The sequence below is a fragment of the Mustela nigripes genome, chromosome 7, assembly GCF_022355385.1.
Source record: "Mustela nigripes isolate SB6536 chromosome 7, MUSNIG.SB6536, whole genome shotgun sequence".
NCBI lineage: Eukaryota > Metazoa > Chordata > Mammalia > Carnivora > Mustelidae > Mustela > Mustela nigripes.
In genome coordinates, this window is record NC_081563.1 from 117,274,306 (window position 1) to 117,346,394 (window position 72,089).

At 42.7% G+C, this 72,089-nt stretch overlaps 2 protein-coding genes across 2 annotated transcripts; one reads left to right on the forward strand and one right to left on the reverse strand.

The window, feature by feature from the left end:
- Positions 1 to 17,017: 17,017 nt before the first annotated feature.
- Positions 17,018 to 48,749, reverse strand: EDEM2 (ER degradation enhancing alpha-mannosidase like protein 2). The gene is made up of 11 exons (XM_059406861.1): positions 48,541 to 48,749; positions 48,214 to 48,324; positions 46,335 to 46,374; positions 42,486 to 42,591; positions 36,836 to 36,961; positions 34,326 to 34,537; positions 32,252 to 32,393; positions 30,871 to 30,995; positions 22,366 to 22,510; positions 19,408 to 19,529; positions 17,018 to 17,581 (listed from the first exon to the last, which is right to left on the reverse strand). The coding sequence occupies exons 1-11, from the start codon at positions 48,645 to 48,647 to the stop codon at positions 17,081 to 17,083; spliced, it is 1,737 nt and encodes a 578-aa protein (XP_059262844.1). The 5' UTR covers positions 48,648 to 48,749; the 3' UTR covers positions 17,018 to 17,080.
- A 14,532-nt stretch (positions 48,750 to 63,281) lies between these two features.
- On the forward strand, positions 63,282 to 67,823 carry PROCR (protein C receptor). Its single transcript, XM_059407972.1, has 4 exons — positions 63,282 to 63,596; positions 65,947 to 66,189; positions 66,605 to 66,883; positions 67,132 to 67,823. The coding sequence occupies exons 1-4, from the start codon at positions 63,518 to 63,520 to the stop codon at positions 67,245 to 67,247; spliced, it is 717 nt and encodes a 238-aa protein (XP_059263955.1). The 5' UTR covers positions 63,282 to 63,517; the 3' UTR covers positions 67,248 to 67,823.
- The last annotated feature ends 4,266 nt before the right edge of the window (positions 67,824 to 72,089 follow it).

The window sequence follows — 72,089 nt, forward strand, 5'->3', positions numbered from 1 at the left end:
CCTAGCAGTTTCTTTCCTTCCTAGGTAGATTTCATCTGATAGAAGGATAAAGCAATCCGATTACTTTTTTCCCTTCTGAACATAAATACCGTTCAAAACACATTCAAAGCCTCGTTTCCTTGAATTGTATAATTATTCCAATAGAGTTGCAAAGGCGCCATCCCTTTTTGGAATCTTTCTCTGGAAAAGGCCAAAAAAAGGAACACCCAAGTAAAAGCCATTGCCTCTGAGCCTTTATGACAATTCTTTGGAAACTCCTCCAAGGCAACAAATTCTAATTCTCTGGTGGATTTGAGTCTTATAAACAACCCAAAACCCTTCTGAGTGGAGTTTGATGAATAAGTGGATGATTAATACTGTTTTGGAGGTATTTTTTATAAGCTTTTCATTTGGAATAATTTTAAGTTTATAGAAGACTTGCAAGGAGAGTACAGACAACTCCCTTACATCCTTCACCCAGCTTCCCTTAGGATTAACGTCTTACCTAACCAGTATTTTTGTTTTTTTCTTTAAGTTGCAGTACATGAAAAGAAATCCCAGATTGCCCGTTGTGCCGCAATTCTAGAAAGCAACCAATCAAATTAGAACAGACCGTATGAAAAAAAAGAACAGATTCCAACCAAGAATTAACATCAAAAATAAAAAGGGGAACATCATTTCAGATTCTTCAGCATTAAGAAGAGGCCTAAGAGGATATAAGCAATTTTATGTCTATACATTTGAAAATTTAGATGGAATGGGTAAATTTCTAGAGAAAAAGAAAAACCCTAAAAGAACACAAGACATAACTAAAAATGGGAATAATCCTATAACTATCAAAGAAATTGAAACTACAATATAGATATCTTTACATGAAGAGAACTCCAGCCCCAAATGGCTGTGAAATATACTAAATTTTAAAGAAGAAATAATACCAACAACACACAATTTCTTCCAAAGACCAGAAAAAGAGGTAACATTCTCTTGACTGACAAGAGAGACCCACAGAACACAAATACAACACAGGAGGTGAGATGCAACAAAAATCTTTCATTTTATTTCATTTAATTCAAACTACTTTCATCAATAAGTTCTCATCAATTTGTTGCAATGATGTTGGGAACATCTAGTAAGTACCCTAGTTCCCATATTTGAGCTGATATCTGAATTACCTGGAAGGCTTTTTTTTTTTTAAATTCTTGGACTTTTAAAAACATATATTGCTGTTCCCACCCCCTTCCGATTCAGAAGATCTGGGGCAGAGCCCAAGGGTTTGCATTTGTAGCAAGTTCTCTGGAGATGCTGATACTGCTGGAGACGGCATTTGAGAACCGTGGGTCCAGTGGCATATATACTAAAACTTTGCTTACCACAGCAATAATGCCATTTGGAACCCTCAGAAAGGCTTGAAATATTGGAACAGTTTTCCTATGAACATTCTAACTGAATTCTCTAAGAATGTTTTAAAAAATAACAGCTAAAACACATACATACATACATACATATCAGTTAAATGGGTTCAACTGCTACTCAAAAATAAACTTTGAAAAGATTTTCCAATGAGATTACTTTTCAATTAGAAAAACACAAATTTCATTCTTGTATTCTTATAATCTGCTTTGAACCTTCCTTTAAGAAAACAAACTAACTTTGATATGATAAATTAAGTGGCACGGTCTGCTCTAATCCCTGAAAACATTTTCTGGGTTGTTTTTTTCCTTTTCCCAAGGAATTGGCTGCTTTTTTCAGCTTCCTTTAATAAAAGAAACAACTTCCACTGTTTTTTTTTTTTTTTTAAGATTTTATTTATTTTTTTGACACACAGAGATCACAAGCAGGTAGAGAGGCAGGCAGAGAGAGAGGAAGGGAAGCAGGTTCCCTGCCGAGCAGACAGCCTGACGCAGGGCTCAATCCCAGGACCCCAGAACCCCAGGACCCCAGGACCCCGGGACCACAACCCAAGCCAAAGGCAGAGGCCTTAACCCACTGAGCCACCCAGGTGCCCCTCCACTGCTATCCAAAGAATTACAATACCCAAGTTGTAATAAGAGTAGGCCAAGAAACCCCATTTTTAGATGTTTCTAAACAATTCTTAAATAACTTTTTTATAGTTTCATTTTTGCAGACTAATTCTTGGTAACCAAAATTGTACTTTTCAATTCTGCAAATATTTTTAATCCTGTTTGTGAGGGGAGGCTAAATAAACATAACAAAACCTTCCTTAAAATGGCCTTAACCAAACTCACCTCAGGCATAAACTATTGTGCAATTTTCAACTTGTTTGCTCAAGGATTTTTGGATCACAAAATCAGTACCAGACTGTAAAAGCATACAAGCATTGCTCCTAGAGTTCTACAACAGTACAGATTTGAGGAGAAATTGTATTATTTCTAAAACCTATATTTATTGATTGATTTATCATAAAACCTATTTTTATTGATTGATTTATCATAAAAACTGTACAGACCAAAGACCACTGTACATGCCACAATAGTATTTTTTTTCCACTGTTTCCACTGTTGGCATGTATTACGTACGTAACCCAATAATAATGTGGCTTTCTCATTGGCAGCTACATCATGACTCGGAAAATTTGTCCACCACATTATATATCTTTTTTCTTGTTTTGAAAATACTGAAGGGCGGGGCACCTGGGTGGCTCGGTGGGTTGAGCTGCTGCCTTCGGCTCGGGTCATGATCTCGGAGTCCTGGGATCGAGTCCCGCATCGGGCTCTCTGCTCAACAGAGAGCCTGCTTCCCTCTCTCTCTCTCTGGCTGCCTCTCCGTCTACTTGTGATTTCTCTCTGTCAAATTAATAAAATAAAATCTTTAAAAAAAAAAAAAAGAAAAGAAAATACTGAAGGGACTAATTCAGTATGCCATATTTCCAAATATCTTTTTAATTTTGATGTCATCGAGCTTCCATTTGCAAGAATATTATTGCAAATAATACATTATATATGTCATTTTGTTGGTCTGCACATTTGATAAAACTATTTTTTCAAGCCCTATTTATTCGGTGGGAGGAGGGGCTGAGGGAGAAGCAGACTCCCCACTGGGCAGGGAGCCCGATGTGGGACTCAGTCCCAGGACCCTGGGATTACAATCTAAGCTGAAGGCAGAGGCCCAACCCACTGAGCCACTCAGGCACCCGATAAAACTCTTTTAAAACTCTTAGAGGGTAGCTCAGTGGGTTGAGCCTCTGCCTTCAGCTCAGGTCATGATCTCAGGGTCCTGGGATGGAGCCCCGCATTGGGCTCTCTGCTCAGCAGGGAGCCTGCCCCCCCCCACCCATTCTCTACCTGCCTCTCTGCCTACTTGTGATCTCTCTGTGTGTTAAATAAATAAATAAATCTTTTTTTTAAAAAAGGGCTGGTTTACATTCACATGCAAATGAAATCACTCTGCTGATTAAAGTCGATACTTGCCCTAATATCACTATTAACTCATCCCATATTTTTCACCTTCTCATTCTCATTTTCTTTAGCATTAAAACAACCTATTTAAGGGCAATTTAAACTAATCCAATTAAAATGCTGCATTTGTCACACATTCAACATTTTCCAGATTATGCGCTTTCTGAAAAACCACACTGTAAATTCCCAACCAAAATAGGTTGAAAGTCATTAATGTTGCCAAAAATGAATAAAATTCTCCCATACTTCAGTTCACAACTAATTTCAAATTATGATATAAAATTTAAAATTACTTGATTTTCCCATTATTGGGTGGTGGTCATATTGGCAATCATACACCAGAAAATCAAAATGGATGCCAGTGTATTGAATAAAACAATCTGCTTCTAGCCAGTGGGTATATTTCTCACATCTCCTCTCTGTCTCTCTCTCCCACAACATGAGGCAGTTAGCCTCAGTGTTGTGCTAATGTCCTTGGTTCTTGCTAAAGGCCTATGTGACACTCTGTGATGCCTTCTAATTCATTCTTTCATTATTTTAAAAGTTATGGGGCACCTGGGTGGCTCAGTGGGTTAAGTCTCTGCCTTCGGCTCAGGTCATGATCCCAGGGTCCTGGAATCAAGCCCCACATTGGGCTCTCTGCTCAGTGGGGAGCCTGCTTCCCCTGCTCTCTGCCTGCCTCTCTGCCTGCTTGTGATCTCTCTCTTTCTGTCAAATAAATAAAAAAAAATTAATAAAATCTTTTAAAAAAATAAAAGTTAGTTGTGACACATTAAATTTATTCATTGACCTCCTAAAGGGTCATAAGCCAAGTATCAAAAAGACTTTCTAAAGCACTAGCCTGTTAGCGTAGCAAGAAAGTTTGTTTTGAAAATATATAACCAGAATAGCTTACCTTTCTCCACGCAGAATGGTTTTTTTTGGGGGGGAGGGATTTTTTTGGTAATTTTTTTTTCCAAGCACAGATTTAGACCACACTGTGCCTGCAAACTACTGCTGCTTTGTGAGGGAATATGTGTTCTCTTCTCCAATCTCTTTTTTTTTTTTTGTCTTTTTAAAAATGAAGATATTCATATGCATAAGTTTCCCCCTATTAAAAGTATACATTCAGTGGCATTTAATATATTCACAAAACTGTGTAATAATCATCACTATCTAATTCTATAACATTTTCATTATCCATCCAAAAAACTCACTTATGGCAAAAAAACAAAACAAAACAAAAAAACCCACCTATACCCACTAGGAGTAAATGCTCACCCTCCCTCCCCCTGGTCCCTGGCAGCTACCAATATACTTTCCATTTCTATGGATTGGTCTATGCTAGAGGCTTCATGAAAGAGGAATAATACAATATGCGGCCTTTTGCATCTGGGTCCTTCCACTTAACATATATTTTCAAGGTTTATACATGTTGATGTAGTATCAGCACTTCATTTCTTTTTATGGTTGAATAATATTTCATCGAGTGGATATTCTACATTCTATTTAACTATCGATCAGTTGATGGACATTAGGGTTTCTTCTGCCTTTGGCTATTAATGAATAATGCAGCTGTGAACATTGATGTACAAGTTTTCATGTGGACATATGTTTTCATTTCTCTTGGGTATTTATATACCAGGAGTGGAACTGGTGGGTCCTATGGTTATTCTATGTTTAACTTTTTGAGGAACTGCCAAAGTCTGTTCTAAACCAGCTGCACCATCTTACATTCCGACCACCAGTGTATGAAGATCCCAAATTTTCCATATCCTTGATAACATCTGTTTGTCCATGTTGTTTATTACAGCCATCTGCAGTGGACTGAATGTTTATGTCTTCCCCAAATTCATATGTTGAAATCCTAACCCTAAGATAATGGTTTAAGAGGCAGACCCTTTGGGAGGTAATTAGATCATGAGGGCAAAGCTCTCCTGAATGGGATAACTGCTTTAATGAAAGAGGCCCCAGAGAGCTCTCTCACCTCCACTGACATGTGAGGTTACAGTGAAAAGATGGTCACTGAGGCAGCAGGCTCTCCCCAGACATAGAATCTGTCGGCACCTTGATCTTGGACTTCCCAGATTCCAAAACCGTGAGAAATAAATTTCTGTTGTTTATAAGCCATTCAGTTTATACTATCTTGTTACAGCAGCCCAAGCAGACTAAGATTCCATCCTAGTGCATGTGAAGTGGTACCTCATTTGGTCTTGATTTGCATATATCTAATGATATATGCAATATGTTGACCATCTTTTCATGTGCTTACAGGCTATCTGCATACCTCTTTGAAGAAATGTCTATCACCTTCGCTCATTTTTTTAAATTGGGTTGTCTTTTTATTGTTGAGTTTTAAGAGCTCTTTACATATTCTAGATACTAGACCCTCATCAGAATTTTTTTTTTTTTTAAAGATTTCATTTACTTATTTGACACAGAGAGAGAGATCACAAGCAGGCAGAGAGGCAGGCAGAGAGAAAGGGGGAAGCAGGCTCCCCACTGAGCGGAGAGCCCGATGGGGGCTCAATCCCAGGACCCTGAGATCATGACCTGAGCCGAAGGCAGAGGCTTTAACCCACTGAGCCACCCAGGTGCCCCAGAATTTTTTTTTTTTAATAGGCTCCACATACAGCAGGGAGCCCAACCCGGGGCCCATACTTATCACCCTGAGATCAAGACCCGAACTGAGATCAAGAGTCTGATGTTTAACTGTCTGAGCCACCCAGGCACCCCCTCCCCAATCAGGTATTTTGATTTGCAAATATTTTCTCATATTCTGTAGGTTGTCTTTTAATGTTATTGATAGTGTCCTTTGAATCACTAAAATCTTTAATTATGAGGAAGTCCAAATTATCTCTTCTTTTTGTTTGCATGTCCTGCTTACATTGTCTTCTAAGAAGTCCTTGCCTGACCCAAGGGCACAAAGATTTATGCTTGTCTGCTCTTCTAAGAATTTCATAGTTTTAGCTCTATTTAGGGCTTTGATTCATTGAGTTAATTTTTTTTATATGGAGTGAAATTGGGTCCAACATCTTTCTTTTGCAGGTAGATAGCCAGCTGTCCCAGCAGCCTTTGATTAAAATGTGTTCCCAATTGGATTACCTTGGCACCTCTTTCAAAAATGAACTGACCAGGGGCACCTGGGTAGCTCAGTGGGTTGAGACTCTGCCTTTGGCTCAAGTCATGATCTCAGGGTCCTGGGATCCAGCCTTGCATTGGGCTCTCTGCTCAGTGGGGAGCCTGCTTCCCCCTCTATCTCTGCCTGCTGCTCTGCCTACTTGTGATTTCTCTCTCTGTCCAATAAATAAATAACATCTTTTAAAAAAAAAATGAACTGACCATAAATATAAGGGTTTAGGGGCTGCCTGGGTGGCTCAGTCATTAAGTGTCTGCCTTCAGCTCAGGTGATGATCCCTGCATCGGGCTCCCTGCTCAGCAGAAAGCCTGCTTCTCCCTCTCCTACTCCCCTGTGCTTATGTTCCCTCTCTCGCTATCTCTCTCTTCATAAATAAATAAAATCTTATATATATGTATGTATATACATATATATATAGAACTGAGAATCCAGAAATAAACCTATATATATATATACATATATATGTAAACCTAAATATATGTATATATGGGTTTATTTCTGGATTCTCAGTTCTAGTCCATCAATTTATATGTCCATCCTTTGCCAGTACCACACTGCCTTGATTATTGTAGCTTTGTAGCAAGTTTTGAAATCAGGATGTGTTGAGCCCTCCAACTTTGTTCTCCTTTGTCAAGATGGTTTTAGGATATTCTGGGTCCCTTGAATTCCCACATGAATTTTAGGATCAGCTTGTCAATTTCTCTAAAGAAAAGACAGCTGGGATTCTGATGGAGATTGCAGTGAATCTGTAAATAGTAATGTCGTCTTAACACTATGATGTCTTCTGATCCATGGACATGGAAATATTTTTCCATTTATTTAGATCTCTTAAAATTTCTCTTAACAATGCCTCATAATATTCAGCGCATAAATATTCTCATATTTCTTTTGTTACATTTATTCTCAAGTAACTTATTCTTTTTTATGCTATTGTAAATGGAATGGTTTTCTTGGTTTCATTTCTGGATTGTTAATAGCAACTGCATAGAAATAAACTGAATTTTGCATATTGATCATGCATCCTGAAACCTTGTTGGTCTAATGTTTTTCTCTTATTTAGAAGGAATATAAAGTTAATTTAGACTTTAAATTAAGACCATGTTCCAGTCATAATGGTCTCTAGGTGTATCAGTCAGGCACCAGAGCATCTGAGAGAAAATGGAGGACTCATTCAAATTAGGAAGTTTAGGGTCGCTTGGGAGGCTCAGTGTGTTAAAGCCTCTGCCTTCAGCTCAGGTCATGATCCCAGGGTCCTGGGATCCAGCCCCACATCACAGCGCAGCAGTGGGCTCTCTGCTCAGCAGGGAGCCTGTATCCCTTCCTCTCTCTCTGCCTGGCTCTCTGCCTACTTGTGATCTCTGTCTGTCAAATAAATAAAGTCTTTAAAAAAAATTAGGAAGTTTAGAGGAGGTCTGGGCAGAATGTAGGAGAACCACAAGGGCTAACTCAGTAATCTGGGGGCGTTCACAGCACAGCCATTACCATCTCTAGCTTGAGGGAACAAGGGAATTAGAAAGGTTATCATCACAAGAAAAGAAAGAGTTGAGAGAAACAGTGATCTTCACCTGAGAAACTAGCCAGCCTGAAGTGAACCTATCAGAAAGAAGCCAGGGCAGTGAAGGTCTTGACCAACCTCTACACTCTCCCTCCCATCTCCTGCCTGGACACCCCATTGGCTGAACCTGGTTGGAAGCCAGAGAGCAAGTGAGCCCACTGATGTAGTTCATATAGGACTGGAGTGGTGAAGAATTCACCTGCTTGGGGTAAAGAGGGGGAGAACACATCCAATGGGGCCAATGGAAGATATCCTATGCACTAGGTTATGCTAGAGTCACAAGCAACTTCATCAGAATTACTTGAAGAAAGTAGAAAGAAGGAAATAAGAAAAGCCCAAATCAGGATAACAGAAAACAAACATACAATTAACAGCAATAACCAAGGCAAATACTTGTTTTTGAAAAAAGAATGATAAAAAGGGTCGGCTGAGAAGATGACAAAGGAGGAGGTCCCTAAACTCGCCTTGTCCCAGGGATACGAGTCAATAGCGCTCACGTCAGTGTACATAACCCAGAAATTGACTTGGTGACTGGCAGAACACAGTCCACAACTAAATGGTAGCGAGGAGGCCTCGTAGAAAAAGGTAGGAACGGTAAGGGTCTGGGAATGAAATGGACTGGAACCATCTACCCATGGCATGGAAAAGGGCAAAAAGCAGACTTTCACACCAGACAGCCCTACCAATGAGAGGAAATATCCCCATAATATTTGCCTTTGAAAATGTGATGGGTCCAATCGACTAAAAGCCTGGCATTAAGGAAAAATTTTTTAAAGATTTTTATTTATTTATCTGACACAGAGAGAGAGCACCCGAGTGTGTGAGAGGGAGCACAAGCAGGGGGAGTGGGAAAGGTAGAAGCAGGCCTCCCACTGAGCAGGGAGCCCCATGCAGGGCTTGATCCCAGGACCCTGAGATCATGACTTGAGCTGAAGGCAGACGCTTAGTCTGAGCCACCCAGGCTCCCCTGAAAGACTGGAATTTTTAAAAAAATCTGTGGTCTTGGCTCTGGGAGAGCCAGGATGCCTTAGGAAGCAGAGTCTCTACCCTCAAAGAAATAGCAAGACAAACAGCCCCTGCAGACACAGGTAGAACCAGCAATTTGAAAAACCACCAGGGACATACGATAATTGTCTTTCTCTGCTTGACTCATTTCACTTAGCATAATCCGCTCCAGTTCCATCCATGTCGATGCAAACGGAGGGTATTCGTCCTTTCTAATGGCTGAGGAATATTCCACTGTATTTATGTACCACATCGTCTTTATCCATTCATCTGTTGAAGGGCATCTCTGCTCTTTCCACAGTTTGGCTATTGTGGGCATTGCTGCTCCGAACACTGCGCGGTGCATGTGCCCTTTCTTTTCACTACCCTGTATCTTTGGGGTAAATACCTAGTAGGGCAATTGCTGGGTTGTGGGAACATAATCATAACCCAAAAAAGATGAAAGAAAGAAAGAAGGAAAGGAAAGGGGAAGGAAGAAAAGGGAAGGAAGGGAGTGAGAGAGGAGGCGAGGGAGGAAGCGGGGGAGAAGGGAGAGGAGAGGAAAGGAAAGGAAAAAGAGGAAAAGAAAGAACCGAAAGGAAAAAGAAACAAAACAGAGGGCAGGGAGAGTGATCTGCTCATCTGAGAGCATGCCGCAGAGACAAGGATCACAAGGAGATCCCTCCATGAACAAAGGACCTGGCGAGTGCATAGGTCCCCAGTATAAACAGCCACCTGTGGGTATCAAAGCAGCACAGACACTGGCTACCTAACTTGCTTACGCCAGCTCTGCCTGCCCACCCCTCAGTGGATCCGCCCTTCCTAGTTATACTTGTCTCAGTCCCACACTGTCCCCTGCCACCCAAGAAGACCAGGGCAAACCCCGCCAACTCCACACCTCCCAACACAGGCACTGTGGGACCTCAGCTGCTGTGGTAGCAGGGGCAAGTCTCGTTTCCCAAGCAGACCCCACTGCACACCTTGTTAAAACATGCCCCACCCCTGCTGGGGACCAAATACTCCCCACAATAGGCAAAGAGAGCCTCTGCTGACAACTGGACTGAGGGGAAAAGAGGCCAAGAATCAACAGCTGAGCATAGGCGACATTCATAGGAGACACTCCCTGAAGTGCCAGACCCTGGGGAACACGGGACACTGCACTGCAGGCCACTGTAGGGCTCCATCATAAGGCTGTTATTAAGACCAAGAGAAGCAACTGACTTTCCTAACAGAAAGTCAGACGAAAGGAGGAGAAAGAGAAATATCTCCCAAATCAAAGAACAGAACCAAACCACAGCAAGAGACCAAAGCAAAATGAATCGAAGTAATATGCCTGATAGAGAATTTAAAGTAATGATGATAAAAAAAAAATAAAGGAATGATCAAAAAGATACTCACCAGACTTGAGAAAAGAGTGGAGGACATCAGTGAGACCCTTAACATAGAGATAAAAGAGAACCAATCAGAGATGAAGAACACAATAAATGAAATTTAAAATACATTTGATGGGGGTGCCTGGCTGACTCAGTTGGTGGAGCATGCAACTGTTGGTCTCCGGGTTTTGGGTTTCTGAGCCCCACTTTGGGTGTGGAGATTACTTAAAAATTAAAATTTTAGGGGCGCCTGGGTGGCTCAGTGGGTTAAGCCTCTGCCTTCCGCTCAGGCCATGATCTCAGGGTCCTGAGATCGAACCCTGCATCTGCTCAGCAGGAAGCCTGCTTCCCCCTCTCTCTCTGCCTGCTGCTCTGACTACTTGTGATCTCTCTCTCTCTCAAATAAATAAATAAAAATTTTAAAACATTAAATCTTTAAAGAAATACATTTTTTAAATGTATTATTAAATAAATATTACTTAAATCATTATTTAAGAGAGAGAGAGAAAGAGAGAGTTTGAGCAGGGGGAGAGGGAGGGGAAGAAGCATACTCCCTGCTGAGCAGGAAGTCTGAGGCTGGGCTCTATCCCAGGACCCTGGGATCACAACCTGAGCGAAAGGTAGGCACTTAACTTGACTAAGCCACTCAGGTGTCCTAAAAAAATAAAAAAATAAAATACACCTCCTGGCATAAATAGCAGACTAAAGGAAGCAGAGGAACAAATTAACGACTTGGAAGATGGTGATGGAAAGTATCCAAGTTGAGCAAAGGAGAAGAAAGAAAATTATACAAATTGAGTTTTGCCTTAGGGAACTCGGTAGATGTAGAAAAAGCATTTGACAAAGTACAACATCCATTGATGATAAAAACTCTCAACAAAGTAGGTTTAGAGGGAACATACCTCAACATAATGAAAGCCTTAGATGAAAAACACACAGCTAACATCATACTCAACAGTGAAAAACTGAGAGCTTTTCCCCTCAGGTCAGGAACAAGAAAAGGATGTCCACTCTCACCACTTTAATTCAGTATAATACTGGAAGTCCTAGCCCAGCTATTAGACAACAAAAAGAAATAAAATGCACTCAAATTGGCAAGGAAGAAGCAAAACTCACGATTTGCAGATGAAATGATACTATATATAGAAAATCCTAAAGACTCCACCAAAAGATTACTAGAACTGATAAATGAATTCAGTAAAGTCATGGGATAGAAAGTCAATGTACAGAAATCTGTTACATTTTTTAAAATATTTTATTTATTTTAGAGTGAGAATGAGAGAGAGAGGGGGCACAAAAGGAGGGAGGTTCAGAGGGAGAAAAAGACTCCCTGTTGAGCAGGAACTCTGATGTGGAAATTGATCCTGGGACTTCAGGGACATGACCTGAGCCAAAGGTAATCACTTCACTAACCAAGTCATCCGGGCACCCTGCATTTCTATATACTAATCACAAAGCAGCAGAAAGAGAAATTCAGAAAACGATCCCATTTACAACTGCATCAAAAATAATGAAATACCTAGGAATAAACTTAACCAAAGACGTGAAAGACCTGTACTCTGAAAACTATAAAACTTTGATGACAGAAATTGAAGATGACATAAAGAAATGGAAAGACATCTCATGTTCATGGATTGGAAGAATAAATATTGTTAAAATGTCTATACTATCCAAAGCAATCTACATATTTAATGCAATCCCTATCAAAATACCAATGGCATTTTTCATGCAACTAGAAAAAATAATCCTAAAATTTGTATGGAACTAGAAAAGACCCCAAATAGCCAAAACGATCTTGAAAAAGGGGGCAAACACACACACAAAAAAAACAAAAAACTGGAGGCATCACAATTCCAGACTTCAAGTTATATTACAAAGCTAGAGTAATCAAGACAGTATGGTAATGGCACAAAAACAGACACACAAATCAATGGAACATAATAGGGAACCCAGAAATAGAGCCACAATTGTATGGTTAATTAATTTGTGACAAAGGAAGAAAAAATACACAATGGGAAAAAGACAGTATCTTCTAAAATGGTATTGGGAAAACTGGACAGCATACACCACTTTCTTACCTGATTCACGAAACTAAACTGAAAATAGATTAAGGACCTAAATGTGAGACATGAGGCGGGCCTGGGTGGCTCAATTGGTTAAGCGCCTGACTTCAGCTCAGGGTCCTGGGATGAAGCCCCATGTTGGGCTATGCTTCTCCCTCTCTCTCTGCCCCTCCCCCTGCTCGCTCTCCCTGAAATAAATAAAATCTTTTTTTTTTTTAAATGTGAGACATGAAACCTTAAAAATTCTAGAAGAGAACACAGTAATTTTTCTGACATCAACTGTAGCAACTTCTTTCTAGCTATTCTCCTGAGGCAAGGGAAACAAAAGCAAAATAAATTATTCAGACTACATCAAAATAAAAAGCTTCTGCACAGCAAAGGAAACAATCAACAAAACTAAAAGACAACCTACAGATCAGGAGAAGGTATTTGCAAACAACATTATCTGATAAAGGGTTAGTATCCAAAATATATAAAGAACCTATGCAGCTCAACACCAAACAAACCAAATAATCCAATTAGAAAACAGGCAGAAGACGTGAGCAGACATTTCTCCAGAGATGGGGTGCCTGGGTGACTTAGTCTGTGAGCGTCTGCCTTTGGCTCAGGTCATGATCCCAGGATCCTAGGGTCTAGCCCTGCATCGGAGTCCTCGCTCAGTGGGAGGCCTGCTTCTCCCTCTCCCACTCCCCCTACTTGCGTTCCTTCTCTTGCTGTCTCTCTGTCAAATAAATAAATAAAATCTTTAAAGGAAAAAAAAAAAAGAAGAAGACGCATAGATGGCCAACAGGCACATGGAAAGATGCTCAACATCACTCATCATCAGGGCAATACAAATCAAAACCACAGTGAAATATCACTTCACACCTGTCAGAATGGCTAACATTAACAAAACAGGAAACAACAGATGTTGGTGAGGCTGTGGAGAAAGGGGAACTCTCCTACACCATCAGTGGGAATGCAAACTGGTGCAGCCCCTCTGGAAAACTGTATGGAGGTTCCTCAGAAAGTTAAAAATAGAGCTACCATATAATCCAGCAATTGCACTAATGGGTATTTACTCAAAAAATACAAAAACACTAATTCATCTCAATGTTTATTGCCACATTATTTACAATAGCCAAATTATGGATGCAGCCCAAGTGCCCACTGAAAGATGAATGGATAAAGATGTGGTATATATACATATATACAGCAGAATATTATTTGGCCATAAAAAAGAATGAGATCTTGCCATTTGGAACAATACATATGGAGCTAGAGAGTATAATGTTAAGCAAAATGTGTCTGTCAGAGAAAGACAAATACCCTATGATTTCACTCATATGTGGAATTTAAGAAACAAAACAAATGAACAAAGGAAAAAAGAAAGAGAGAAAGACAATCCAGGAAATAGACTCTTAACTTTAAAGAACAAACTAATGGTTACCAGAGGGAGGTGGGGGGATGGGGAAATATGTGATGGGGATTAAAGAGTACACTTTAAGATTTAAGAGTACACTCATGATGAGCACTGGGTGATGTATAGAATGGTTGAATTGTTATATTGTACACCTGAAACTAATATGACACTGTTAACTATACTGTAGTTAAAATTTAAAAAGCTTCATAAAATTATATATTTATATTTACTAATATATATGTATATATATGAGTATACTTATCTTGATGAACACTGAGAAATGTATAGAATTGTTGAATCATTATATTGTACACCTGAAACTTATATAACAGAGTGTTATATAAATTAAATTAAATTTAAAAAATTATAATTAAATTTTTAAAAGGTTAAAAAAAAAACAACCAATGGCTGTTATAAAGACAATCAAACATGTATCTCCCGACTGAAGTATACAACACCACTTATGAGCCATTTTTGCAAAATTAAAACAAAAAAATCTGAATGATGAAGCCTCTAGATCTTAATATCAACTTACCAAAAAACAAAACAAAACAAAAACAAAAAACAAAACAGACAACATAGTTCCTTCAACAAATTTCAATGAAACCAAGAAGTAGTTCAAGAGAATGAAAAGACAAGCCACAGAGTGGGAGAAAGTATTTGCAAGACATACATGATAAATAACTTTTTTTAATAATTTTTTTTATTTACCTGACAGAGATCACAAGTAGGCAGAGACAGAGGAAGGGAAGCAGACTCCCTGCTGAGCAGAGAGCCCAATGTGGGCTCGATCCCAGGACCCTGAAATCATGACCTGAGCCAAAGGCATAGGCTTTAACCCACTGAGCCATCCAGGTGCCCCTGATAAAGAACTTTTACCCAGAATATACCAAGAACACTTTAAGTTGAGCAATAAAAAATTTTTGATTAAAAAGTGGTCACAGACCTTAACAGACACTTCACCAACGAAGATACACAGATGGCAAAAAAGCATATGAAAACATGCTCCATGTCAGGTGTTATCAGGGAAAGGCAAACTAAAATAACAAGATACTACCACACACTAATTAGAATGGCCAAAATCTGAAACACTAACAACGCCAAATGCTGGTGAGAATGTGGAGCAACAGGAACGCTGTCATACATTACCGGCAGTAATGCAAAATGGCCCAGCCTCTTTGGCAGACAATCTGGTAGTTTCTTACAAAACTAAACCTACTCTTACCCATAACCCAGCAATTATGCTCCTTGATAATTACCCACAGGAGCTTAAAACTTATATCCACGCAAAACCCAACACACAGATATTTACAGCAGCTTTATTCATAATTTGCCAAACCTTGGAAGTAACCAGGATGCTTTAGTAGATGAATAGTTTAATAAAACGGTACAACCAGACAACGTTCTAGAAAAAAAAAAAAGCTATCAAACCTTGAAAAGTTGTGGAAGAAAACTAAATGTATATTACTAAGTGAAAGAAGCCAATCTGAAAAGGCCATATACTACATGATATTCTGGAAAAGGCAAAACTATGGAGACAGTAAAAAGATCAGTGATTGCCAGGAGTTGGGGGAGAAAGGGATGAATGGGGCAAGCACACACATTTGTCAAAACCCAAAGAATGTACAACACCAAAAGTGAACTTTAAGGTAAACTATGGACTCTGGATAACGATTTGTCAGTGTAGGATCATTGATTATAACAATGTTCGGCTCTGGTAGGAGATGTTGGTATTGGAGGCTATGCAGGCGTGGAAGAAATGGGTATATGGGAAATTCTTTATACATTCTGGCTAGGACTGAAATGAACCTAAAACTCTTCTAAAATATAAAGTCTACTAAAAATCGATAAATTCATTTCCTCGGTCACAGAGAGCCCCATTTCCAGGTGTCAACAGCCCCTGTAGTGGTTACTCTATGGGACAATGCAATCATTCTAATTGTTCTATTAGAACATTTCATCAACTTGAAACAGTCTGTAGGAGAGCACGGTTCTGTATCTTCATTGTGGTGGTGGTTACATGGGTGTCCAAGTTTGCAAAAGCTTACAAAAAAAGGATGAACTGGGTGTAATTAATTGTATGTAAATTATATCTCAACAAAATTGGGTTTTTAAAAAAATAAAGAGAAGACCTATAGACAAGAAGATAATTCAGAAACAGATCATCTGAAATCAGGATCCCTGCTTGGATCCTGATTCAAATAAATTATTTATAAAATATCCAAAAAAAATTGAACATAATTAGAGACTTGGAGATTATTAAGGAATAATTGTTCATTTTTGTAGGTGTGTTTTGGAGGTACATTCTGAAATACTTAATGGGTGAAATGATCTAGTATGGATAGGGGGTTATTATCCTGTTCTCCACACTTCTGTTCATTGTCAGTTTTCCATAATTAAAAGTTTAAAACCTCACTTCCTCAGAGGCCTTCCCTGCCCTCCCTAAGGTAAGCTAAGATTACCTCCCCTCATTCTTTTCTAGCATGCATCCCATTAGCTTCCTGGCACTTCCCACAATGTGATTTTATATTATCTACTACTATTTCTCTCCGCTAGAATTTAGTTTTCCCGGGGATAAAAACCTTGCCCTGTCCACACTGGCCACTACGGCTGGGGCTGGGGTGCCATGGTGTTTGTGCTAAAGGGTGGGAGCACAGACTTGGGCCAGAAGTGACAAACCCATTCTTAACCACATCCTCCCCAGAGATACCAGAAGATGGGAGCCTTGAAAGGAAGGGAGATTCAATCATCAACTCCCCTGGGGTCTGTGCAGTGGGTTCAGCTGGACTTTGGGTTTAGCTGTTTCTCCAATGGTATGAGAAAAGGAAATGAGATTCACAATGTTTTTTTTTAGCCATGAGATCTTTTCTTTGAACCAAATCTCCCAAGACAACCCGATAGGTAAAACAGAAAAACAAGGGGCACCTGGGTGGCTCAGTGGGTTAAAGCCTCCGCCTTTGGCTCAGGTCATGATCTCAGGGTCCTGGGATGGAGCCTCACATCTGGCTCTCTGCTCAGCAGGGAGCCTACTTCCCTCTCTCTCTGCCTGCCTCTCTGCCTATTTGTGATCTCTCTCTCTGTCAAATAAATAAATAAAACCTTAAGAAAAAAAAACAAAACAGAAAAACAAGATTGTCAAAAGCAGGTTTATTGTCACAGTTCAAACACAAAAGAAAAAATCAACCAGTGGTTATGAGGAGTCCAGGAAAACCTGTCCCAGTAATGCCAACTTGGAGGTAAAGGGCTGACTCGGGCAGCTGAGCAATGGGATTTTCGGCTTGGCAGGCTTCTTCTCCCTCGCCTGGTCATGGCTCTCGGGTGAGGAGACTGTGCCTGGCTGTGTTGGCGGTTGCCACGGCCCCGAGCTCATCGTTTTTTTCTGAAATCTCGACCTGTTCCGTTTGAGGGAGTAGAATTCCCTCATCAAGTCTTCTACTTCCCACTGCTCCTCCTTCAGCCTCCGGCAGCAGTGCAGGGCGGCGGGGTCGATGGGGTGCGCTTCAGTGTTGAAGATGTAACCGCCGGCCCCTAGGATGCACTCCCCGTAGGGGGTTATCACCGCGTCGAAGGTGGAGCCGTTGTTGTGGATGAAGTTGGCCGGGTCGAACAGAAGGTAGAGGTATTTCACGGTCTCGGCCAGGAAGAAAGACTCCATGCGGTTGTCCAGCTTGTGGTCTCGCAGATCTTTGATCTACCACGAGGAAGAGGGAAGTGAGTCAGAACAGTGGCAGGGGACAGCGGATGGGGCCGCGGAGCCATTAGCTATTTCCACTTGGCTATGGAGCAGCTGAGCACCAACCCAGTGGGTTGGAAACCTAACGTATAGTTATAGGGTAAGGCTTAGGGGTCACTCCTCCCGTGAAAGCGCTCTATTGACATCCCACCTCATGAAGACTCAAAACCAAAGTCCCGATCATGGCCTGAGCGGTCCTCCGGGTCTGGCTCGGGCTCTCTCCCTTGATCTCGCGGGTCAACCGGGTCAAGCCAACGGGTTGTTCCGTTAGCAAGCACACCCGCACTGCCCTTGATCCTACCCTTGTTGTGACCATACACAGATCGACTCATCCCCTTGAATGACACTAAAAATACAGCGTCATTTACTTAGCTAATCTCCCTTGATGGGCCTTAAGGTGGTTGCCAAGTTTTTGCTACTGCCATAACCAATTAGAAGTCTGTAAGAAGAAAAATTCATACTAAGTTCACAGTCATGGATGAGTAAGTTTACTTCCTACATTTATAGTTGCGTCTCAGAATTAGAGATACATTTTCTTAAACTAATTCTCGGTGGACATCTATTTTTCACCAAAAAATGTGACTAAAATATGGACTTGATGTACCGAGAATTATTATTTGTCAAAGGCCAAACAGTCTGACGCCTATTCCCATCATTTGCCTTGGAAGACCTCCAGAGGGCTTTCATTTTCATGGAAATAAGTCAAATATTTTTAAGAAGTTCCCATTGGGCTCATCCACTTTGGCTTTTCACAAAATACAATACGTTAGACACTAAATCATACCACTGCTTTATTTTCTCCCTACATATATAGGTCTTTTAAAATAAATATATCTCTTAAATAGAAACATATATTTAAATTTTTAATTTTAAATTTTAAAAAATTTATATAAAATTAAAAATTTATATATTTAAATTAAATATATATATGTATGTATGTATATACACACACACATATTCATATTCTACTTGTAGAATATAACCACAGCACAAAATTTTGAAAAAAGAAGGATTTTTTTGGGGGGGGGGTGTCTGTTTTTAATCCCATACCCTAAAAATCCTGTGTACTTTTTGGTGAATTTTCTTCCAGACAAATTTCCTACACATCTGGTTTTTACATGTCCGTAATGATGGTTTATTAATAGCTTGCCTGCTTAGGTCCTCTAAGGATGTGACATGGCTCTTACCCTTGACCCTTTCAATTCCTTTTCCACAGAGCAGCCAGAGTGATCCTTCTAAAATACAAGTCAGACCATGTCCCTGCTCTGCTGTCAGTCCTACGACAGCTTCTCCTGTTAAGTAGAACAAAATGCAAACGCTCCCCAGCAACTCTTCCAAAGCCCTACACCATCTAGCCGCTTCCTCCTTCTGGGATTTACCTCTTCCTCTTCCCTCCTTGCTCACTCCATTCCAGCCATACTGGGCTTCTTTCCGTCTCCCAACTACATGTTTGTTGTTCTTCCTACTAAAATATTTGCTGGGGGGCTGGTCTTTGTTCATTGCTAGAACCCTCGGTCTAGCATAGTGCCTGGCACATAAAAGACATTCAGAAAACATCTGTGAAACTACTGGACTATTTCATTAAGGACCGCCAGATTTGAATATAAGGCCATGGGACTCTATTTCCCTTCTAGAATCTACCTTACAGGCCTTTCCACAAAATGTGCCCCAGTAAAATAAAGGCATATGTATATCTCTAAGGTCCCTTCAGTGCTCCTATGCCAGAGGCTTGTTAGCAGCAGAGGGAGACATTTCTCAACTCTTGGGCCCGTGGAAACACTTACTGTTGCAAATCCACACTCCACCTTGCTGATTTTTTCAATGGATTCCACAGCATCTCTTCCGAGTTCTAAGAGGGTGGGGTCCCCCGTGGCACGGTAGAGGTACATTGCGCTCTCAATGAGTTCTGTAAAGTCCAAAGCAGACCCTTCTCATCCAGGGGCTGAGCAGGGAAGGCTCAGGGCCCATTTCAGGCAGTGAGAGACTCCTTCCCTCCATACCTTGTCCACAGGGCCCCAACCAGGAGGAACAGGGGATAGCTCACACAGTGCTGAATTTCCAGAGCCGATATACCCAAAGCCTGAAGTGGAGATCAGCCTTAAAACTGACCATGGACTTCCAATCCCAAGGGAGAGAGAGGCAGCTAGGTTCTGGGATGGGGAGGTGGCAAAGGTTACTCCCTGTCTCCCACTATCTGTCCTCTCCTTCTTCCTTAGTAACAGCATCCTTAACTATAGCCCTGTACACCCAGCAGCCAGGTGTGAGACTAAGGTCCCTGACACCATAGAGGGACATATAAGGCCAGAAGTGAGAGAAGAATAAATGTCTATCTTAATTAAGCTACTACTTACTTTCTGTCACTCACAGCCTAACCCAAACCTAAAACTTGAAAGTATGAGGCCCTTTGTCATTATGAGGCCCTTTGGAGACGGGATGGACAAAAAGATGAGGTTAAGATATTCAAGAGGCAATCTTCAATCTAACAAAGAAGGAGCCACCAGTTCACCAGGCCCAGAACACGGCGATAGTCTTGTCCGACTCTATATGCACAACCGGAATTGGACATTCAGACATGGGCCCCATTTTCAGATAAATATTGGGCAACAGAAGTTGATTGTGATGAGGAAGTTTATTCTGGAGAAAAGAAAACTCAGGATGTGTTTACTACTTTCAGATATAGAGCTAGTATAGAAAAGAAAGATTTGACTTCCAGAGTGACCCCAGTGGGCGGAAGGTACAGCTCAACAGACTTTTCTACTTCTTCCCCCATCTCTTCTCAGAGAGGAGAGAACTCCCCCCTTCCTAGACCAACCTCTCCTCCTGATCGCCTTCCCTGTTCCCTCCTGGACCTTGGTCAGCACTTTTTTCCCTTTTGATTTATTACTGCAAACTCTATTTCTTACTTTCGGAAAAAAGACCTCTGCCTGTCCCCCAGTTCTTCCCCACCTCTCCCTCCTTTTCCCCATGGGTCTCTAGACAATTGCTAATCTGATGCTCATATTCTAGGCACAGGTGGGGGCACATCTAGTGGTAAGAGAACATGCTGTGTGCATTCAAAGAAAGAAAAGCTAGGGAAGGCTCTTGTCCTGCTGCTAGCAGGGGCTGGCTCAGTGTCCCCAGGGCCCAGCCACTTTGTTTTCTTTTTCTCATACATAGGCCTACATGGGCTATCGTCGTCGTTTTAATTTCTTCTATTTTGACCAACTATCTAGAACAGCGTGACAGCCCAAGGCCTAGACTTGGACTTAGGCGGAGGTAAAGGCCCTCAGACTCTTAGGCCAGGTTCTATGCTACCATGCTGCTGATCAGATGCATGTACCAGAGCATAAGACACTCATCAATCTAACGAAAAAGCACTACCTTATCTCCCATTCGCTATTGTTTTAGGGTAGGAAGGGTGACTAGCTAAGGCTATTACTGGATTCCCGGCTGTGCTGCCTTACTTTCCACTGAGGCCTTCCGGCCAGCCCCTCCTGCAAATGGAACAGGGTGCCTCTGGAAGTAGTGAGCTCCCTGTCACTGGTGCTAACTGAACAAAGACCAGATAATCACTTGCCAGGGCAATGACAGGGGACCTCAGTTAGAAGGCCTCTTGGGTTCCCTCTAACTCTGAGAATGCACAAGCTTCCTTCCTATGTTTAGCCCCAAACTGTCTTCATCTCATCTACTGGTATCACTGGGTAGGATACCTTCTGAGAGTCTTCTCTTTAAAAAAAAAAAAAAAAAAAGAAAGAAAGAAAGAACGAACAAGAACGGGAAAGAAAAGAAAAGGGAAAAAGAAAAGAAAAAGCTGTGAGAACAAATGCATTAGAAATACCAAGAACAAAAAAAAAAAAAAGAAAAGAAAAGAAAAGAAATACCAAGAACAGCAGACTCGAGGAATCAAAGTGACTAATTTGCTCTTTGCAGTTGCTGTTTTACTTCCTCTTGTGTTCCGCCTCCACAACTTCCACAACAACCTCTTGAGCAGGAGGAAGGAGATGGAGTAGAAGAGAGCAGAATGGGCAGGAGGCATGCGAGGGCCGGTCCTGCAGCTCAAAGGCATTCAGGTGGGAAGGTGGGAAGAATGTAACAATGGGAACGCAAGCCCCTTCGGGGTGGGGGATGACTGTGTGCTGACTAAGCTTCCTTCCTCTGGCCCCCTTCCCCTTCTCCTCCTTGCAGGATTTAGCTTTCCTGTAGTGAATCAGAGGCTCAGGGCTGGAAAGGAACTCTAAGACAGTTATCGAGTGTGGAATACCTTCCTTCTCTGAGCCTTGATTTCTGAGCTGCAAATGGGGAGGTGGACAAGATGATTCGTTCCTAAGGTCCATTCCAGAATTCTAACATTCTGTATTATAGAAGCATAACTCACGTGACCCAGTGATTTAGGAAGTTTGTCTACACTTCTGAAATCCCGATGGCAAGAACTCAAAAGGAGACAACCTGGCTCTTCCCTTTGCCCTCACTTGCTCAAGTTTGAAGGAGCCTAAGATTTAGCTGAGAGGCCTGGGTTCTAGTCCCACCTCATACACTTAGTCTAGGGCAAGCCAGCTCAACCCACTAAGCTTCAGTTTCTTTATCCAAAAATATATGGGTAGGTCATTCCTACCAGGAAAACCACCCAGAGCTGCTGGAAGCATCAGATGGGAAAAAAGTAGCTTGTGAGCACTTGTGAGGCATGGAGCCTCACAGAAACCTGAGGGTTTGGGATTTAGAGAACCGGAGCTTTTGGGTTGGGATGAGTCAGAGATCCTGCTTACCTGGCCGAAGAGGGTAGCCCTCTCGCTTCTCCACTGTGTATCCCTGAGGAATGTTGTAGAATTCTGGGAGCCCCCCAAACTGCTTCCATATAGTGTAGTAGTTGAGGAAGGTCCTCATGGCATTGTCAATGTCCCCAATGAGGCTCTGTAGGACAAAAATGGTTGTCAAGCCAGCAGCCACCAGGCATAAAAACCCACATACAAAAAAGAACTCACATACCACACCCCACGTACAACTTCCCGGAAGAGACAATAAAGGCTTTAGAGCCACAAAAGCCTGCAATCAAACCAAGTCACCCATTTATTCATTGTTTGGCCCTCGGCCAGACACTTAGCTTCTCTGAGCCTCATCTCTCCCATACAAAACACAAAAACATTAAAGTTACTGTGAGGGACAGAAGTTGTATTCAAAGTCCCTGCTCAGTCCCTGGCTACTACAGTTTTTAAATAGGTAAGTCAGCTGTCTGGTTCAAAATTCTAAAAATAGGAAAAAGGTTAATTTTACTAAGTCTCACTCCTATCCCATACCCCAAACAAATCTGTATTCATTTGTAAACATAAATATGTGTGAGACTCTATTATTTTCCCTGACATAAAAGATCACTATTTAAACATACAGTTCTGCACTTGCTTTTATTCATTTAACAACTTTCATTAATTTTTCATCTATGTGCATAAAAAGCTGCCTCCCCCTATCTACACAGTTGTGTAGTACTCCACTGCCTGGACCACAGTTTAACTAGTTCTCTATTAACAGCTAGTTGGATTGGTTCCAATGTTTTGCTCTTTGCTAGAACAACCAACAGTGTAGTAAATAACCTTGCACATATGTCACCTCAAACATATGCCAAGTTTACCTGTAGGACAGAATTAGGATTGCTGGGTCCGAAAATATACACATTTGTAATTTTATTAGCTGTTGCTAAGCAGCTAGTAATACTAACATGAGCTTGCAAGGAAACAGCTTTTTTTTTTTTTTTTTTTTTAAGATTTTTATTTTATTTATTTAATAGAGGGAGAGAGAGCACAAGAAGGCAGAGCAGCAGGCAGAGGGAGAGAGAGAGAAGCAGGCTCTCTGCTGAGCAGGGAGTCCAATGCAGGGCTCCATCCCAGGACTTTGGGATCATGACCTGAGCCAAAGGTAGCCACTGAACTGACTGAGCCACCCAGCTGCCCCAGGAAACAGCTTTTTGACCTGACATTCTTGACATCTCCTGTGGGTGCCTCGTGGATAGGGCAAACTTAACATTTCCCCAAGAAAGCTCTCGGTTCCCTCACTTTCCCACAAAGTTGCCTCCTTACTGTCACCTCTCCCTTCTTAGTACACGGCACTTAGCAAATCGTGGCCATCCTCGACTCCTCCCTTCCCCTCCCCCCATATCCATTCCGTCAGCAACTCCTGTCCATTCCATTCTAAACCATCACCGTCTGTCTCTCCGTACCTCCAGCACCGCCGCCCCATCTGGTCACCAGCATCTCACACCGGGATCCCTTCCACAGCCCTCTCACGTCTCCCACCACTTGTCTCCATGCCCCTCTCCAGTGCTCTCTCCCCATACAGGCAGAGTAACTGCCTTCCTACAAACACCAGACCTCAGGGCTTCTCAGGGGTTCAGCATAAAGTCCAGATACCTCCCCACAGCCCTCAAGGCCTTGCATGACCTGCGCGCTGCTGACTTCCACTGACTGATCTTTCCCTCCCCTGGACTGTGGCCAAATTGCTTTTGTTTCTGGTAAACAGCCAACTCTTTCCTGTCTCAGGACCTTCACACATGATGTTTCTCTGCTTGGAACATCATCCCCTATCTCTGATTCCTGAAATACCAGCTTTAGCATCACATCTCTGAGAGGCCTTACTCCCTCAAGTTTAGGTCCCCCTCCAACATTTTCTCTCAGACTTTCGCTTTGTGTCCTTCATTGCAACGGACTATTTTATGCATTTGTCCGCTCAATTTTTTCTTTTGTGCCTCACACTCTATAACCCGAACAAGGGCAGTGCCTGGAATGCAGCAGGCATTCGGATATTTGTTGAATAAATGAATGAACAAATTGGACGTATCTAAGCCTCCTTTCTTCATCTAGAAAGCAACATTTACTTCAGTGTGCTGTGATCATTCTGTGTCAAGTGTCTGACACAGAAATCATTCTCTTATAAATATTTATCACCTCTGTGTGTCAGTCACACAACAAGGCACTGACAAGATGTTCAATAAATGTCAGTTATTAGTGTTTTTATAATCTCACAGAGAATGAACCCATGACCCCTGGTCAAGCCAGGAAAAAGTACCACACCAAAGGAGATGAAACGCTTTCCTTCCTTATCACACCCTCTCTTTTATTTTCTTAATTTTTATTTTAGGAAATTTGAAAAATAAAGGTATAAAAAAGTCACTCTTAACCTTACCACACAGATAACATAGTTTTGATATCTACCTTCCTAATTTATATTCTATTCAGAGTTATAGAAATTTTTTTTTAAAACATACAGGAATAAAAATGTAATCACCTCCATAGTAGAAGCTGTTTACATTTTTGTCTTCTATTTCATAACGTACCAAAACCAAAATTCTAAAATTATAATCAGTTTACACATAACATAATGCCTTTGTGTGTATTTTGTTATTGTTAAATCTACTTAGAGAATTTTTAAAAAATTTAATTATCACTCCTAATTTCTCACTATAGTCCAACAGTATGTTTCATTCCTTCACATTTTCTTGATTCTTGTCGCTACCTCTTCATGTAACATGGGAGTTTACATATTAGTTTCTTAAAGTTGTATAATGACCCATTCCATTAAAATGTAATTATTCAGGGGCACCTGGGTGGCTCAGTTGGTTGAGCAACTGCCTTCGGCTCGGGTCATGATCCTGGAGTCCCGGAATCAAGTCCCACATTGGGCTCCCTGCTTGGCAGGGAGTCTGCTTCTCCCTCTGACCCTCCCCCTTCTCATGCTCAATCGCTTTTGCTCTCTCTCATTCTCTCTCAAATAAATAAATCTTTAAAAAGTTTTTTTTTAACGTAATTATTCATTTGCCCTTCCATTAGTGGGTATTTGGATCACTTCTAGGTTTTCTTTGTCATGAACTTTGTTGCTAGGAATATCTGTATACGTGATGCATCTTTCCCTCTTGAATTACTTTCTTGGGCAGCATGCAGAGAAATGGAATTTGGCAGGGTCAAAGGGTGTGATCAGTGATACAGCTGGATTGGACAAGCAGGTTTCCCAAGAGGAATGTAGTCACAAATAGTTTTAAGGCAATAGAGTTCTAGATCCTCTACTTTCCTAAAATGGATCTGCCTGAAAAGATGCTTATAACACAAAGGCAGGCTATCTATTATCACTGTTTCCTTCACAGTTATCCTTCTGCCATTTTACCTTCTCCAAAGGGTACCTTCTGTGGAACACTGTCCTGGGGAATAAAGACTTCCTGAGCACCAAATTAGGTTAAATTTAAAATACTGCTGTAGAGGGCACCTGAGTGGCTCAGTTGTTAAGTGTCTGCCTTCAGTTCAGGTCATGATCCCAGGGTCTTGGGATCAAGCCCCCCCAGCAGGCTCCCTGTGGGAAGGCTCAGTGGGAAGCCTGCTTCTCCCTCTCCCACTCCCCCTGCTTGTCTCTCTCTCTCTCTCTCTCTGTCAAATAAATAAATAAAATCTTAAAAAAAAAAAAACAAAACTGGTGCAGGTGTTGAAAAAATGAAATGACTCTAACCACCATGGAACAAATTCTTTTGTGTATCAGATGGTTCCCAATACTCTGCCTTCAAAAAACTGGAAGAGGATCTGGTCAAGTTGTCAGCAGAGGAATCATTAAAAATGATTTCTGATGACAGATTATGACTATTTTCATCATATAAAGAACGAACCATATAATACTGCCATTTTTGTAGGTAAGACAATGAAATACTGGCAGTTTTATATGGATCAATCTATTAAGTCAATGATTACAAAGAACTGAATGATGGGCACCTGGGTGGCTCAGCTGGTTACAAGTCCAACTCTTGATTTTGGCTCAGGTCACGAGATGGAACCCCAAGGGCTCTGCACTGGGTGTGGAACCTGCTTAAGATTCTCTCTCCCCCTTGGCCCCTCCTCCTCCCTCCCTGATGTTCAAAAAAAAAAAAAGGTCTGAATGTCATTGCAATAATCAAACTCTTTCCATTCCTATCTACTTATTTATATGCATAAGGCTACTCAGCACTTACAGCTAAAAGATGAAAACAGGAACAAAACTTTTGATCCATAACCATATCCCATTGTAGCAATATGTGTTGTTCACGCACAAATACAAACTACTTAAAAATTAAAAAGCTCCCAAAATCTCACAAAGTGTATTTCTGATTAAATTGCCTTTATGTTTCATAATTATTCATCAAAAAATGTAAGCTATTAATGTTGCTTTACTCATTTAACATACTAATGATAACCAAGTCAAGAAGAAAACAAATTTAATACTTAGAGCCTATGGTCAGAGGAAATTCTAAAGTATTTTAAGTTTCTATGTATACAAAAATTTTATTACAAAGATATAAGAGGGTTTCAATAAAATTTATCTAGCATAAAATATAACAATTAGTATAAAATCTTGTTGGAGGAGGAGAATGAAAATATGAGTTTGAGGAGAAAAAGGTTAAAAACATGCAGGGGATTCCACGATTCTTCAAAATTCTTTTAGTGGGCATCCAAGCAACAGAATTTGAATACCTTAGAAAAGTTGGACCTATATTTAATATTGTCAACAAGTTTTCTCTGAGCCTGTTTCCCCATCTGTAAAATAAGAAGGCTGGCTAAAAGTACATGATGGGGGACTAGTACATGAATTGCAGAATTATCAATTTAATGGAATATATTCGTCTGTTAAAAAGAAGTAAAATCAAGGGGCGCCTGGGTGGCTCAGTTGGTTAAGCATCTGCCTTTGGCTCAGGTCGTGATCCCAGAGTCCTGGGATCAAGCCCTGCAGTGGGCTCCTTGCTCACTGGGTCTGCTTTTCCCTCTGCCCCTCCCTGTTATTCGTGATCACTCTCTCTAATAAATAAAATCTTAAAAAAAAGTAAAATTGACCTATATGTATCAATAAAGAATGATCCCCAAGACATATTCAGTGAAAAGGTACATAATATATTCCTATCTATGTAAAGAAAAAAGGTAAATATAATTTATGCATACATTTATGCATATAGATTTCTAGAAAGCTATACACAAAACGTAATACAAGCTGGACTTGGGAGGGCGTCTGGGGATGGGTGCTCAAGATTTACTTTCCACTGTATTCCTCTGTGTGCTTTTAAAATTTACCACCATCTACATGTATTACCTTTTCTTAAAATAAAAAAAGAAACGAGCTTGTAAAAATATTGTGGTATACATAGGGGCCTGTTAGATGGGCTCCAACATCCCACCCTCCCAGCTGTGACTCCATCAGATCATGTAATAGAAAACAATAATGGTGGCACAGAGAGCAGCCCCAGCTGCTTTCACGTCTTTTCTCAGGCCCGCTGTCAAGAATGAAGAGATTTGACAGAACTGTCCAGTGGAGAAACAGTTGTTGCCAATGGCGGTTACTGGCCAGCCTGGAAAGACACTTCCTACTTCATTTTATTTTATTTTTTTTTAAAGATTTTATTTATTTATTTGACAGAAAGAGATCACAAGCAGGTAGAGAGGCAGGCAGAGAAAGAGAGAGAGGGAAGCAGGCTCCCTGCTGAGCAGAGAGCCCGATGCGAGACTCGATCCCGGGACCCTGAGATCATGACCTGAGCCCAAGGCAGCGGCTTAACCCACTGAGCCATCCAGGCGCCCCTCCTACTTCATTTTAAATGGTATCACATTTCACAGCACACTGGAAGCTCAGTTCCTGATACCTTAAAGCTCCCTTTGGAAAATTCAGCTTGGCAGAGCCTCAAGTCTGTCTAATTCACTCTAACTCTCTCTTCTGTCTCCAACTCAAGTACTCAAGCAACTAAAATACCTCTTCAGAGTGTAGGGATAAAGGGTACATACCTCAATATCATAAAGCTATCTATGAAAAACCCACAGCAAATATCATTCTTAATGGGGAAAAACTGAGAGCTTTTCCCCTAAGGCCAGGAACACACCAGGGATGTCCACTATCCCCACTGCTATTCATCATAGTAGTAGGAGTCCTAGCCTCAGCAATCAGACAACAAAAAGAAATAAAAGACATCCAAATCAGCAAAGAAGAAGTCAAACTCTCATTCTTTGCAGATGATACTTTATGTGGAAAACCCAAAAGACTGCACCCCAAAACTTCTAGAACTCATATAGGAATTCAGCAAAGTGTCAGGATATAAAATCAATGCACAGAAATCAGTTGCATTTCTGTACACCAACAAGACAGAAGAAAGAGAAATTAAGGAGTCAATCCCATTTACAATTGTACCCCAAACCATAAGATACCTAGGAATAAATCTAACAGAGAGGCAAAAAATTGGTATTCAGAAAACTATAGAACATTTATGAAAGAAATTGAAGACACAAAAAAATGGAAAAACATTCCATGCTCATGGATTGGAAGAACAAATATTGTGAAATTGTCTATGCTACCTAGAGCAATCTATGCATTTAATGCAATCCCTATCAAAATATCATCAACTTTTTTCCCCACAGAAATGGAACAAATAATCCTAAAATTTGTATGGAACCAAAAAAGACCCTGAATAGCCAGAGGAATGTTGAAAAGAAAAGCAAAGCTGGTGGCATCACAATTCCGGACTTCAAGCTCTATTACAAAGCTGTCATCATCAAGACAGCATGGCACTGGCACAAAAACAGACACATAGATCAATGGAACAGAATGGAGAGCCCAGAAATGGACCCTCAACTCTATGGTCAACTAATCTTTGACAACACAGGACAGAATGTCCAATGGAAAAAAGACAGTCACGGGACGCCTGGGTGGCTCATTGGTTGGACGACTGCTCAGGTCATGATCCCGGAGTCCCGGGATCGAGTCCCGCATAGGGCTCCCAGCTCCACGGGGAGTCTGCTTCTCTCTCTGACCTTCTCCTCGCTCATGTTCTCTCTCACTGTCTCTCTCTCAAATAAATAAAATATTAAAAAGAAAGAAAGAAAGAAAGAAAAAAAACAGTCTCTTCAATAAATGGTGTTGGGAAAATTGGACAGCCACATGCAGAAGAATGAAACTGGACCATTTCCTTATACCACACACAAAAATAGACTCAAAATGGATGAAAGACCTAAACGTGACAGAGGAATCCATCAAAATCCTTGAGGAGAACACAGGCAGCAACCTCTTCAACCTCAGCCACAGCAACTTCTTCCTAGAAACATCACCAAAGGCAAGGGAAGCAAGGACAAAAATGAACTATTGGGACTTCATCAAGATCAAAAGCTTTTGCACAGCAAAGGAAACAGTCAACAAAACCAAAAGACAACTGACAGAATGGGAGAAGATACTTGCAAATGACATATCAGACAAAGGGCTAGTATACAAAATCTATAAAGAACTTATCACACTCAATACCCAAAGAACAAATAATCCTATCAAGAAATGGGCAGAAGACCTAAACAGACATTTCTATAAAGAAGACATCCAAATGGCGAACAGACACATGGAAAAGTGTTCAACATCACTCACCGTCAGGGAAATACAAATCAAAACCATAATGAGACACCACCTCACACCAGTCAGAAAGGCTGAAATTAACAAGTCAGGAAATGACAGATGTTGGCGAGGATGCGGAGAAAAGGGAACCCTCCTACACTGTGGGTGGGAATGCAAGCTGGTGCAGCCACTCTGGAAAACAGTACGGAGGTTCCTCAAAAAGTTGAAAATAGAGCTACCCTACAACCCAGCAATTACACTACTGGGTATTTACCCCCAAAACACAAATGTAGAGACCTGAAGGGCCACGTGCACCCCCGTGTTTACAGCAGCAATGTCCACAATAGCCAAACTATGGAAAGAACCTAGATGTCCATCAGCAGATGAATGGATAAAGAAGATGTGGTGTATATGTATGATGCAATATCATGCAGCCATCAAAAACTGAAATCTTGCCATCTGCAACAACATGGATGGAACTGGAGGGTATTATGCTAAGCGAAATAAGTCAATCAGAGAAAGACAATTATCATATGATCTCACTTGTATGTGGAATTTGAGAAACAAAGCAGAGGATAGTAGGGGAAGAGAGGAAAAAATGAAACCAGAGAGGGAGACAAACAAAAGAGTCTCTTAAGGCTCTTCATCTCAGGAAACAAACTGAGGGTTGCTGGAAGAGAGGGGGTGTGGGAGGGGTAGGGTGGCTGGGTGATGGACACTGGGGAGGGTATGTGCTACAGTAAATGTTTTGCATTGTGTAAGACTGAGGAACCACAGAACTGTACCCCTGAAACAAATAATACATTATATGTTAATAAAAAATAAAACAGAATTAAGTTCAAAAAAAAAAAAAAAAAAGAATGAGCTTGCTTTGTCAGTTTCAGAAAAACAAAATCCACCTCTCTGATCATTCCTACCTGAAGACCAGGCCAGTAGGCCTCTAGGGACTGGAAGACTGGCATGGACACAGTCCCCTTGTACATCTGTACCCACAGGTACCAGTCATCGAAGCGGGTGTAATTCCGAATGGCTGTGTTATATTCTGCAGAGGAGATGCAATAAGACACATCAGTGATCACAGAGATGAAAGGCAGGTCTTGACCCCAGAAGCACGGACTTACACTTTTGAAGACCATATGATGGTGTAGCTTCAAAGCAGACTAGGAAGCAACAAGGCATAGAGAAAAGAGCATGAGTTCTGGAGCCAAACTTCCAGACTCAAATTCCAGCTCTAGCTTTACCACTTGCTAGCTGTGACCTTGGGTAAGGTTTTCCTTCTTAAGCCTCAGTTTCATTATCTCTAAAGTGGGGAGAGTAATGATATACACCTCATGGGACTGTTCAGTTATTCATTCACTCAACAACATTCATTGAGCATCTACTAGGTACAGGTACCTACAGGGTAGCAAACAAGACAAAAGGCAGGCCCTGGGGCCCTTACATTCTGGTGGGAACTTGAACTTACACTTCTCTCTAGATTGTAAATCCATGAAGGGCAGAATCCTCCATGCTACATAGTGCATAATATATACGCACAATAAATTATTATCCAAATGAAGTACCAAATACATATGCAAATTAATAAGACAATCTCAAATAGCGCCATAAGGATGAAATGAAATAGTCCACATTGGGTGCTTGCACGGCGCTAGACAGATCAGTGGTACTAAGTATCTGCTGAATAAATGAATGGTAGCCCTCACAGTAACTATTACTAGGTGCTCAACAATTCCTCAATTTCATTATTATTAGTGTCCAGGGGCCTAGAGGATAAAACGCTTTTATTCCACAGGCATTAATCAACCACCTACCTCACGCAAAGCACCGTGGGGGACAGAAAGATGAATACGGCATAGACCCAGCACTCAACTGTTAGCTGTGGACGAAAGCTGACTCTACAAAGGTACTGAAGGCCCTTAGTTCTAAGGAGGGATCAAGCTGCTTCGTGGGCAAGGTGTCACTACAGCTGGGCCTTAGAGGGTGAACGGAATTTGGACACATGAAAACAGGAAAAAAAGGTGTTCTAGACAAAGAGAACCCATGTACAATGGTCAGCAAATAAGAAACCCAGGGCCACACACAGAGAACAGAGCACAGTTCACTGGGATCTTGCAGGAAGGCCTGAAGAGCTACAGCGGGCACTAAGGGGGCAATGTTCAGTCCATCCTGGCTCTGAATGCAGACTCAGGTACTCAGAACAGATGCTGTCAGCACTTGGGAGCAAGGGGAAATTTCTAAGTAAATCACTTGTTGATGGGAAAAATCACGACAAAAGCCTCCCTACCCCACGCTTTTTACCTAGGAACATGGCCATGAGTTTCTTATCCTGAAGCAAAATGGCTCCTTTCACCAGGTACTCGAAGTAGGAGTCCACGCCAGCCCCGATGCCGGAGTCCTGGGCCACCCACTTTCCAGTGAGCACATCGATATGGTTGCCAACCTGGGAGGAAAGAAGACACACACACACACACATAGTCTCCAGGGAGGGCTCGAGACCAAACACGGATCTCCCCATACCCGTGACTGGCCAGTCAGAGGCAAGGCAGGCGGCCTGATACTCTCAGAAGACACGCAGGCTATCGGGGTATGGGGTTGGGAGGCCACAGACTCCTATTGGTATCTGTCTCTGATTTGGGGAACTGCTCCATGTAGTTTTAAGTTCTGGAACTTCCATCTGAAGGCAAACAGAGCAGACCCTGGGCAACAGAGAAGGCCCGTGGGAGAGACACTGTCAGAAGGCAGGCCATGGTAGGGGCTGAGAGGATTTAAACTCCACTGTGGTGTTCCAGGGCTGGAGAAAAACCTGCTGGTGTTGGACCTACTAACGGAGTTACGGTAGGTCTCCACAGTGGCATCTTCTTAAGGGATTTTCAAGGATTCCTCATACAAGTTTCACTTTTCAAGCTTAGAACCAGACTTGCATAAAATGTGTCCCTGCTTGAATCACTTTCAGACAACTCAGTCTTTCCAAGTCATAATGACTCACCAAAAGTATATTAGTACATCAGCATTACTGCTCTAGTAACTAAGGATCAGAGAGGTTGAGTGACTCGTCCAGGGTTGCAAAGTTTCAGTGTAGCAAGGCCAGGGATCAAACCCAATTCTGACTAAATCTAGTGTTATTTCCTGGATAGCTTTGGCTCAATTACTGTTAGTTTCACCAGATTATCTGATTTAAGAGCTGAAACCAGCCTTAGAGATCATCTGGCTCAAAGTGTGTTCAATCTCCATGGGTTCACAGGTATTAGAGAAGAAAGGGAAGCTCTGGGGTCAAATAAATTTGGAAAATAGTGAGTTAAGCCAAGTTAAATAGATTTACTTACCATAGGATTTCATAACCTTTAACCTATTCATGTTCATTATGAGTCTCAAAAAAAAAAAAAAAAAAAAAAGACACTACAGTTGGCCCCTGAACAATGTAGGGGGTGGGGTGCTGAGCCCCATATAGTCGAAAATCTGTATATTAACTCCTGACTGTCAAAACCTAACAACTAATAGCCTGATCTCGAGTGGAAGCTTTACTGATAACATAAATAGTCAATTAACACATAACTTCGTATATGTATTATGTACTGTATTCTTTTTTTAAATGTAATTTTTTTAAAGATTTTATTTATTTATTTGACAGAGATCACAAGCAGGCAGAGAAACAGGTAGAGAGAGAGAGGGAGGCAGGCTCCCCGCCGACCAGAGAGCCCGACACAGGGCTTGATCCCAGGACCCTGGAACCATGATCCGAGTCAAAGGCAGAGGCTTCAACCCACTGAGCCACCCAGGTGCCCCTATGTATTATATTCTTACAACAAAGTAAGCTAGAGAAAAGAAAGGGAGTGTTATTAAGAAGATCATATAGAAAAAAAAAAAGATAAAAAATAAAATAAAAAAGATCATATAGAAGAGAAAATATGTTTTATAGTACTGCATTGTAAAAAAAATCTGTCTAAGTGGACCCATGCAGTTCAAAACTCAAGGGTTAACGGTCTATGTAGTATTCCCCAAACTTAACTGACTAGGAATTATTTTTTTCATAGAACAGCTAACCATTCAACATCTCTGGCCATCCAACGTCACCATGCGAGTCATGGGCAAGAAGTGTATGACACACTTACTAAAAATCAAGAAGCTCAAGGCGTCAAACCTCAACAGGGCCCCCTCCCTGAGAGAGGGTGTGCTCTCTTGTGCCCTCTTCCCCCGTGCCAAAACTTGAACTGGAGGCTTGCTTAACTTTCAGTGTCGTGATGCGAAGTCCTGGGTCACTGCTGAGGTCACCCTAAGTTTCCCTTGGTTGGGCTGCAACTTACTGCTCGAGTCTTATAAGCAGGGGCTACGGTGGCCAACTTGACTCAGACAGAAAGGGTGGCAGCCGACCTACCAGCCCAATATCCGACCGGCTCTCCCAGAGGCGCATGAGGGCCACTCTGGCCACATCTTCAAACACGGGGTCACCAGTGAGGCTGCTCAGGGTGGCAAATTCCACAATGAAGGTCCCAATGCCTGCCGTACAGGTGACAGGGGTTTCTCCCGGGTTCACACCATGAAGCAGGTTCACCGTTCCATACGGCATTCCAGTGGGGGTCTGAAATGCTGAATAATCACAAAATAATGATCTCAGACAGGAGTGGGGACATAGGGATGGTTCAACACACAGGCCCAAACCCGAGGCCTCAGCCGGCACTTCCCTCTCTATCTCCTGGGTGATCTGTTAAGAGATGAAGACAGAGAGGGATAGAGGTCATGACTACAGGCCCTTGGTGACCACCTAACCCAGATGCTGTCAAGCAATGATCAGTGGGGCCGTCGGGCTTTTGCCCATGATGAGGAGGAAAGCAGCAGGCTGTGCTCCAGGCTGCCATGTCCAGGTAGGCCTACTCTGGCTAGAGCAGCTCCATTTTTAAGTATTTTACATGATGCCTTCAGAGGCAGGCAGGAAACGTAGTGGGAGGAATGTAGGGTTTAAGCCACAGGAAGCAGCTGGGCTTGTGGCATCCTAAAGAGCATGTGCCATGAGAAGCCCTTCACATGCTTCTCTCTTTTTGAGTTTATTGAGATACAACTGACGTACAGCACAAACACCTGACTTACCTATACGGTGAGAGGATGAACGCAGAAAGTTAACATCCACCGACTCATACAGATACAAAAAGAAAACATTGGTTTTTTTCCCTTACGATGAGAGCTTTTAGGTTCTACTCTCTTAGCAACTTTCAAACATATCGTATAGCAGTGTGAGCTATGGTCATCGCGTTGTACATGAGAGCCTCAGCACTTATGGATAACTGGAAGCTGGTATCTTTGACCACCTTTGTCCGATTCCCCTCATATGCTTTTCCAGACACAGTATGACCAAATGAAACCTACCTGCAGACCCGAAGCAGTCCCAGAGGAGGCAGTTTGAGATCCCTGCTTTAAACAGTTTAGGGGGTAAACTATTACAATTTTTTAAAAAGGATATAAATTGCTTAACTACTGATGTGGTTCAACCCTCAATTTATAGATAGGAAAAGTCATGTCTGTAAGGAAGTGACTCAAAGGTCATAGAGAGGGAGCCAAACAGAGCTGGGATGAGAATGCCCACCTCGTGCCCTCTGTTACGCTCTGCCCTTCCCACCCCTGTGTCTTCTGATTCAGGGCAAGGAGCTAGATAAATAGCCAGCGGCAGAGATTTCCTCTCTAGGCCAAAGGTCAAATAACCCCAGAGCAGCCCGTGCGTCACTGAACTGTGAACAAAGTTATCAAAACTTCCAAGAACCGCAAGGCCCAGCGACTTCATGATGAGTGGCAGACTTGTGTGTGGCAGGCCCAAGTGGCAAGTGAGGAGAACGGAAGTCACAACCTCGGGGCGCAAAGAAGTAGTTCAGAAAAGTCACGCAGTTTTCAAAAGGTGGGGGGGTGGGTGACAAAATCCTCTCTTCACCTGAATGGCAGATCGGTGGGGGCTTGCTCCAATATGGACTTTCCAGCCTGTGTATTTCTCAATACAAACTGGTTTTTAATGACCGAAAAAGAAAGGAGGGGGAAGCAACCGAGCAGTGTGCCGTACCCATGACTCACACAGGATATGATGTTTTTAAGGAGACACTGAGGCTACGAGCCATAAGCCATGAGTGCATCTGAACCAGCTCCCTCACTTTCCTCTGCTCTTCTCCAGAAAGGGAGAACTGTGGTGGCCAAGAGGTTGGTGAACGCCTCGGGTGATGTGTTTGGGTGTGAACAGCCCCAGAGTCCCCACCACGCCCCGAAGAGAACACAGTGTCCAGCTCGTGCGGCCATGCTCGGCTACTGCACCACCAGGCAAATACACCGAGGCTTGGCCCGCAGCCCCGGACACAGCTGAGCTACAAACAAGTCCCCTGTGTTTCAGCGGTATTTTCAGCGGTTCTCCAAGCACTTTCTTCTTTCTGACCTCGTTTTCAGCCTCTCAAAAAGCCAATGCGGCAAGCAAGCAGGGATTATGATTCCCTTTTGAGAGACAAGGAAACTGAACCAGGGAGAGAAGAGTGGCTTGGTCAAGACATTGGCTAGTCCAGAACCAGGGGCTCCTAATGTACTGATCGAGGCTCTTCTCTGGAATCCCTTTATTCCAGGAGAGTGTGGGGCAGGGAGGAGGCCAAAGGGCTCGCTCAAGTAAGAGAGCCTTCCACCCACCAGGCTGGCTTTCAGTGCCACCCTGTGAAGAGTCATGAGGTCAGCTCATCTGTCCTGGGCCAGGGTCCCAGCAGGCCCTTAAAATGCCCAGAACTCTGCTGATTTCCATGGTGGGGGTCCAGAGGCAGAGACAGCAAGGGTTTGGGTGAGAAACAGCAGAAAATAACTCAGCATCACCACCCTGGTCTCCAGCAAAAGTAGCAGGACCTACTGGACTTCCTGTACCCCATGTCTTACCTGGGAGGAGTTTTCGGGCCGCCTCTTCAGCCATCCTCAGGAGAGGCCCAGAGCAGGGCCAGCCAGCCTCCACTTCCACCCCAGCCTTCTTCGACAACAGGTGAGCCGACAGAAGTCCTCCTACCACTACAGAGAGCACGAAATACAAGTGTCAGAGTCCCAAAGACCAGTCTTTCCCTTGCGTAAATGAAACCTACATGCTCTGTTGGGTGGCTGCCGGGAAGGGCCTAGAGCCACCTAGTGAAAGAATCCCTTAATCCCACATACTGGTACACTGGTAAGCTTACAGTTTTTTGCTCTTTGTGGGTGGATCCCCCAAACAATGACTATCACTTATTTTTAATCCCTATTGTATACCAAGCCCTAGGTACTACTGTCCCCTCTTTAAGTGAAGATATTGAGGTTCAGAGAGGTAATGTGACATGCCCTGGGTCATTATCTAGCAAATGGTAGGGCCAGGTCTGTCTCACTCCAAAAACCATGCTCATTTCACTTGGTTACTCTGTCTCCCAATCCCTGCCCTTGCCCCCGAGACCTGGACGGGCATGGTGGGGGCAGAGTAGTTATTACCTTCATTGCATTTAATTCATCCGTTTGAATTTCTGACACAATATTTAGGACTTATAAAAAGACATAAATAGGGGGCGGCTGGGTGGTTCAGTCTGTTAAAAGGCTGCCTTTGGCTCAGGTCATGATCCCAGGGTCCTGGGATTGAGCCCCATGTTGGGTTCCTTGCTTGTTGGGGAGCCTGCTTCTCCCTCTACCTCTGCGTGCCTGCAGCTTCCCTTGCTTATGCTCTCTCTCTCATTCTCTCTGTGTCCCTAAATAAATAAATAAACAAATCTTAAAAAATAAAACATAAAAAGACATAAGTGTTCTGTATCTGGAAATATGACTAAATAGATATCCTGAATGGCCCTCTCATTGGAAAAGAATTGGTGACCTTGAGCTTCAGTTTCCCCTTCCTCCAGTCAGGGCGGGAATAAGAAACAAAGGCAGAACGTACTGAAAGTGGAAAGTCTGATAAAAGATACCACCATAGGGGTGCCTGGGTGGCTCAGTCATTAAGCATCTGCCTTTGGCTCAGGTTATGATCCCAGGGTCCTAGGATCGAGCCCCAAGTCAGGCTCCCATTCAGCAAGGATCCTGCTTCTCCCTCTCTCTCTGCCTGCTCCTTCCCCTACTTGGGCTCTTGCTCTCTCTATCATATAAATAAAAGAAAACTTAAAAAAAAAAAAAAAAAAAAAAAAAAAAACCTCCCCAAAGTTGCGATCTGAAAGAATTATATAGCCTGTATAAGGATGGATTCAAAATAAACCCTACCCACCTCCCCCAGCATATTTTAAGGAAAACTGCATGCCTCAGATCTTGATGCCAAGTAAAAGAAAGGGAAAACAGAAAACAAAACCAAAAAAACTTCCCTAAGAATTAGTAACTACACTCACTAAGTTTTACAGTTTGAATTCACACTAACTGTGTAGTCTAGGACAACACAAACTTTTGGCATTAAACAGTTTCTGGGAAACAGTGCCTCCAGCCAAGTGGCAGAAGTAAACAAAAAGTCTACCTGGAAGAACCAACCTTCAGTCTAGGCCTCAAAGGAGCCCAGAGATAAAGTCTAGGGAATGAGTGTACATTAAAATCTAAATAAATCATAAAACATACAAAGAAACAAAGCACTGGGAGTATAAACCAGCAGAAATGACAAAAGAACAAGACTTACCAGTATATCAAATATTGGAATTATTGGACACATTACAAAATAATTATGTGGAAATGTTTAAAGAAATCAAAGAAAGGTCTGGAACAGGCGACTAAGTAGCAAGAAAATATATAAAGGACCAACCCTATTTACAAAAGAACCAAACGGAATTTCTAAAAGTGAAAAATGTAATAATTGGAGTTAAAAATTACTAAAAATTACATAGACAGGTTCAATAGCAAATAAGATATATCTGAAGAGAGAATTAGTGGACTTGAAGACAGATTCCAAAAAATTACCCAAAATACAACATAAAGAGACAAAATTGTTTTTAAAATATCCCGAAGAGATTTGGAGGATACAGTAAGAAGGTGTAACACCTCCCTCGCTATAGTCCTAAAAAGAGAAGAGGGAGGAAATGGGGGAAAGGAACTACTTAAAGAGAAAAGTTCATAACTTTTGAAAACTAATGAATGACACTGATTCTCGGATCCCAGGAATGCCAAGCAAGATAATTAAAAGTAATCCACATTTATGCACATCGCAGTAAAACTGCAGAACACTAAAAGAAAAACAAAAAAAGTTAAGAGTCCATGTTAACTATGTTTTTTTTTTAAAAGATTTTATTTATTTATTTGACAGACAGAGATCACAAGTAGGCAGAGAGGCAGGCAGAGAGAGAGGAGGAAATAGGCTCCCCACTGAGCAGAGAGCCCGATGCGGGGCTCGATCCCAGGACCCTGAGATCATGAACTGAGCCAAAGGCAGAGTCTTTAACCCAATGAGCCACTGAGGCACCCCCCATGTAACAATGATTATTGAAATTGGGTGATGGGTAGCTCTAGTTCATTATATTATTTTCTCTATTTTTATATATTTTTGAAAGCTTTCATAATAAAAAGCTTTTAAAAGGAGGGGACAATGAGCATAAATAAAACCAACCACGTGCAAAATAATAACAATGAGACTGACAGATTACTTCTTAACAATGACAATGAAATGAGAAGACAATTGAAAGGTTTCTTCCATGTGCTCAGAGAAAAATCCCATCAATTTAGAACCATATGTCCTGCAAAATTATCCCTCAAAGACCCAAGAAAGGCAATGAGATAAAGACATATCATACAAACAAAAGCTGAGAAAATCTGTCAAGAGGGGCACCTGGGTGGCTCAGTGGGTTAAGCCTCTGCCTTCAGCTCAGGTCATGATTTCAGGGTCCTGGGATTGAGCCCCTCATTGGGCTCTCTGCTCAGCAGGATGCCTGCTTCCCCCCTTCTCTCTCTGCCTGCCTCTGCCTACTTGTGATCTCCATCTGTCAAATAAATAAATAAAATCTTTAAAGAAAAAAAAAGAAAATCTGCCAAGAACACATCTGTAATAGAGGACATTCTAAAGGAAGTGCTTCAGATAGAAGAAAAGGGATCACAGATGTAAAGTCCGAGACATAGGAAGGAAAGATGGTCAAAGAAGTGGTAAATATGGAGTGCCTGGGTTGCTTAGCCATTAAGCATCTGCCTTCAGCTCAGGTCATGATCCCAGGGTTCTGGGATTGATCCCCACATTGTGCTCTCTGCTCAGCAGGAGGCCTGCTTCTCCCTCTCCCATTCCCCTCCTTGTGTTCCCTCTCTTGCTCTGTGTCTCTCTGTCAAATAAATAAATAAAAATCTTTTTTAAAAAGTATTTAAAAAAAAGAAATGGTAAATATGAGTAACTCTAAAACCTCAACTGTACAGAACAGCAATCATGTATGGAGGGCTTAAAACAAAAAAACAAAAATGCAAACTACAGCATACAGGTCAGGATATCCTCAGAGCCAGGCTTTGTATTATTCAGGTGAATAAAGATTCTCATAAACTCTAGACTTTTGTTATGTTATATTAAATTTTCAGGAAAACTATTTTAAAAGCTAGATACTGAGCATGATTTCTACATTAATAAAAAGGGATGGGGTGCCTGGGTGGCTCAGTGGGTTAAAGCCTCTGCCTTCGGCTCAGGTCATGATCCCAGGGTCCTGGGATGGAGCCCCGCATCGGGCTCTCTGCTCAGCAGGGAGCCTGCTTCCTCCTTTCTCTCTGCCTGCCTCTCGGCCTACTTGTCATCTCTGCCTGTCAAATAAATAAATAAAATCTTTAAAAAAAAAAAAAAAGGGAATGGAATAAGGGGGAAAAAAATCAATCTGAGGAAGGCACCAAAAAAAAAAAAAAAAAAAAAAGAGAGAGAGGGAGAGAGTGAAAAAGAACATAGAGAAGATGGGACAAATAGCACAAAATAATACCACAGAAACTAATGCAAATACCTAAGTAATTATAGTAAACGTAAATGGGTTAAATGCTTCAGTTAAAAGAAAAGATTGTCAGAATGGATAAACAAAATATAATATGTAATTTATAAAAGATCTATCTGATCATAAAAATACAGAAAGATTGAAAGTAAACAAGTAGAAAAAGATCCTGGTCGAATGCCAACCAAAAGAAAGCTGGTATAATTATATTCATATCAGCAATAAAAGTGTAACAGACTCATAAATCACAGATGATAAATTAGACTCACAAGCTGTGAACACAGCAGTGAGCATGGCCTCCAACTCAGGTCTGATCCCTCAGCCAGATTTTGTATCATGCTGTCCCTCTGCTCCCTAATCTTTCCAAAAACGTTATCACATACCCGCAATACAAGTTTCATTGCAAAACACATACAAAATAAGGGGAAGAAATATAGCTTGGCCTCCAGAAGTGACAGTTTGTTAAGCCACTGGTGGTCTAAGGGTTCACTGAAAGTAAGGGTTATACTAGCTTCATAAGAATCACTGGAAACCTGATAAAAATATCGATGCTAGGACCCAACTCAGAAATCCCCATTCATTAGGTTTAGAGTGGAACCTAAACATTGAACTTTTTTAAAGGTCCCAAGTGGTTCTGATGCACAGCCAGCTTTGGAAACTAATGTCCAAGACTTGCACCGTATAATGCAGTAAATCATGAACCACATGCCACTATTTTATTTATTTATTTATTTATTTATTTATTTTAGTGGCAAGGGGCAGAGGGAGAGAGTGTCTCAAGCAGACTACTCTGAACACGGAGCTTGACGCAGGGCTCAATCTCACAACCCTAAGATCATGACCTGAGCTGAAACCAAGAGTCGGACACTTTTTTTTTTAAATTACATAATGTGATATTAGCCCCAGGGGTACAGGTCTGTGAATCACCAGATTTAACACTTCACAACACTCACCATAGCACATACCTTCCATAATGTCCATAACCCAACCACCATAGATAGCACATACCTTCCCCATGTCCATAACCCGACCTGCCCCCCTGGCAACCCTCAGTTTGTTTTGTAAGATCAAGAGTCTCTTATGGTTTGTCTCCCTCCCAATCTCATCTTGTTTCATTTACAAGAGTCAGACACTTAACCGACTGTGCCACCCAAGTGCCCCCCCATATGTCACTATTCAAATTTAAATTTGTTAAAAATTAAATGAAATTAAAAATTCAATTCCTCAGTTGCAGTAAACACATTTCAAATATTCGATGGCCATGTGTGATAAGTGGACACAACACTGGACAATATAGATACAGAATATTTCCATCATCATAGAAAGTTCTATTGGATAGCCCTTCTTAGAAAATAAGATCCAAGAAGGCAAGGGTTACGTCCTTCTTACTCATGGCTGGCTGTAAGCCTAGTGTCAAATACAGGAATCACTCTGGCACAATTTTTTCCAGTCTTTTCTCTGTCCCCTGCTCATGTCTAAAACTGATGGGGGAATCCTGAGACCTCCACACCCCATCCTCTGCGGGGAAGATCTCTGTCTGTCACTGGTCTGGGCCAAGTGCTCTGGCAAGGTTGACCCTTGTGATCCTATATACTAACTCCTGGTTTACACAGAGGCAAAACTCCACACTCTCTTTTCTTCCAAAAGTTCTAGAAGGCAGCCCTCACCTCGGATGTTGGTTTCAAAGACGGAGGCATTCACATCAATATCAAAGTCTACGTTGTCCTGGAGCACTTCAACCACTCTTTGGAATTCTGAAACATTCCCCAAAATCTGGAAGAGAAGACAGACTTGACAGTGAGGCTCTCTCAGGCTTGAAGGCCCTGAAGACACTGGATGAAGAGTCTGGAATCCTACACTCGTGTGGCCTTCACTTATTCAACTTAAGACCTCCAGTTTCTGTTCTAGGACTGGTGACAGGAGAAGGAAACATTGAAATCTAGAAATCACCCAGTATCAGGAGACAGGTTAAGTAAATTCTTAGGGACCACTTAAAGAGTCACTATGTACCCACTTTTTTTTTTAAAAAGTTATGTGTGTTTTTTTTAATTGTATTTATTTATTTGACAGAGAGAGAAAGATCACAAGCAGGCAGAGAGAGGGGAAAGCAGGCTCCCTGCCGAGCAGAGAGCCTGATGCAGGGCTCGATCCCAGGACCCTGAGATCATGACCTGAGCTGAAGGCAGAGACTTTAACCCACTAAGCCACCCAGGCGCCCCCACTATGTACCCACTTAAAGGAAACAATAAAGACTGTAGACTGTGTGAGGAAAAACTAGTTTGACATTTGCAGTGGGTATCTGTTATTTTTAAACTTCTCTGATCACCTTCATCCTTGTGGGAAACACTGCAGATTGGTTGGTCCAATACTGATTTCCAATCTCCTTTACTCTGGTAGTCTCCACTATAGAAAACAGAAATCCAGATACTCGCTTTCTCCACCTCCTTTGCTGCTAGAGGTGACCATGTTATCTAGCCAAGGCTAAACCTTGAGAAGTCTAGTGAGGGTACATCTGGGAAAGCTTTGGTTTTCCTAATAAAATTCGGTTTTCCTAATAAAAAGGGACACTGCTTACTCTTATTTCTGCCTTGAAAGCAGACTTGATTTCTGGAGCTGTAGCAGCCATTTTAGACCCTGAGGTACTAATCATGAAAATGAAAGCCAATACACTAATGATGGTAGAATGGAAACATACAAAGAGCCTGGGTCTCTGATGGCACAGGTGGACAGCCAACCCCATGCTAGAAATTAACTCTAGACCTCCTCTCACTTGAGAATATTAACCTTCTTCATTTAAACTATCAGCCAAATGCAATTCTGATACCTTTTACTCTGATAGTAGTACCCTAATTCTCTCTCGAGGAATCACTCTTCTTCTACAGCTGTTCCTGCAGTTTGGGAGAGGCTGACCCCATCCCCTCAGCTGCAATAATGCGTGCTTGATGTGGAGCACTGTACTGTATCCCTTGGCCAGTGACTGGTTCAGGAATAAGTGGGTGACCCAAGCCAAATCAATGAGACTCAGTTCCTGGTATTAAAGCATAAGGGCTGATTCTTCCCATATGCACTGAGTGGGAAATTAATCTGGAGATACTCTTGGCTACTCTGCCCAGCATACGGAGAGCCCAAGAACACAGCTAACAAAGGAAGCAGAGATAAAAGAAGGACTTGGGAAGACATTTGTTCATATGCCTGGATCCAGCTAAGTCTGACGCCAGGCTTTATCTGGACTTTTTACTTATCTGACTCAGTAAATTCCCTTCTTGTCTCTTATCAGTTTGAACTGGGTCTCTTGTCACCTGGAACCAAAACAATTCTTATTATCTCAAGCTGCTCAGTGATTTGGACTCATATTTTCTTTTCTTTTTTAAGATTTTATTTATTTATTTGAGAGAGAGAGAGCAAGCATGAGCAGAGGGAGAGGGAAAAGCAGACATTCCACTGAGCAGGGAGCCCAATGCAGGGCACAATCCCAGGAACCCAAAATCATGACCTGAGCCAGAGGCAGACACTTAACCAACTGAGCCACCCAGGTGCCCCTCAACCTATGTTTCTCACTGTTCGTCTTCATGTAACCTATCCTCACCTACTTCAGGAAAACCATACCTGCTACTGCTATGCCTCCATTCTTTGCCTTGAGACATGCTGTGCCCTCTGCCAGAAAATTCTCCATCATGTGTCTTCCCATTTCCAAATCTGACCTGGCTTTGATTGTCTGAATGTCACTTCCTAGGAAGGAAGCCTCTGATCCCTCCAGCTAAAATGAACCTCTTCATCCTTTAAAGACTATTTTACCCACAACTCTTACAGCACCTGTTTCTTTCCACATTAAGAGAGACCTTTGTCTGGGAAGGAGCTTCATTCATCCCTGCCTTCCCCCAGGGTGCCAAGCGCGGCCCATGCAGCAAGTACTCCACAAATGCTTACTGAATGATTACGCGAATCTCCTTCCACAATGCAGGTAGTGATCTTCTCAAAATCCCAGCACTTCCCACCCTCTACTCAAACGTTTCAGCCGCTTTCCATTCCTCTCAAATTAGAAATCAAAATCCTTAACATAGTGAACAAGGGCTTCCATCATCCTGGTCCCCAACCAGGCTTCTAGCTCCACTCTGCTTTCTGCACTTCCTTCTCCGCATCCCAGACATACTGGCCCTCCTCTAATTTCCTGCGTCTGCCTTGCTCTCTCCTGCTGTGAGGCCCTTGCCCATGCCCACTGTTCGCTCTGCCTGGACCACTACGTCCTCCCCAACTTCCCTAGTCAACACTGGCTTCTCCTTCAGATCCCAACTTGAAGTGTCATTTCACTGCCTTAGGGAAGTCCTCCCTGACCTCCTCAGTCTAGGTCCATTTCTTTTGTTACATGACCACTCACATGTTCCCCTCCCTCGGAGCACTCATCTTGATTTGTAATTCTTTGTCCTTTAAGATTAGTTTTGGATTTCCCATCTCCCTCACTGAAGTCGTAAGGCCACGAAAGCAGGGACCATGTCTTTTTAAACTTACCACTGTTAACTCCAGAGCTTAGCACTGTGCTTGGCATACAGGGAACCCCCAGTAAGTATTTGATGAGTGGACAAGTACATACAAGTTAACATTAAGGGGAAAAAGGCAAAAGTACATCTACAAGGTGATCACATTCAGGTCAATGTTATTAATATATAAAAATGAGGGGCGCCTGGGTGGCTCAGTGGGTTAAGCCTCTGCCTTTGGCTCAGGTCACGATCTCAGGGTCCTGAGATTGAGCCCTACATCGGGCTCTCTGCTCGGCGGGGAGCCTGCTTCCCCCTCTCCCTCTGCCTGCTTCTCTGCCTACTTGTGATCTCTCTCTGTCAAATAAATAAATAAAATCTTTTTTTAAAAAATGAGAAGACGTGACAGAAAGCCAGAAATAGTGAAGTAGGGAGAAAGTTGTTCAATCCTCTCCTGTGACCTTTTTAAGGAGGACAGATAAGACTCCGAGTCATTCAGAGTTAAGCTCAAGTCCTAGCCCCACCATTTCATAGCCTTGGACCCTGGCCAACCCTTTTTACCTTCCTAAGCATCAGATTTCCCCACACTAAGAAGCGGTAAAGGTACATATCTCATGGGGTTGTTGGAAGGATTAAACAAAGTAACACATACAAAGTGCTCTGCACAAGCCCTACACACAACACATGAACTCGTTACTGCTACTATTTTTTTTTTATCACCGAACCTGGCCAGTTAGAATGTAAGCCTCTGAAAACAAGGAGGGTCTCAAAGTCTCTGCATCATCCAGTTATACAGGCCTATCCCAGTGCTGTGTTCACAAGTCCTCTATAAACGTCTGCTGAATCAATGACCCTGAACACGTTTGGAATTCATCCTTTTCCTCTATCTAGCTGGACAACCAAAACCTGATGGCTCAGAATCTGGAGATGAAGATAAAAGGCCTAAGTGAAGAATTCGTTTCTCACCCACAGTCAAGCTGCCAAAAGAGGAAGGATCTCAGTTACACAACAGTGGTGCAGTAAAGCAACTGTCAAGACACTTACCAGCAAAGTATCCAGGGCATCAATTAGCGTCAGAGAAAAACTGTAAAAGGACAGAAATCCCAGCTGCTTAGTAAGAAAATCAAATGCAAGATAGTAAGGCTGCCCCAGATCAGATACCCCCCTAAACCAGTAAGTGAGACACAGCAACGCCTCTGCCTGTCCCAACTTCCAGTCACAACAGAGAAGCCAGAGTGATAATTGCCAAGAAGCTCTGACCCATTTAATGCACCTAGGAGGATGGGCTGATACTGCTCAGCTGTGGTTAACCACAGCCTCTATATGCACTGGCATTCTTCTCTGCCATAGGGAGGCAGTATAAGATTCTAGCGAAGGGCATAGGCTTTTCCTCATCTAGGAATTTATCTCAATGTGTACAAAGCTGTATGTTTGAGAATGCAGATCCAGTAATGTGCAGAAGAGCAAAAAGCTAGAAACAACCCAAACATACACCAGTTGGAAGAATAATTATCTAAATTGCAATACATTGGAATAGTCCAAAACTATGAAGTTGTCAGAAAAGATTGTTATCAGGAGTTCTATGGATTAATGTTAAAATATTCAAATTATATAGTTCAATGGAAAAGACAAGGAATAGAATAGGCAGTGAGAGGTATGTTTCCATCTGCATTTTCGAAGACAGACATGTAGACAGAAGGCAGATTAGCAACTGTTTGGGCCAGTAGTGGAGGAAGGATCAACTTTAAGTTCCTATATAAGGGAACTTTTTAGCATGACAGAAATGTACTCTCTCTTGACTATGATAATGGTTACTATATGCTTTAAATGGGTTCATCTTATTATATATAAGTTATGCCTTTTAAAAGCTGATTTAAAAAGACACATATACATACTTATATGATGGTATAAACTGAAAATATTTTGGGGAGGATGTACATGAAAATCAACAGTGGTTGGAGTTCTAGGCTAAGGGAGATACGGACTTTATTGTATATGATTTGGTACTGCTTGGATTTGCCATTTGCTTACTTTTCTTGTCATCTAAAAAAAGAAAACCAGCACAAATTTTGTTGAGTTAACGTCTCCCGTGCTTAGCATACTCATTTGTTAAATGGAGAAAGCAGCACTTAATTCCTAAGGGTGTTAAGAGAATTACATGAGAAGACACAAGTAAAATGCTTAGCACAGTGTTTAATCAATGTCAGCCTCAGCGAAATGCAAGGATTCTTCACTCACTCAGCAAGGAACAAGACAGAGAATTCCATCTCATAAATTTTTATTATAGTGGAAGTGAGAAAGACAAACTAGCAGACAAGTGAAAATGATAGTATCAGAGAGTGAGAAGTACTACTAAATAAATAAATAAATAAATAGGGTGATTTAGGAGAGTGACCTGTAGGGGGTGGGTAGTTAAGGGAGCTGATCCTGAGGTGACATTTTGAGCTGAAATCTCAAGAAGCAGTCAGTAATGAGAGTGTGTTTCAGTTACTAACAACAAATGCTCTGAAGTTTCGAGTTTGGAAGAGCTATACCCCCTCCTGGGCCTATTGGCCCAATTATAAAATGAAGGGGTTGGGTCTTCTGACTTCTTGGAGTCCTTCCTCTATAGCCTAGGACTCCAGAAATCTGTCCATTTGTCCAAGTCCCCACTGCGGGTGCCTGTTACTGTCGTGGCTGGAGCCCAGAGGTCCAGTCCACTAGGCTGTCAGGCTTTTTTACACGGTGGGATCCAACTTTCCAGGAGACTGGGTGGATCCCGGTGGTGCTGGCCTGAATTGGAGGGAACGTGGCCTCACCCTCGCTAGGAGCTTTTTTGGAACTGCTGAGGAGACCGTGAAGCCACCAGCGCCAGCAGACCCGCCCACAGGACTGGACTGCCACACCCAAGCCGCCCCCCCCCTTGCTTCTCCACTCCCACTACCTGCCCCAGGTGTCGTGCCCGTCACAGGTGAGAGGTCGCAGCTCGTCGTAGGGAAAGGCATTCTCCAGGTAGCTGTCGTAGGCGTGGTAGAACATGGCCTTGACTCGCTCCCTGGTGCGCGGTACAAGAAATAAGTCAGGGGGCCACAAAACGAAACGAGGCAGGGAAAAGGACAAGAAATAGGGCGGAAAGTGGGGAATCACCACCTGAGCCCAGTGGCGGGATCCCTCAGGGTGGCGGGTCCTGGGACCAAGGGAAAGGAAAGGGACCGGGTCTGCGCTTCCCCTTCCCCAACTAAGGAAGGGCTAGGAGCCTGACCCCCTTCACCTGTAGTGAGCGGGGTCGGGCGCGGTGCCATCCGGGCCTGGCGCACCATGGTGCAGGGGCAGCAGCACGCACAGGAGGCCGAGCGGGATCAGCAGCCGGAAAGGCATAGAGCTCGCGTCCTGTCAGCGAGGCCGCCGCAGCAGCAGCCACCGCCACCCGCTCATCCTGCGAACCTCTCTGCTGGTTGTTCCGGGAATCCGCGCCCCTGCGCCTGCGCGCTGATGAATCAGTTACCCACTTCCGGACTACAAGTCCCAGAATATAATGCGAGGTGGAATCCAGGCAAAGAGCATCTTGGGACATACAGTCCCTGAAGTGGAAATGAACGTGGCTGAAAAACAGTGGCTACTACAGATACTATAATTAACTAATGTTTTAGTAACAGCATTTGTTGAGCACTTATTGTGTACTACGACTGTATTGAACACTTTAAATACATAATTTTTTTCAACCACCGTATAAACATTAAAGACAGAGGACAGAAAGCAGGAGACTTAGATAACACAGGTGCACTGCAGTAGTTTCCTGTGACGACTATAAAAAATTACCACACATTTGGTGGCTTAAAGCAACAGAAACCGATTCTCTCTTACTTCTGGAGGCCAGAAGTCTGAAATCAGTTTCACTGGATTAAATTCCTCTGGAATCTCAAGAGGAAAATAAACTCTTTGCCTCTCCAGCTTCTCCTGGAGAAGAGAAAGTTGCAGTATTCTTTAGCCTGTGGCCGTATCACTCCAATCTCTGCCTTCTTGTGAGTGTGTCTTACCACTCTCTCCACTTATCTCTTATAAGGACACTTGTGATTGCATTTAGGTTCCACCTGAGTAATACAAGATAACAACCCCCCCCCCAACTCAATCACATTTGCGAAATATGATTTTTGAGTAAATATTTGTGGTTTTTTGTTGGGTAATATCCCGTGTGTGTGTGTGTGTGTTGTGTATACACATATACAGACACACACACAGTGTGCAGAAGCTTTTTTTTTTTTTAAGATTTTATTTATTTATTTGGCAGACAGAGATCACAAGTAGGTAGAGAGGCAGGCAGAGAGAAAGGAGGAAGCAGGCTCTCCGTGGAGTAGAGAGCGCGATGTGGGGCTGGATCCCATCACCCTGGGATCATGACCCAACCTGAAGGCAGAGACTTTAAACCACTGAGCCACCCAGGCGCCTCTGCAGAAGCTTTTTTAAAAATATATTTTATTTATTTGAGAGAGAGAGAGAGAACGAGCACATAAGCAGGGGTGGGAGGGCAGAGGGAGAGACAGACATCTGTCCCAGTCTGGGACAGATGAGCAGGGAGCCCAATCTGGGGCTCAATCCCAGGACCCCAAGATCATCGCCTGACCCAATGGCAGTGCTCAACAGACTGAGCCACCCAAGTGCCCCCGTGTAGAAGATTTTTACTGTGATGTAGCCCCAATAGTTTATTTTTGCTTTTGTTTCCCTTGCCTCAGGAGACATATCTAGAAAGATTAAGTCACTATGGCTAATGTCAAAGAAGTCATTGCCTGGGGCACCTGGCGGGCTCAATCGGTAGAGCATATGATTCACGTTCTTGGAGTCATGAGTTGAAGCCTCACATTGGGCATAGAGTCTACTCAAAAATAAAGTTACTGCTTATAATCCATTTTAAATTTATTTTTGTACGTGATGTAAGAAAGAAGTCCAGTTTCATTCTTTTGCATGTTACTGTCTATTTTTCCCAACACTATTTACTAAGGAGACATTCTTTTTCCCATTTGATATTCTCTCCTACTTTGTCACAGATTAAGTGACCATAGTTGTGGGTTCATTTCTGGATTTTCCATTCTGTTCCATTGATCTACATGTCTGTTTTGCCAGTACCATGCTGTTTTGATTACTACAGCTTTGTAATATAACTTGAAGCCTGAAATTGTGATGCCTCCAGCTTTGCTTTTCTTCTTTAACATTGCTTTAGCTATTGGGGGTCTTTTTTGGTTCCACACCAATATTAGAATTGTTTGTTCTAGCTTTGTGAAAAATGCCTTTGGTATTTTGATAGGGATTGCATTAAATATATAGATTCCTTTGGGTAGTATAGACATTTTAACAATATTTGTTCTTCCAATCGATGAGCATGGACTGTCTTTCCATTTCTTGGTGTCATCTTCAATTTCTTTCATCAGTGTTTTCTAGTTTTCAGAGTACAGATCTTTCACCTCTTTGGTTAGGTTTATTCCTAGGTATTTTATAATTTTTGATGCAGTTGTAAATGGGATTGTTTTCTTAATTTCTCCTTCTGCTGCTTCATTATTGATGTACAGAAATCCAACAGACTTATGTACATTGGTTTTGTATCCTGTGACTTTACAGAATTTATCAGTTCTAGCAGTTTTTTAGGGGGGAGTCTTTCAGGTATTCTATGAATAGTACCAGAACATCTGCCCTTATTAATTGAATGTGTTGTTGTAGGCAATAATTTCTGCCCTTGAGAGTCTGATGGACAGTGCATGGCATACAATCAAAATTCCAAAGTAGTCAGGCCACAATCCTTTCCTTTGAAGTGCTTGAAATTTTGATAAAAATGAAAGACATCTATTGGAAAATACCTGAAACCGTAGAGGGTCAAGTCTTCTTGTGGGTGAATAGAGTTCGAGGATGCTCAGATTGTGTTAGTCCCCAGCGTGAAAGTTCTTGGTCTCTGTGACAAGCAGAATGAGCTTTGGACTACTGGTCAGAAGCCCTTGGTTCTATTACTGGTTTAGCCATCATTTCTGTGTGATCTTTTTCCCCTGTGGGGATTCAATTTCCATATCTGGAAAGTGAGAGAACGAGACTGCCTCTCTCAACACAAGGAAAATATTAACAGATTCATGCAGAGTTATTGCAAAAAAAAAACAAACCCCAAAAAAACAGAAAACAGAATTCCACACATATCAACTGCAGAATTTTCCCCCAGAAACAATCATGAAGCCAAATAAAACTATAGGAAAACACTCTAAATTTGACTGTTTTCCATCTGAATAATAACCATAATAATGCTAATATGAAAATGGCCAAGATATATTGATCATAGCAAGTACTTATATAGCAACTTACTATGTTCCAGACACTGTTCTTAGTACTTTACAGGTATCAACACCATTAATCCTCACTACAACCCTCTGGAACAGTACTATTATTATCATCTTACAGATTTAAAAGAAATGGAAGCACAGGTTTTAAAAATTGAATGAGGGGTAGAGCCAATATTTGGTGTCAGTCTATGATGAAATTAATGATAAATGTTTAGATAAAATGCCAATACAGAATTTAAAAAGTAGAGATTTGATTGACTTCTGCAATGTCCTCTGGCTTTAGCTGCATATAATTCTACATTCAACATTCCCTTTCTTTTTGCTGGGAAGTCAGAGTAAAAAGTTCAGTTCCCTGGGCACCTGGGTGGCTCAGTGGGTTAGGCCGCTGCCTTTGGCTCAGGTCATGGTCTCAGGGTCCTGGGATCGAGCCCCACATAGGGCTCTCTGCTCAGTGGGGAGCCTGCTTCCTCCTCTCTCTCTGCCTGCCTCTCTGCCTCTTTGTGATGTCTGTCAAATAAATAAATAAAATCTTTAAAAAAAAAAAAAAGTTCAGTTCCCTGAAGCTGGAAGTCAAAGCACTGTAGTTCTCTTTTGACCCAGTTCTCTCTTGACTACTTTTAGCAAGGAAGTATCTGGGAATTCTTTTTCTAGCATTTGGGGGCCATGTGGTTCAAGCAGATTCAACCACCTCCCAGAGCAGAACTTGTATGCTACATATTTTGTGACTGCCAAGAAATAACTAGTTTATCCCTGGGAAAGTTTCCATCTGTTGCTTTGTAGAAATGTTTGAATTTCCCCTGTCTCCAGCATGTCCATGATCCTTGGACAGAGCCCCAGAACGTGTTTTACAGTGCTCATGTTCCAACTGAACTTGGACCTATGGCAATTTGCCTAGAGAAACCTAGCCATCCTGGGTGTATTTAGGCAAAAGTGTAGAATCAAGAAGAGACCACACATGGTCTCATACTCTGGTCTGTCCAAGGTCTGTAATCTGGGCCAGATTACAGTCTTTGACGTCTCAAGCCTTGAAAATGGTGTCCATCCCTCATGTGCAATTTAAAACAAAAGTAATCCTATACTATAAAATTAATGGAGGCAATAGGCAAAAGATGGAAATAGTGCAAATGCCCTCTGATCCACAAATGGATAAACAACATGTCATAAAAATACGATGGAATATTATTCACCCTTCAAAAGGAAGGAGGTTCTGACACATGCTACAACATGGACAAACCTTGACGACATTATGCTAAGTTAAATAAGCCATCCACAAAAGAACAAATATTGCATGATATCACCTAGATGAGGCACCTAGAGTAGTCAAATGCATAGAGACACAAAAGTAGAAGGGTAGTTGCCAGGGGCTTGGGATGAGGGGAACGGGTTAGTGTTGAATAGGTACAGAGTTTGAATTCTGCAAGATGAAGAGTTCTGGAGACAGATGGTGGTAATGGTTGTACAACATGACTGTCTTTAACACCACTGAACTGTGCATTAAAATGGTTAAATAGATCTTGTGTGATATGTATTTTATTATAATTTTTTAAACTAAAAAAAAAATGGAAGAAATAAACGGATAGTGGGTCAACACTTTTCTGATTTTTCCATGGTGTCTACTTTACTGTGTTTTGGAAACATCCAGTTCTTTCAAAGCAAATATGTCCTTTTGGGGATGGGGGTGACTCCTCTGTGATGTCCAAAGCAGACACTCCCCTCTGCCTATTTGGTGACACAGAATTAGCCAGATAGCACCCCAAGTTGAGGGAGGGAAGAGCATAGGTATCCTACAGGTTTCCCCTCTCAGCCAACCTGTTCTGTAGGCCCTAAATTCTGCTGCTGGAGAAAAGGAAAAAAATCCAATCAAATGAAAATCATTCAGCAAACATTTATTGAGAACCTTAACAACAACAGTTAGTATTTATAATTAAACTTATTAGTGTTAAGAAAAACGATCTGAAACATGTTACTAAAATAAATAGATGACTCTGTGACTTTTTTTTCTAAAGATTTTAAGTAATCTCTACACCCACAGTGGGCCTCAAAGTCACAACCAAGAGGAGATCAAGAGTTGCATGCTCTACCCACTGAGCCAGCCAGCCGCCCTCATGAGACCTTTTAGTCTCATAATAAAGCATGGACCAGCATGTCTACTTAAGAGTCATCGGCTTGTAAAGAGAAGTTTAACATTATTGACACAACTGGCTAGGGCCCAGACACTTTACAGTTCTGTAAAATGATAAACTGTGATGATTTCATTTTCAGTCTGTAGTGAAGACAATCCCAAAGGTTATGGTTTTATTACCCTGTAAGACATTAATTCATTTTGCATATAATTTAGCAATCTTATTTTTTTTCAATGTTTTTCTTTTTCATTGACTATGAAAACTTCAGTTTTTATATTCTATTTTGAACTGGCTTTGCCATCCTGCTAGTCCCTTTATTAATGAGCTAAATGAAAATTTGACCCATGTTCAGTGTCTGTTTGTATGAGAATGATGTTTTTAGCATACTGAGAATTATCCGTGACACTGTATAAAATCTGTGATTAAGCATTTCACAGACCCATGACACCCCTTTGGGATAATTTCTGTTTTATCCCCATTTTCCAGCTGAGAAATCGGAGGCACAAAAAAGATTAGATGATTTTATTTTTTAAGAAGATTGATTGATTGATTTTAAAGATTTATTTACTTGAGAGAGAGAGGGAGGGAGAGGGGGAGGGGAGGGGGAGAGGGAAAGAATCTCCTGCAGACTTCCTGGTAAGCGGGGAGCTGATGTGAGGCTCCATCTCAGGACCCTGAGATCATGACCTGAGGCAAAATCAAGAGTCGGACCCTTAACCGACTGAGCCACTCAGGCACCCCAAAAAAGATTAGATAATTTTCTATGGGCCAATTACGTGCCAGGCATTTTGTGAGTCACAATTTTCTTTCCTTCCCTGGATGTCCTATTTATTTGTTCATTCACCCAATAAACATCAATTGAACACTTACTCTGTGCCAAGTACTCTGCTAGCCTGGTGACGCAGAAATGTTAAAACACATTCCCTGCCCTCCTACAGCTTTTGGTGTGGAGGACAGATGCTTAAACAGACAATTATCACGGAAATAATTAAGGGCTATGAAGAGTGAAAAGAGAGAGCTATAGTAGAACAGCAGGAATTGCCAGCTCAGACTTGTGGGTATGAAGTTAGGAAAGGCTTCCTCGAGGGGCACCTGGATGACTCAGTCAGTTAAGCATCTGCCTTCACCTCAAGCCATGATCCCAGGGTCCTGGGATCGAGCCCTACATGGGGCTCCCTGTTCAGTGGGAAGCCTGCTTCTCTCTCTCCCCACTCCCGCTCATGCTCTCTCTTGCTATCTCTCTCTCTCTCTAATAAATAAAATATTAAAAAAAAAAAAAAAAGACGTCCTGGAGTAGGTGGCACCTACTCTAACAAGTGTTGGGGAGGCCAAAGAAGGAGGTGAGAGTCACCTCAAGATAAAGTCTCAATTCTTTAATGCAGCAGGAAAGACTCTTCGTCAGATTCCAGCCCCCCCCGCCCCCTCTCACATCACATCTGCCTCCCCAACGTTTGTTCTGTTTTGGCCATCCTTAAATACTACCAATGGCTCAAGCCTGTTACGTTCATTTTCTTTCTTTCCTTCCTTCTTTCTTTCTTTTTCTTTCTTTCTTGCTTGCCTGCCTCCCTCCCTCCCTTCCTTCCTTCCTTCCTTCCTTCTTTCTAAATCTTATCTGTTTCAGGTCCTAGCACACAGTAAGTGCTCAATAAATACCCATTGAATAAAGGAATGAAGCATCAGGTGAAGCACATTAGAGGAAATAAAGGAAGAAGAGAAGATGGCTCCAGAAGCGTTTAGAAATAAATAATGCCCCCCCCAAAATTGTGAATGGCTCACAGTAGCCGAAGCATAGAGTAGTGGTAATGACTGCTGAGTGAGCTAACAGAAATAATATGTGCCCAGAGCTGTACTAAGTAATTCTCTTATACCAGCTCATTTCCTTCTCACAACAGCTCTGCGAGGCAGGTACTATTGTTCTTCCTGTTTTTCTGATGGTCTCAGAGAGTCTGAACAGCATCCCCTAAATCTAACAGCTAGCAAGTGGCAGGACTGAGATGTAAATCCCGGCAGCTTTACCCAAGCCCATGTTCTCATCCTAGGTCACACTCCATACTTCCTCTGTTCTGGGTCCTGGAAGGTAGGAGTGGGCTGAGAAGAGAGCACAAGATTTAGAGTCTGGGAGAGAAGACAAGAGAAAGGAGGTGACAATGGAGCTACAACCGGACGCAAATTCTATTGGTTTTGTAAGAAGAGGGAGAGGTCATTTCTAACATCTGGGAAGGCTTTTCAGAAGGAGGTGGTGCCACTGCAGGGCTTTATAAGGAGTGGGGAGAATTTGGAGACATCTGGAGAAAAAGAACCAAAGAATAAAATATACATAAAAAGGAAAATACCTCATAAAGAAATTTCATCTCAGTAATGCAAGGTTAGTTTGATAATATAAACTTAAAACATTTGTCATGTTAACAGGTTAAAGATGGAAACTTGTATGATCATGTCATTAGATTATGGTAAAGGATTTGAAAAACTCAAAACAGTTATGATAAAAACTCAGTAAACTAGAAATAAAAGGAATCCTATTTAATACAATAAAGGGTATCTATTAAAAATACAGCAAGCATCATGTTTAATGGTAAAAAGGTGAAAACTTTCCATTTTAAACCAGGAAAATTTTAAGAATACTTAAAAAAATTATTTCTATTCACATTGCATTAGAGGTTGTAGCCAGAACAATAAGTTAAGAAAAGGAAACTATAGGGGCACCTGGGTGCCTCAGTTGGTTAAACATCTGACTCTTGATTTCGGCTTGGGTCATGATTTCAGGGTTGTGAGACTGAGCCCCACATCAGGCACTGTGCTGGGCATGGAGCCTGCTTAGGATTCCCTCTCTCCCTCTCCCCCTCCCCGCCAAATAAAGAAACTATAAAAATTAGAAAAAAAGAAATAAAAGTCACTATGTATTAGTGATATATGCATATAACTATGCATATATGAAATTCAAAAGAATCTGTAATTATTGAAATAAATAAAAGAGTTTACTAAGGTTTCTAGATACAGAATCAATGCAACAAAATAATCATATTCTTATACTAGCAATAAGCCGCTAGAACATGGCATTTCTTTTAAATACTATTTTCGGTAACATTTTAAGATATGAAAGGCCCAGGGACACCTGGGTGGCTCAGTCGGTTAAGAGTCTGCCTTCAGCTCAGGTCATGATCCCAGGGTCCAGGGATGGAGTCCCACATCAAGCTCCTTGCTCAGCAGGGAGTGTGCTTTTCCCCCTGCTTGTGCTCTTTCTCTTTCTCGGACATAAGAAATAAGTAAAATATCTTAAAAAATATATGAAAGGCCCAGGGGGGAAAATCTGTCAAAGGATGGGGAAGATGTCTAGAGATAAACTTATAAAACTCTGAAAGGCACCAAAGAAGATATAAATAAACGAAGAGATATACGCTATCATGCATTGAATGATTTAATATCCTGAAGACGTCAATTCTCCCCCAAACCATTAACACATCTAATGGGATACCAACCAAATCCTAACAACCTAGTAAAGTGATTCTAAAAGTTATGTATAGAAGTTCAACATACAAACACAGCCAAGATACTCTTGAGGGACAGAGTAGGAAGACTTGATTTCCAAGATATGAAGGTGTATTATTATAAAACCATACCAATTAGGATAACACAGCCTTGGTGCAGGGAGAGAAAAATAGGCTATTGAAACAGAATAAACACATTTACTGTCAGGCATATCACTGCAGATCAGTGAGGAAGGGCAGAATTCTAATAAACGGTGTTGGGGAAACTGGATACCCGCATAAAGGAAACTAATCTTGACCCGCACTTCACACCATACACCTAAAGGTAAAAGGCTAAACTGTAAAGCTTTGGAAGATAAATTGGAAACATCTTCATGACCCCAGGATAGGGAAGGATTTCTGAAGGCACAAAAAGCATGAACTAATGGAAAAGATTTATAAAGTTGACCATCTTAAAATTAGGAACTTCTGTTTATCTAAAAAGAAGATAAGGAAAGTGAAAAGATAATATTTGTGTGTTCTGTGTTCAGGAAATCAGGAGGAGCAGATTTGGCTGAGACCAGAGTACATGGAAAGATAAGGCTGGGTAGATAGGCAGGAGCTGAGCCAGGAACATACCAGGCTTCCACTGAGGAGGCGAGAGCGGGAATCGCTCTGACGTGACGGGCTTCTTTTCATCTTCCCTAAATTGGGGTGGGTTAGTGACTACGTGGGGAAAGTTCTGAGGAAGATTCATATCTTCCTTGCCTCCCCTTCAGGATCATACTTAAAGTCAACGGTCATTCTTCCTGCTGCAGGGTCACTTCCGTTTGCTGCCCCCAACCCAAAGCCAAGGCCCTTTCTTATCTCTCCCACCTACTGAATTCACACTCTGTCCTGGCACTTTGTATAAAAGTAACCTCATTTATCCTTATGGGACGGTCTAATAGTTACAAAAGTATGTTTCAGGTGAACAGGTCCGATCACTGTTCTCTGCCTCCGTTCCCTCATCTATGAGATGTGAATAATGGCTGTTTCTTTATACGTTTCATAGGGCACTAGTGAGAATAAAACACATGTATTCTGCTTGCTTAATACAGTGCCCAGTACATGCGTAAGTTCTCCATGCGTGGTTACTAGTCCTCGTCGTAAGCAGGAGGTTATCTCTGAAGGGACCACACTCCGTTGTTATCTGAGTTGGGTCTGGTTGGTCAAACCGTTAGCTACTCTCCAGTAGCTAAGAGGGGAGGGAGAGCCCTGGTCTTCTGAAGTCCAGCTGGGCACATCGCCAGTCCCTGGCTCAGCTCAGCCTCTCCTCGCCCACTGGGGCTGCACCGGCACTGGCCCCTGCTCAGCTTCCTGTCTCCCTTATCTTCTCCTGGCATGTGCTCTCTAGAGTGGGAAATGCTACCACTGGCTTCCTTCACTTCCCCCTGCTCAACAGGACCTTCATTCTTTAGATCTCAGTCAAATTGCAGCTGGCCCTATGCCCACTCTGCTCTGTGATCTTCTATCCCTCGTCCACCCAGGCCCCATGTAGCACAGGCTCCAGCTCCAATCACAACCTGTCTTTTCTCTTTCCCGTCCCAGCCCTGAGTTTAGAAGGGGATGTGAGGATGCCCCTCAAGCTGTCCCCACTCGCCACCTTCCCCACCCCAATACTCTCTTCATACTCCCTGTACCCAAACCCATACCCCTTGGTTTTTGAGTTCAAATCTCTGCTCTGTACTTTCATGGTGTGTGACCTTGGGCAAGTTACTTAGCCTCTCTGGGCTTGAGTTCTCTCATCAGCAACATGGAGACATTGAGCCTGGTGCTATCCTCCCCAGAGAAAATGAGAAAGGCCTAGGACACAGTATGAATTTGGGGCACATTTTATATTATATATAACATAAATATTCAGGAGTGTTGGAAGTATGTGTTCAAAAATGTATTGCTGGAGAGTGATCCCCTAAAACTTTTGAGACACTATGTGGTGGCTAAATTCACAAACTTTGGCATCAGAGAAACATGGGTTCAAATTATAGTTTTTGCTGTGTGATCTTAGGTAAGTCACTTACCCTCTCAGAGCCTCAGTTTATTAGGAAAATGGTGATGTTAATGAAACCACCTCGAAAGACTGGCATATGGATAAAATGAGATTATTTGTGTATAGAGCTTACCACTGCTCCTGGCCCACTATAAATGTTAGCTATAATAATAATCGTTATCTCTGCTATTTGATTTTTGGGGCACTGGTGTGTGAGGAGGACGCTTGGGAAGTAGCCATTGCTGTTGTCATCTCTGTCTATGACAGATCTAAGCTTGGTGGGAAAGGCCCATCTGTGATTAGCTCTGCGGATGCAGGTGTAGATCACTTTAACCCCAGGGATACAGGTCCTACCTGCACAGATCAGGCTGACAGCACCCAATTCTAAACTGGTCCAATCATATACTTTATTACCCTCCATCCCAAGGCGGCTTTCAGATCCTCAAGGGAGGAAAAAAAGGCAAAGCAAAAATATGCACAAACTCACTAGAAATCAGATGAAGCACAGAGAAACCAAAATGTAGTGCCATTTTATACCCATCTGACAATGCCAAGGGTTGGCAGGGATTTGGAGTGAGGGAAATCTCGTGCGCTGTTGGGAATGTAAATTGGCCCAAACATTTTGCAAAACATTTTGGCAATTTTTAGTAAAGCTGAAGATGAATATACCTATGACTCAGCAATTCTACTCCCATGTTTGCACCTACAAAAACTCTCCCACGTATGCATAAGAAAACACATACAAGAAAGTCATACCAACACTTTGCATAAGCGAAAAAAAAGTCTGGTGGGGGGGAAGACTTTTAACAGAAGAATGAATAAATAAATTGTGGTATATTCATAAAATGGTATTATAAAGCTGGGGAAATTAATGGACCTACATATAATAATACGGATCAATCTTATTAATACATTAGGTGAAAAAAGTAAGTTGCAGAGGAATACACGCACTTCAGTATTATTTATACAAAGCTCAGAATACGCAAACCATCATAACATATTGCTTACGGATATATGCACATACAGTAGAGAATCCAGAAATGAGGAAACAAGAAATAGTAAATTCTTTTTGTTTTTTTTTTTTTTAAGATTTAACTTATTGGGCGCCTGGGTGGCTCAGTGGGTTAAGCCTCTACCTTTGGCTCAGGTCATGATCTCAGGGTCCTGGGATCGAGTCCCACATTGGGCTCTCTGCTCAGCGGGGAGCCTGCTTCCTCCTCCCTCTCTGCCTGCCTCTCTGCCTACTTGTGATCTCTCTCTGTCAAATAAATAAATAAAATCTTTAAAAAAAAAAAGATTTAACTTATTTATTTGAGAGAGAGAGCATGAGTAGGGGGCAGGGGGAGAAGCAGACTCCCCAGGATCATGACCTGAGCCAAAGGCAGACGCTTAACCAACTGAGCCATCCAGGAGCCCAGAGAAATGGTGAATTCTGATTAGTGGTTACTTTGGTGACAGGGCAGGGGGGTGAAAGTCACGGTCAGGGAGTTTAAGGGTCTTCAATTATATTGGTAATATTTTATTTCTTCCCCTGGGTAGTGAGGACAAGCAGGTTTGTAATAAAATTCTTCAGCCATGAAAAAAATTCTTCAAATATGGAATATTTCATAATCATTTTTTATAAAAGCCAAAAGAGTGTAACTGGCAGTGATTTAAGACCGTCCATTCTTCCTGAGTACCAGTCCAGGAAACCAAGGTCCCCATTTGCCTCCTGACTAGACCATTTTGGCAAGCTGGAAAAATACTTGATTCTTTCTTTCTTTTTTTTTTAAGATTATTTATTTATTTATTTGACAGAGATCACAAGTAGGCAGAGGCAGGCAGAGAAAGAGGGGGAAGCAGGCTCCCTGCTGAGCAAAGAGCCCGATGCGGGGCTCGATCCCAGGACCCTGGGATAAGAACCGGAGCCGAAGGCAGAGGCTTTAATCCACTGAGCCACCCAGGTGCCCCAACACTTGGTTATTTCTAAGCTTATCTACAATGACTGAGGAGTAAGCACGGACACTCTTATATTCAGTTCAGAGAACGGGAGGCTGGTATGTGTTCAGGGTTTGCCCTGAAACCATTAGGACATCAACTCTCCCTCCAAGGAACAGTATATAAAATAAGGAAGTTAAAACCCCCATTTCAACCCTTTATCTAATCCTGTTTCCCAGAGCTAATCTCTCCTGACATCCCGCACCTGGTATTCTTCCTACAGATATAGGTGTATTACTCAGACAGAAGTAACACTCTAAACTAAAACTAGATGGAATTATCCTGTACGTATCATTCCACACTCCCCTTTCTCACTTATCAATGTCTCATGTCAGTACATCAGCTCACGTGATCTGCCACCTTCTTCCCCCATAGTTTATTACTTAAACTTTTATTGTTAATTCCACACAAGATATATCATCTCATGTTAGGGGCGAACTTTTCTTTCTTTCTTTTTTTTTTAAATTTAAGATTATTTATTTATTTATTTGACAGAGATCACATGAAGTCAGAGAGGCAGGCAGAGAGAGAGGGAAAGCAGGCTCCCCGCTGAGCAGAGAGCCCGATGCGGGGCTCGATCCCAGGACGTCAAGATCACCACCGAGCCGAAGGCAGAGGCTCAACCCACTGAGCCACCCAGGCGCCCCAGGGGTGAACTTTTCAAACAATATAGATAGAGTGATAAAACCCTTCACAAAATAGACGGAAAAGGCCTTCCACAAGACTGCCGCCCCGACACACACACACACACACACACATTCACACACGCATGCGCCCACACAGGTGCCCACACACATTCATATGCACACACACACGTGCTTACACACATACACACACCATACACATATACATACACATCCGTATACTTTTAACCTTGGGCTCCTCCCTGATAATGAATCACTGGAGATAAATCACTGTTATATTTGATGCACATCCTTCCAGATTCCTTCCATAAAGAAATAGGTTGTTTAGTGGTAACGTGTGTGGCAGACACATACATGGTTCTAAACCTGATGTCCTGCAACTTACTCTTTGAGATTTATGCATATCTTCACTGTCTCAGTCAGCAATCACTGAGTCACTATCTCAATCACCTGTTAACTGATAGTGATTATGCATTGTAGTATTTATTATGTGCTCCCTTCCAAGCAAGGGAGCAAACAAGATGGACAACCTCTTGGGGCTCACATTCTGGTGGGACATTCAGACAAGAAACATGTAAATGAATAAGTAATATAATTTCAGGTAGTATTAAGTAATATGGAAATAGAGTGATTAGGCAGGGGAGGGCTTTTGTTTTGTTTTTTAACTACTACATAGTATTCCATAGGTAATTCTATAGGATTACCATAGCTGGGTGGAGTGACTTCCAAATGTTTCCACTTGCTTCCAGAGTAAGAAATACATTTTAAACTGCCATTCAAAATCCATCACAGAAACATACATTCACAAAACTAGAACAGGCATGTGTACAACTGAACGACTATTTCATAAAATAATGCTTACTCTGACCCAGAAGGAGGCACTGAAAATTTTTATTCTGTTCCAGTTCATAAAAACAAACAAAAACAAAAACAAAACTGCTGCTAGTCATCATCTGCTAAACTGTTTCATCATCCAGGAGTAGACTGTGACCTGTTTGAAAAATACTGCTTTAAGTGACCCATCCCCTAATGAGATTTAGATTGTTCATAATTCTCTCCTTTTACAAAGAGCACTGCAGTGAGCTGTTTTGTACTCATTTTGTAACTACGTATTTCTGAGAGCAAGATCCTTGATTGTGTAATTACTATAATCCTGATAAAACATAGCCAGCATGCTGGAAAACTGAACTCTAATCCCAATCGGTTACCAGCACGACATACAAACTTCTGTTGGGCAAGTCCCTGCACCTCTTGGGGCCTCAGTTTCCCCATCAATAACCTGCTGATCGCTACACCCTAGAGGGTGCTCCAAGTTGAAAGCAGATGCCCCACCCCCTGACTCAGCGAGGGCAGAACTTCTCTCTGAATCTGACTCCCCCTTTTCCGCTCCCCGTTTGGAAGAGGCCCAGGGAAAAGGGAAAAGGCAGGTCTGGGCAGGAGAGCCGATGCAGGGCGGGGCAAGGGAAGGGCAAGAGGGAGGCCAGCCCCCTAGTAGGAAATGAGACAGGGGAGGAATAACTTTATAAGCCTGCCGCCTTCTTCCTCCTTCTATCCTCTGGCCACCTTCCAACCTCCTCCGTTCAGCCTCCTCCCCTTCCAGACACTCCTCACTTCTTTTCCCTCTAGGCTGCAGCCAGCCAGAGCCCCCTGCCTGCCAGAGCCAGGAGCCCAGGTGGGGTAAGAACCTCAGCCCCAGGATGTTGACAACATTGCTGCCACTGCTGCGTCTACTCCTCCTGCCTGGCTGGGCCTTTTGTAGCCAGGACGCCTCAGATGGTGAGTCAGGGGCACATCTCCTTCCTCGGGATGGTTCTGGAGACTCTCAGCTTGTCTGGGGCACATGGGGAAGACCAGCGGAGCGCTTCTCCCACAGTGCCTGTGCCTGCAGCCAGCCAGATCTCTCGATGGGGCAGGCTGGGTCCCGGGGACTGATTTGTGTCCCAAAGCCAAGGTGAGGAAGTACAGTTCGCCTGGGAAAGGGGGTGATGGAAGAGGCTGGAGGAACAGGACTGGAGAAACGGAAAGGGATGGGCAGAAAGTGTAAGGGGGTTGGCCCTGGGGAGAGGGGGTGAGTCTGGAGAGGGAGTGCTGAGAGTAATGTGGATAGGGGTGAGTCCACGGAAGATGGGAAGAGACTCGGAGGAGAGATGAGAGATGGAAGGAATGGGAAGCTACTGAAGAGACTGGGGTTGAGAGAAGCAAGGCAGATAGGAGACTGGAGAAGGTGGAAGATGGGTGGCAGGGGGCAGCGGGAAAGTCTGGGGAAAGGGAAGCTCTGGTCCATGGGTGAGCGTACAGGGGTCAGGCTGCCTTAAGTGGCTCTTTAAGCGGAGAAAGGAGTTATTGCTCTGTATTGTGACTGCACACGGACCTCCTCTCCCCTTTCCTACAATCTCCAGAGCTATACTCTCCCCCGCCCCACCAACCCCTGTCTTAGAGAGGGAGCAAATCACCAGAATTCTACAAGCATTCACTACGGTTAATACACGCAGTGACGCATCTAACCCCCGCGATATCTCTATGGCGAGCAATATGATTATTTCCATTTTACAGCAGAGGAGACTGGGCGCGGGGCAGTTAAGAACCTTATCTAGGGTTACCCACACAGACCTACTTATTCATACCTGCAGACACAGAGCACTTTTCATATGCAAATGTGGACCAGACGCACACACCACACACCCACAGATTGACAACCCCAGACCCACCCCTCCTCATACATTCTCTGGACATCAACCCTGTGCCAGGTCCTTAATAGGTGTAGAAGGCAAATAACCAGGCACAATTCTATAGCCTAGTGGAGCCCAGTCTAGTCTGTATATTCAGAGACAGTTATGTATTTGAAAACAGTTATGTGAAATCTGGGATCATTGAAACAGACTCACTGTGTCTGGGAGAGTAGGTAAGTATTTATTTATAGATTTTACTTATTTATTTGAGAGAGAGAGAGAGAGAGAGAGCACAAGCAGGGAAGGGACAGAGGGAGAGGGAGAAGCAGATGGGAGCCTGATGTGGGGCTCAATCCCAGGACTATGAGATCATGACAAAAAAGAACGCTTAAGCATCTAAGCCACCAGGCGTCCCTGTGTCTGGGAGGGTAAAGAGGACAGGCATTAGGAAAACTTTTACAAGGAGATGGCAACAGAGCTGGGTCTTTAGGCACGAAAAGAAGTTTGCCTGGAGGCAGAGCAACCTGGACAGGCTATTCCTGTCAGCCAGAAGGCAGCACGAGGAACTCCAAGTAGTTCACTGTATCTAAGCACAGGAAGAGGCCAGAGAAGCCAGCTGGGACCTGGTCTCCTGCAGCCTTGAATGCCGAGCGAAAGACTTTGGACTTCATTCTGTGGACAGACATCCCATGGGAAGACAGTACGGCTGAGTGGCTAACCGTGCCAGACTCACACTGCCTGCATTCAGATCTTGGTTCTGCTGTACCACTTAGCCTGCTTCCCTTATGCACTGAGGTTAATAACAGCAGCCACTGCATTGAGCTAATGGGAGGAAAGCACAAATAAGATAATAATGTGTGTAGGTACACTGTTTGGTTCATCATAAGTACTTAACAGCAATTATTACTATTATTGATAGGCGAATGTGTCACTGGAGCATTTTAAGTAGGAGAAGGGCATAATCTTACTTCTGGGTCAGATGGAGGTCAGATTGGAAGGAGTGAAACTGAACAAGGAGGACAGGGGGATGAGGAAGGAAGTTACTACCCCCATCCAGATGAGCACCTATGAGGCCTGAAGTAGGGCAGTGGCGGGGGAGGCCGAGAACTGGAGAAGGAATGGGATTTTATTGGAGGTCAGCCTGTGCTGACGAACCGGAAATGGAGGTAGTTAGGGGTGAGAGAGAAAGATCGGAGCGGCTCTTCCACTGACTGGATTACCCTGGAGCAAGTGGCTTCTGCTCTTCCCAGCCTCAGTTTCCTTATCTGTAAAATGGAGATAATAATCCCTGTCCTGCTCTCCGGACAGGATTGTGGGAGGAAGGGTGAAAGCACACTTTATAACTATAACTATAACTATGGGCGGCCAGGAAGGTGGGCGGCCGGCCTTTGGGTAGGGGGTTATTATCTCCAGTTTCACGCCGGCCCAAGAGCTGACGCGCTGACACCTACCCGCAGGCCTCCACATGCTCCAGATCTCCTACTTCCGTGACCCCTATCAAGTGTGGCACCGGGGCAACGCGTCGCTGGGGGGACTGACGACGCACGTGCTGGAAGGCCAGGACACCAACGTCACGATCACGCAGCTGCAGCCCTTGGAGGCGCCCGAGAGCTGGGTGCACACAGAGGAACACCTGAAGACCTACCTGAGAGAGTTCCAAATGATGGTGCAGCTGGTGCACCAGGAGCGGCGCTTGACCTGTGAGTGGCAGGTGCAGCCTGGGCGGGGCCGGCGAAGGTGGGCCTTCCGGCTGGGAGGCGTGGCCTGTGGGAGGGACTTGGTGGGGGCGGGCCTTGGAGAAAGGGGAGGGGCGTAAGGAAGAGGCGGGGTTCCTGGAGGGGTCTCTGTTACCTGGCTGCTCCGGAGGAGCCCAGGTGTCAGGGCACCTGCCTTTGCTGATTGCTGGGTGGGAGCTTGAGCCCGAAGAGGAGTCCTACTTGCGGACCCTAGGTCAGGCCCTCTTCTTGCTGGCATGACCTCGGGGTAGACCGTGTTGGGACGTCCTGTCCCTGATCCATCCTAAACCCCAAAAGTTCATGTTCCCCCCGGTGGCCATCCTCCCACACCTGACACCCTTTCCACACAGCTGTCTCACCCTGAATCCCTCATCCACAGTTCCTCTGACCTTTCGCTGCTTCCTGGGCTGTGAGCAGCCTCCTGAGGGCTCTCCAGCCCGCGTCTTCTTCGAAGTGACTATGAATGGGAGCTCCTTTGTGAGTTTCCAGCCAGAGACAGCCTTATGGGTGGCAGGGCCCCAGGCACCGTCCAAGGTGGTTACCTTCACTGTGCATCAGCTCAACCTTTATAATCGTACTCGGTACGAACTGCAAGAATATCTGCGGGACATCTGCGTGCGGTACATGCAGGAGTATGTCACTTGGAAAAACTCAAAAGGTAGGATGGGAAGGGGGTAGGGGCTGGGTATAGGGTGGGTTCCAGGCAAATGGGTGGACCTGAAGGATGGGTGCCTTGAGCAACAGGAGGCCCCGGGCTGGAGGTTTGGGACAGAGTATACACAACTTCCATCACTTGGTGAATTAGCCCCTTCCTTTGCGGGTGGGAATCCCTTCGGGTGTGACTCAGAGCATGGACGAGAATGTTAGAGGTAGGTTCCTCAGGCTAACTCTGTGCATGTTCTGCAGGGAGCCAAACAGGCCGCTCCTACACTTCGCTGGTCCTGGGCGTCCTGGTGGGCAGTTTCATCATTGCTGGTGTGGCCGTAGGCATCTTTCTGTGCACAGGTGGACGGCGGTGTTGATTACTCTCCAGCCCCCTCTGAGAAAGGGCTGGACTGACGGGGGCTGGCAAGGGAAGACCTCAGCTCACGACAAAACCAAACACAGTCCCCCATCTGGGACATTACATCCCAGAAGGTTTGGAGTGGCGGCTCCTTCTCTCTGATCTGCCCACCCAGAGTCTGGGGGAGGGGAAGGGAAGGGAAGGGAGGAGACTAGGTAGACAGAGTCTTTGGTTTGCTGAGCACCTAAGAGCTTGCATGCTTTGCTGAATTGGTCTGAGAAGCGAATGCTTATCTATCTTTGTGGAAAACAGTTGATGGAGTTGGGTGGGGCTGGGGGGATGTCTATGGCACATCCTTCAAGGACAGAATCACCTGAGGCATTCAAAACACCTAACAAATACAAGAAGTCCATCCACAACCAAAATAAACAACATTCGGTGCTTCCGGGCACATCAGACTTGGGAAGGGACGCTGGTATAATAGAGGTAGACAGAAATAACCATAGAAATGGTGAAAGTGTAAAATATAAGTAATATGGGAGCAAAGAGTTATTAATTACTTAATAATATTATTAATAAATTCCTTACTTATGTATATGGCATTATTTTTTTCTCCCTCTACTTTGCAAAACTTCTGGGAATGTAGCCTTACCTTTTGCTTCTACTTTCTCATCTTCTGTACACTCCCAAACCACTGCAAACTGACTTCCTTATAAACTGCTCTAAGATCATCAATGACCTCTAATTGTAAATGCTTCATCCCACATGATATCCGTAACATTTTCCTTTGTGGACTAGAACCTTGACTTCTGAGATACCATCCTTCTAATTTTTAGAAACTGTTGTGGCCACTCATTCAATCCCTTTGCCTTTGTCATCTTACTCCATTTGCCTTGGAAATGTGGCTTCCTTAGAATTCCATTTTTTGGGCTCTTTTTGTTCCCATTTGAACTGTACCCTTTGTGGATGAGCTGCTATGGCTTCAAATGCCATGTATTTGCGGTGTTTTCCATGGAAGACACATTCCATGGAAAACACATTTTGTCTTTAAAAGCCAGTGTTTTATTGTCAGGCTTGAGTTTTACTTCTTTGAATGAAGAATTTAACTTCTTCAAGTCTCAGTTTCTTCATAAATAAAGAGTATAATAAAAATAACACCTGCCTTTACCTCATTGAGGCTTTACAAGTATGAAGTAAGAATATAGATATACATCCCATAAAGAGACTGAGTCGGAAGAGATGAGGGAGGTTGCCTACTGTCTCCTCGCTTTGATTTTCAAAGCACCTTTGTATCAATGATCACATTCAATTCTCACAACCTCCCCTCAGAGTAAGGTCACAGAAGGCTGGAAACCACACGCCCACCTCAGACACTCCCAGACGGTGGCCCCCAGAGCTACAACTCAACCTAGAGGTTCATAGTAACACCTCAAGCTACCCCTGCCCACAGAATTTTCCCAAAGAAACTGCTTTGTCCTCAGTCCCTGGAGAAGAGCCAGAACTTGGGCAGCCATATCCCATAACAGGCAACCCTACTTCCATGAACAGATTTGTCTAAGGGTGGGCACTGATCCAAGGACAGGCACCCCAGGGTTTCTCAGACTTTGGTCACCTGTGACCCACCTTCATGATTTTGCTATAGCATCACACCCTGACTATTTATGTACTGTTTTCCTTTAAATTGATATACTTCTTAGGTATGCATTTTCCCCAAATATAAATTAAAATAAATGAAGTACTAAGTGCATTCAAAATTAAAAAAAGAAAGAATATAGATATAAAGCACTCACCGCTGACCTCCAGACCCCCCATTTACATTAATTCTTGAAATCATCTCTAACTTAATATTTTGCAGACATTTCTGAGTCAACATGTTCTAAATTAAATTCCTTATCTTTCTCCCCAAACCTTTTCTCTCTCTCCTGTTGTTTGCTGTCAGTTAAACAGAATTACTATCAAATCATATCAGGGTAGAGATCTCAGGTTAACCTCAGGGTCAATAAAGGTCCCCACCTAGAAGAGAGAGTATCTGTAGAATTTAATCCACGTTTTCCACTCTCTTGCTTTTTTTTTCCAAGATCGGGTCCCTCCTGTCTTTCTCTGTGGCAGGCCGGGAGGTATACTACTCGGTCCTACCTTCAGGGAAAGTCTAGCCATTTAGTTACAGGGCGTAGAGGCAGCAGCTAGCAAGCCTCTAGCTGCTTCAGTTCCTTCCATGTCGGCCTCACCTGCAGAGAACAGTCCTGCAGGAGGTCACGTTCCTCCTGGGGCTGTCTTCATCTGGTGACTGAGCAAAGCAAAGATGCAAAGTTTCAGCCATTCTGGCTCACTGCAGGACAATTCTGATAAGCAGTATTCACTCCAGAGCTCCTTGCCAGGGGGGGCTGGGTCTCTGTCATTGTCCTATCTACACTGCAGTTTGACTTCTCCCTCTCTTCAACCCTGCTTCCTTTCCCCAGTTAGTATCTTCTACCTCAATTGTCTCAGCATCTGCTTCCAGAAAACTCTACCCTATGACTGATAATCTTTTTTCTTTCTTTCTTCCTCCTTCCTTCCTTCCTCTTTCTCTCTCCCTCCTTCTCTAGATTGAGAGATTTGCTCAATATTGTATGTGGACTATGGCAATAGCCTCCTTCTGACTACTCTCCTGTCCTCTAATTTCTCTGAATTCTTATCCATCTACATGGCAATAAACAAACAAACAAACAAACAAAGATCTCTCATGTCATCGTTGCTCTGCTTTGTAAAGCAGAGTAATTATTGAGCTAAAATCAGAATCCTTAAAATGATATTCAAGGCCTTGTACAATCTGGCCTCATCCTGAGTTTCATATTTTATATCCATATCCTACCACTCCTCTTCCCCCCACTGTGCTTTAGGCTCTCAATTTCAAAAGTATATTTTTATTTTTTTTAAAGATTTTATTTATTTATTTATTTGACAGACAGAGATCACAAGCAGGCAGAGAGGCAGGCAAAGAGAGGGGAAGGGAAGGAGACTCCCCGCTGAGCAGAGAACCTGATGCGGGGCTCAATCCTAGGACCCTGGGATCATGACCTAAGCCAAAGGCAGAGGCTTTAACCCACTGAGCCACACAGGCACCCTAAAAGTATATTTTTAAAGATTTTTTTTTAAAGATTTTATTTATTTATTTGACAGACAGAGATCACAAGTAGGCAGAAAGGCAGGCAGAGAGGGAGGAAGAAGCAGGCCCCCCCGCCGAGCAGAGAGCAAGATGTGTGGGGCTCAATCCCAGGATCCCGGGACCATGACCCAAGCCGAAGGCAGAGACTTTAATCCACTGAGCCACCCAGGAGCCCCTAAGAGTATATTTTTAAATAACAGAAGTAATACAACAATACTAGCAACACAGAAATTTACAAAGAAAGTTTTTGCAAAGGGAAAAGTGAAAGACCTGTGCTTTCTCTTTCTCCCTAACCTTACCTCAACAGTATGCCAGGTTTCTTAGTTTCCAGCAAAAGAAACCAACTCCACCAACTTAAGGAAGAAATAAACATACTGGAAGGTTACCAAGAAATCCTCGGTTTGATAGGAAGGTTAGCTAATTAAGTTCAGAGAATAGAACCAGGAGTATCAGCCAATGTCACAACAGAGGAATGATCTAGGTAAGGGGGCCACAGCTGGAACCACTGCTTTCATCATGAGCATCATTATGATGATGCCATCGTAAATTAATTCTACTCTGTCCCCGTGTTTTTACACTATTTGTTCAAGATTCAAAGTCCTGATGAGAGTGTCAAATGACCAAGCCTAAATCATGCCGCCCTTGCCTTAGCTGTAAGAGGGGAAAAGAGACATTTTACGAGAGTAGCAAGGTTAGGGGAAAATGTATAGTTGCAAGTGCCTATATTAAAAAGAAGAAATACCTCAAATCAAAAACCTAACTTTTCACCTAAATAAGGTAGAAAAAGAGGAGTAATCCAAACCTAAATCAAACAGAAAAAGGGAAAGAATAAGTAGATAAAATAAGTAAAATAGAGACTAGAAAAACAGTAAAGAAAATCAATAAAACCTCTTTAGCTGAAAAAAATCAATAAAATTAACAAAACTTTAGGTAGACTTACCTATTAAAAAATGAGAAGATCAAGTTATAAAAATGTTACAGAAATTACATTAGAGGGGTGCCTGGGTGGCTCAGTGGATTAAAGTCTCTGCCTTTGGCTCAGGTCATGGTCCCAGCGTTCTGGGATGGAGCCCCACATCGGGCTCTCTGCTCGGCAGGGAGACTGCTTCCCTTCCTCTCTCTCTGCCTGCCTCCCTGCCTACTTGTGATCTCTGTCTGTCAAATAAATAAATAAATAAAATCTTTTAAAAAAAGAAATTACATTAAAGAAATAAAAATGATTATAAGGAATACTACAAACAACTATATGCCTAATAAATTAGAGAACTTGGATGAAATGGACAAGTTCCTAGATAGACATCCATGCTTGACACAATCACAGATGCAGAAGAAATAGAAACCCTAAATAGATATATATATCAAGTAAAGAGACTGAATTAGTAATTTTGGAAAAATAAAATCCCACAGCTAACATCATACTTAATGATGAAAGCTTGAAACTTTCCCCTAAAATCAGAACTAAGACAAGGGTTTTTGCTCTTTCTTAATTTCACTGTGTATTATATGTGAGATTTTAGCTTGCACACTCAGGCAAGAAAAAGAAATAAAAGGCATCTGGATTGGAAAGAAAAAAGTAAAGGTATACCTATTCTGAAATTACATGATCTTGTATTTAAAAAATCCTAGGGTGCCCAGGTGGCTCAGTGGGTTGGGCCGCTGCCTTTGGCTTGCGTCATGATCTCAGGGTCCTGGGATTGAATCCCGCGTCCGGCTCTC

What these genes read in the sequence shown, in the direction of transcription:
- PROCR (XM_059407972.1), top strand. Translation starts at nt 63,518, where the DNA reads ATGTTGACAACATTGCTGCCACTGCTGCGTCTACTCCTCCTGCCTGGC. An exon ending in TAGCCAGGACGCCTCAGATG is followed by an intron (nt 63,597 to 65,946) that starts GTGAGTCAGGGG and finishes ACCTACCCGCAG; the next exon opens with GCCTCCACATGCTCCAGATC. An exon ending in CACTTGGAAAAACTCAAAAG is followed by an intron (nt 66,884 to 67,131) that starts GTAGGATGGGAA and finishes CATGTTCTGCAG; the next exon opens with GGAGCCAAACAGGCCGCTCC.
- EDEM2 (XM_059406861.1), bottom strand. Translation starts at nt 48,647, where the DNA reads ATGCCTTTCCGGCTGCTGATCCCGCTCGGCCTCCTGTGCGTGCTGCTG. An exon ending in ATGCCCTGGATACTTTGCTG is followed by an intron (nt 42,592 to 46,334) that starts GTAAGTGTCTTG and finishes CTTCTCTTCCAG; the next exon opens with ATTTTGGGGAATGTTTCAGA. An exon ending in ACTCATGGCCATGTTCCTAG is followed by an intron (nt 30,996 to 32,251) that starts GTAAAAAGCGTG and finishes TCTCCTCTGCAG; the next exon opens with AATATAACACAGCCATTCGG.